Raw genomic sequence first — 51,729 nt, forward strand, 5'->3', positions numbered from 1 at the left:
ACATAGCCTAATATATACAAAATTATGACAGCTTTTAAGATTTTAATGTAGATTAATTAGCAAAATGTAAGCTGTGTAATGTGTAAGAACTCCTTCTAACCTTAGCTATTTTTCTCAGATATACATTTGGTTTTTATTTACCTTGATAATTTAATATGATATGCTTCATTAGAAGCATGAATTCAAAGTAAGAGGGGTGAGTGATATAACAGTTAAGACACCACTTGGGACACCTGCAACCAATTATGGAGAATCTGGGTTCGAATCCCAGCTCTGCTCCCAATTCCAGCTTCTTTCTATTAACTGGGAGGCAACAGGTGATGGCTCAAGTATTTGGATTTATGCCACCCAGATGGGAGACCCACACTGAGTTCCTAGCTCCTGCCTTCAGGCCTACCAATCCCAGTTGTTGCATCTGGGGTGTAAAACAATGTGTAGAAGGAAGATAAACCCCCTTATATTCATATATATATATATATATATATATGTATACATATGAGAGATTTTTCAAATAAAAAGAGAAAAACCCCGAGATCAGACTCATTTATTACAATTACAAACTATTTTATTTTTCAGCAAGAGTACATAACTCCTTTTTCTAAATTACCAGGCTTCTTTCCCTTAGGGCTGTGCTACAGCTTAAGTAATGCAAATATTGTTCATATTTCAAGACTACAGCTGGATTTTGCATTAGCCTTAAAACTAGTTTTTTAGGAACCTCAACTAAAAATTTCAGGACATTTCAATGTGACTATAGCTCATGATCTATATTGTAAGTAAAGAAATTACTATACTAGTGCCTAAACACTACCTCATCATAAAAATACCTACTGTAGTTAGCCAAATTCTGTCCTTACAGATTCAGAGCAGGAAATAATGGAGTTGTGGATTCTTGCTTAGATAATTCTTGCTCCTATTTATTTTATAAGCAAACATTTATTGACCATCTATTACATATTAAACACTCTTATAAGCCCTTGGGTGAAATTCATGATATGAATATGATACAGTATCCATCCTCAGAGGCACTCAGCAAGGTATGTGGAAGGGGTAAGGGTGATAACTGGGCATAGGAGAGTTTAGTACTAAATATGGCAATAACAAGCATAAAGATCCCAAACTGGCAGTCTGCTGTGGTAGTAGTTGGTTTTATTTCAGTATGAGTTATTGTAAATCCCTAACCCATGTACAGTATTACCAAGCCATTTCCAGGAAAGCAAAAAGTGAACAAACAAAAAACAACAAATTAAAATAGGCTACATATCCACACAGAGAGGTGGGTATTCATAATAGTGAAGGTGGAAATAAATGCCCAGCCTAGGAGTCTGGAGATTGACTTCTTCCTGTTTAACTTTGAACAAGCCACTTAGCTTCCTTGTATAATGTCACCTGCTAATATGAATATTGGGAAGGCAATAATGGTAATCTTTGCTTATTTAATGAATGCTACTGCTGGGTTTAAATGATCTAAAATGTTCTCCATGTATCATTCCATGAGGTGTTCTATGGTAACACCCTGAAAAGAGTTGTGCAACTTAGCCAGCTGGATGGAATGCCTTTCCTGACATAGTAGGCTGGGATTCAAATGCAGCCATCTAGCTTAAGAATACATGGTCTTGAGACTGGCATCGAGGCCTATAGCTACCTCCTGGGAATCAGCCTCCCAAACGGGTGCCGGTTCATGCCACAGCTGTTCCACTTACCATCAGCTCCCTGTTAATGGTGTGGGAAAAGCAGCAGAAGATAGCCCACGTGCTTGGGCCCGGGCTACCTATGTGGGAGACCTGGAAGAAGCCCCTGGCTCTCAGCTCCAGCCTGGTCCAACTCCAGCTGTTGCAGTTATGGGGAGTGAACCAATGGATGGAAGATCTCTCTCTCTCTCTCTCTTTCTCTCTCTCTATCTCTATCTCTATCTCTCTATTTCTCCCTCTGTCTGTAACTCTGACTTTCAAATAAATAAATCTTTAAAAGGGAGAGAGAAATTGTCCAACCACTGAGCAACATGGACTCTCTGAGGATAGAAAGGAGATGAAATACTGAAAGTTCTTACAATACAGGAAGTGTTGAGATTACAGCCTTCTAAATTTTTGTGTTGCATTGCAAAAAGCCATCCTCCACGGAAAGGTTTCTTTCAAGGTTGACCAATACTTTTTCAAGGCTCTGCTCAGTTTCTTGCGAAGTTTACTCCCCCAGTCAGCAGGAGTGGGAGAATTGTCTCACTAATAAAAGCATAATTAAGTGTCACCTGCCTGATACTGTGTAGAACCAGCAATGCAGGCATATCATCCGAAGTGCCTTAGACAAAAAGAAATTCCCTCTCCACAGGCTGTGAAAGGATGAGGCCTCACTGCCTGCGGCAGTAATGGCACTAAAAAGTGCACTAAACTTTTTTAGCACACTCCTTTCTTCTTTGATTTGATGTAATAAACAAACAGATAAAGAGATTCTAGTCATAGCTTCTTCATTTTAATAATCTTGGAGTTAACTTCATGGGCTTTTTAGGTAAAATAATAGATATCTATCCATCCAGCCATTCACCTTTCAGTAAAAAAACAGTTGATATGCTTACTCTACAGAAGCATATTGTAGATTCTAGGGTTGCAAGGTGAATGAGAAATATTTCTGCCCCCAGATAGCTGTAACTGGGGAGGGAAGGAGAGAAATCAAAAGATAATTTTATCTTTTGATGATCAAAAAACAATTTTATAGCAAGGGCCAAAATGAAAGAAGGAACCATGTGAGATGGAAACACCTGATCTGGAGGAGGCATAAAAAGCCTCATCGCAGCAGTGCCCTCTGGCCCTGGCCTTCAGGAGATGTCCAGTCTGTTTTGATCAGTAATTTTTTACAGGAAAGGAGCTCCACCACTTCAACCCCTACGAAATTAAGTAAAGAAAATGGCCTTGTCTTCATGTACTTCTAAAGAAGAGGTGAAACCTACTTATATTCGAAGATGTTCACTTACGTTGTCATTAGTTAATAAGACCATTAGTCAAGTCAGTATAAAGCTGATCCTTGGAGATCATGAAGACAGAAGCAGACCAGGCATCAGGAGACCAGATTTTAAATCCAAGTCTGAACCAATTTGCAGTGCAAACCTTGGACAGTACAAATTGATGTAATAAGAAGCAAAACTTAAAAATTGCCATTCAAACTGTATCTCTAGAAGGTATTTAGAATGACCTTTACAAAAAATGCTCCTTAAGGAAGAGAATGGGAAAGAAGGAAGGAAAAAGGAAGGAAGGAAAGAAGGAAGGAAGGAAGGAAAGAAGGAAGGAAGGAAGGAAGGAAGGAAGGAAGGAAGGAAGGAAGGAAAGAGGGAGGAAAGAGGGAGAAAGGAAGGAAGAAAAAGAAAGAGGCAGAAAACCATGGCCAAACTGGCTGTCAATGTCCTTATATTTTAGCAGGAATTTCTGTAAGGAAAGACAGAATGAGAAAGGTAAATCACTCCATCCAACACTTGTAACATCACTCCCAAAGATTGTGAGGTAGGAGGTCCTAGAAATGTGGCAGAGGACTTCTGGGGAAGGGTGCAGGTGAGGTAGGGGGTGGAGTGCACCGTCAGAGGCATGGAGCCCGGGCAGATCAGGACAAGGGATGTCTTGTTTGCAGCTCTAAGTTGCCTCCTGCAGTATTCTCTCTGTTGTGTTCTGTCATAGTGTTTTTGGGAAATCGAAAAAGAAAAGCAGTGCCTAGCGTGAGCCAAAGCTGTCATCCCTCGAGGACTGGCCTGTGTCGGCTGTGAGTGAACACACTAGCACCCAGTGCTGAGAGCGGCGCTGTGCTTCCATGGGACTACAGTAAGGAAGGTGACTGAGGCTTTGTGGGAAAGTTTTTGTGTGGGAGGACTCAGTACAGCACTCATTGTGGAAATCATCTGGTGGTGTATGTTAAGATCAAGTCACACGTGCCCTTAGATCCAGCACTATCACTTCTGAGGAACTATGCAGAAATAAAATCACCAGTGAGAGAGAATTTGTGGAGAGAAGTCCTAGTGGAAGCACTCTTGGGTGGTGGTTAGGAAACTAGAACAAATTGAATGTCCATTAAAGGAGAGTAATTAAACCCAGGTATAATATGTTATAGAATACTATGCAGCTATCTGGTATGCGGATATCAAAAGCGAGGTATCTCTATATATTAACTTAGAGAGACATGATAAAATTTAAGTGAAAGAAGGCAGGTTTCAAAGACGTATGTACAGGATAATTTTGTTTTTAATATAAGAAAAGAGGAAAAGAAGGGGAAAGAGGAGGAAAGAGAGAGAGAGAAGCCAATGAACGAGATAGAACTCAGACTCTGGAACCAGGCTGTTTGGATTTGAAACTGGATTCTACCACTTATTGTGTGACCTGAGAAAATTATTTAGACTGCAGATGATTCAATTTACTTGTGCATATATTGCTGATGATAATTTCTACCTCATAAGTTTGTAACAAAAAGCAAATGAGAAGCAGACATTCCCTAGCAGTGACGATGCCCGTCGGAGCACCTGAAATATGAGAATGCCAGGGTCGGAATCCCAGCTCTACTCCTCATTCCAGCTTCCCGAGAGTACAAACCCTGGAGGGAGCAAGAGGTGGCTCAAGTACTTGGGTCCCGGTCCCTGCCACTCCCATGGGAGGCCTAGATTGAGTTCCCACTCTAGCTTTGACCTGGCCCAGCCCCAGCTAATGCAGGCCTTGGGGGAGTGAAACTGCAGATTCAACTCTTCTTCTTAAATAAATAAAGTTAATTAATTTTGTGTTAAGCAAAGCAAAGTAAATGAGGGACAGGTATTTACCCTAGGGTTAACATACCAGTTAGGACACTAAAGTCTTACATGGAAGTAGCTGAATTAGATGCCTACCTCTGTCTCCTGACTCCAACTTCATGCTAATGCATACCCTGAGTAACAGCGGGTAATGGCTCACGAATTTGGGTCCCTACCACTCTCATGGGAGACTTGAATTGATTTCTTAGCTCCCAACTTTGGCTCTGCCCAGCAGCCCTTGCTGTTACAAGCACTTACAGAGTGAACTAGTGAATGGAAGATCTGTTCTCTCTTCTCTCTCTTCCTCTCTGTCTCTCCATCTCAAATATATCAGTCCGATGAAATCATTCAGGTGGAGTACTTAGAACAATGCCTTGAACTTGACGAACATTCTCATTACTAACATGTATTACGGTTATTTGGTCAGAAGATCATAAACAAAAATGTTAAATTGTATGCAAGAGAGAATAAGCCTTGTTTTCCCATGGAATGGGACTATAGGGAGAGGAAAAAATTAACTTTACATAAACCCCATGTTCTACTGTTTAATTTGTCATAAGAACCATGTGATAATATCATGACTTAAATCAAATACTATAAAATCAAATAAGTGCTTTGCATAATAAAAAAATTAAAGATACAGGAATATTTTTCTAATATCGAGGTAAAGAAAGCCTACAGAAATGCCAATATAATTACTTAAAACTTTTGTGTATCTCCCTTATATTATTAAAAATAAACACATGAATTAAAAGGCAATGAAAGTGTAGGATAACACTTGCAGCATATGTAAGAATTAATATCCTTATGTAAAAAGATAATTCAGAAATAATGTGAAAAAGACAAACATCCCAACAAAAAAGGGCACAAGAAGCTACAAGACAATTTACAAAGTACAGATAAGCATATGAAAAATTTAATTTTCTTAGTAACCACGGAAATATAAATACCAACAAGAAATACCAGGTTCCCTTATAAAATTGCTAACAACCTTTAAAGGTTCACTTGTAAAAAGATTGCTTTCAAAAGTTCTTTCTTAAGTCCTGATCCAAATGGCAGCCATCGCCACCTGTTGGTGGCAAACAGAGGGGGCCCGCTTTGCTCCTAAGCATGGCTTAAGTTCCTGTTTGTGAAAACAGGGAGGTCCACACCAGTGAGGTGTAGTGTATGGGAAAGTGGCTTTCTCCTATGCTGTGGGGGCAATAAAAGTGTGCGCCACCTGTGGAAAGCATATAGCAAAAGGTATAAAAATCATTTTATGTGTGTGTACCTGTGCAAACACACACGTTTTGATTTAATCAGTTGGTTTGAAAGAAATTACAAAAAAAAAAAAAAAAACTCAGATGGTATAAAGAAACCATCTGCTATCATCAGAATATCTGTTACATAAATGCACTTGATGAGTTTGCTAAAATAGTGACCAGTAAAAATATGAAAAATATTTCACTACATCAAGCAAAGCTTGTGGGGAGGGGCCAGAAATAACAAATGTGCAATGCAAGTCCATTTTCTTGTTTTCAACTCTGGGATTACATGTGGCAAATAGTGAAAGTGGTTTATCTCCGGGAGTTAGAATAAAGAATGTTTAGGGAGAAGGCATTGAGCTGTTCAGATGCCCGCTTCCCACATCAGAGTGCCTGCCTTGGATTTCCAGCTCCGGTTCCTGACTCCATTTTCCCACAATGCAAACCATAGGAGGTTGTGGTGATGGCTCAAGCAACTGAGTTCCTGCCAACCCTGGTGGAGATCAGGCTCCTGGCTCCTAGCTCAGCCCCAGCCTCTGCAAGCATTTGGGGAGTGAACCAGAGGATGAGAACATACATATGCCTGCTTCACAAAAGAAAGAATGTTCTAATCTTTTCTTTTCCTTTTTGAATGTGTTCTATGGTTTTAATATTTGCTGCAATAATTATAGCCTACTTTTGTCATCAGAAAATTCTTTTTAAAAAATGATGAGACTCAGTGGCAGGGAAGAAAGATGGTTTATAGATTTGCTATATTCTTTTAGCTCGTGGAATAGGTCACAGTGACAAAACTCAAGTCGCTTACGGCCAAAAAGGGCCATGGGATGCTGTAGCTGCCTTGGCATCGTTGTCAACCCTGTTTTTCTCATTTTTCTTTTGCCTCAGGCTGTGGCTCTGGCTATCTCCAATCCAATTTTGCAGAAGCCTCCAGCATCTAACGTCTGTCTACCTGGTCCCTCTGCCTCTGTAGGACAAGATCTGCCCATCTGCCCTCCTTACTCCTGCTTGCCTTTAACTCCCATTTCAAAGCCTCTCTTCCCCCTAACAGGTTACCTCCAGTTTGCTTTCCACCAGCACAATCTATGATCTTGCGTAAATTAAATAACCTCTCTGTGAACTGGTTTTCCTACAAAATGGGACTAACAAGAGGACCTACATCATAAGGCTGAATAGGCTAGCCACCCTAAATATTGGCTATTCTTTTATTCTATGATCCAGCAGTTGTTCTTATTTTACTATTTTTCCAAAGTTTGCCCATAGGACCCTGGATCTATAAGGTACTCCAAGTATCTGATTATTTTTGGTTTTAGTTTAAGCAAGTGAGAGAAAGGCCAGCTTACACAAAATTAGCAAGATTTATTTTAAATTTGGTAGGACCTGTACTAAATCTGACTGAAGGAGGGCAGGTGTGGAGGGTTTTACCAAGCTTCTATTTTTAAAATGCCCCCTGGAACCCTTAAAAAGGGGTAGGGAATGTCCAACCTGCCAGCCATATAAGGCCTGCAAAATCATTTGGTCTGACCCTGCCAAGGCAACAGCAGGTAGGACTCAAATTTAATAAATCTTGAGCAGGCTAATTTTTAGGTTGATAATCTTGTATGGTGCATATATGGTGTTTTTGGCTGGCAGAAAAAAACGTTCCCTATGCTCATGGGCTTTGGGTATCTATGAATGGTTGTATTTCACTTTTGGAAATATTACATTTTTATTTGTTTATTATTTATTGGATTTGTCTTTACCCCAATATTAACTTCTGCTCAATAAGAGACCAATTCTTTTGAAGGTATTTTGAGATGAAAGACTATATCAATGTAAAAGGGTGGCTTGTTCTAAACAGATTACATTTCTGAGGTATAAAAGATTTCTTGCCTGGCTCATAGAGGTTTGAAATAAATTCTGTTGATGGAAAAAACCGAGAAGATGAGTTCAAGAAAAAGGATCTCACCGTCTAGAATAACAAATTAATTGTTTTGGACAACTGACTAAAGCAGAGTTTCTGGGAAGGGAGGCTTGGTTCTGAGATGACGTGTGTTTCTTGCATATGTAATTCACAGGATGCCACTGCTCTTGACACATTTTTTAGAGGTTAATTCAAGGAAGGCTTGGGAATATCCGCAGAAAGGGTATCCCCAAAGCCCACACTAATGTGGACACAAGAGTGAACTCAGGCAGTGAGTCTGGCTGTCCGCTGTGTGGGTCCCATGCAGTAGAGTCTCCCTGGGACACACGCAGGTGGTCTGGGTCTGTAATTTGTGGGTTCCCCTTAGAGGACAGTCCACACTCCTGTTTTACCCCTAGGGAGGCCTTGTGGTCCCCTGACCCTTGGTCTCCCAAGCAATTGTGTTTAGACCCAGGATAACAGTTTTATCTAAATTACAGGATGCTTGGGCTTGCTGCCCTTTGCAGATGATGGATGTAGATTAGCTGATCTAAACAATTAGTTAAGGAACAATCTGATCCCTGGTGACAATTAGGATGTTTAAGGCATCCTGCTGACAGCTGTGGTGACAGTAAAACTACCCTTCACTGAAATAAAGAAAGTAGATCCTTCTGATTTACAGGAGGGCCTCTGCCCCCACCCCTTATGGGCTTTGAAGGACTTAGAAATGAGTGAAAGGAGCCAGTGCTCCATGGCGAAAAACCTAGAAATGGCAACCGATAATTCTAGCTGAGTCATTTCTCAGAGCCAGCTCTTCAGAGGATTAAACCAAGAGAGGAAAACAAAGGGAACTGAAAGAGTATACTTCCCCTGAAATGAGTTGCTTTTCAAATCGAAGATATTTGCCGAGACAGCGTGTGTGTGGGGGGGGGGGGGGATCCCCTGCCTGACACTTTTCCTAAGCACGGATGCGCTCTGCACTTTACAGAGCTGCACATGCCCTTAACCTCTGCTAAATAAGTTTCAGAACAACAGGGTTTCGAGCAAATGCTTTATTTGCGGAATCTAGAAATCCTAAAATGCCAACAAAGTTCTACTGTTTTGCTACCACTCTCAAAAAGGAAACATTTTAATCACAGATGCTTTGAGGAATTAATTTTTTTGAATTGAAAGGTTTTTGTATATTTACATAGGCTCCTTTCCCAATTCCTGTATCAATGGAATAAGCCTGTGAATGTGCTCCAGGCTGCCTCCTTCCCTGCAGAAAAGAACACATTTCTCCAGAAAGGATTTTGAGGAATGTGTCCAAATCCTAAATCCCTTCTTCCCCAGGAGAAAAAAGAAAAAATGGGAGGGAATCGGACGTGGATTTCTATTTCTCTCCTCTTTCTTAGATCTTGGAATTACAGGATATTAAGAATAAACCTAGACGACACTGCAATGAATTTTTGGAGCAGCTGGAAAAGAAACCATAAAACGAGTGATTACAATCAGGAAAGTGTGATAACAGCTGAACGCATTAGACCCCTCCTTAAATAGTCAGTCCCTACCCCTTCCCCTCTTGTGCCTGCACCATAGAGACCTTCTCTGTCCCTTTTGGGTTAAGAAAATATAACACTGGTCATTGTCCCCAAATGACAGACATCCACAGATGGAAAGTGTGAGAATCTGACTTCCAGGGTGCCACAGAGTCAGTCCACTCCCAAATTCTGGCTGCACAACACCCACCTGTACCAGGCTCTGGCCTACATACTACTAAAAAACAAATCCCCCCTGTTCAGGGCCCTCTAGAAGCTTAGATCATTTCTTTTGCATGTCCTCCTTTTTAATGTTAGTGAAAGGAAAGGCCCAGGGTGTGTAACTTTTCTTGCTTTCATTGTTCAAATGGGATGAGTTATCCATTAAACAGGTCTTGTTCTTTTTAATGTAGAATAGTTAAAAATTGCCCATTGAAGGAATGCCTTTTTTTGAGGTGTGAATGTAATAGTGTATTTTTATTCCTCCAAGTTTTTAACTGAAGGCATTTAAAAGTTATTTAGACAGCAATGGGAGAACAAAAGTCAAAGATGGAATTTGTTTCAATGAAAAGAACTCATATAATTTTGAATTCTCTACCTTTCTATATATTTTAGTTTTAACCAATTATAAAAATTCAGTTTACATTGTGAAAATACTTTTTATCTCACTGGCAAAATTTTTTAAAAAGAATTTTTTTCACTAGGAAATTACAACTACAACAGTGTAATTAAAAAGAAAGCAAAAAAATGCTATGATTTAATATCTATGAAAAATTAATGCCCAAATATAGGAAGAGGATTTCAAAGCAGTCATCATATGTTTAACTCTATGTTCAAGCATAACCCTTTAATTTCAGGGTTTATACATTATTTTGACATTATAGTCAAATGCATTCTGTATTTGACAACCTTCATGTTGGAAACTTATTTCCCAAAATTAAATACATAAACTTCTCAAAAAGCAGAGCATTTTCTTAGGATCAGGGACATCAACATTTTTCCCAGTGAAGGTCTTGCTTTTTTGTCAAACCCAAATATTTCTATAGAAAATAACATAAAACAGCAACATTTAAATACAAATTAGAGTTCATATTTCAAATCTGTGGAGTATATGAATTTGACATTAATTTTAAGTATTAATAGTTGTGCAGGTGAACTTATTTCTAGAAATGCAGCACCTCCAGATTAATCCTTATAGATCTATTATCAATTAATTCTTATTAGCAAATCCAAAACTTAGATCTTTTCACCAGCTATCTATATCCAATCAAATTTTATATCCTATAAACTTATTTTTATCTATTTAAGATCAATACATTTACTCTAGAAGAAAAATTTCTTTAAAAAGTTGAAGAGTTGTTTGACACTTATTTATATACATCTCCATGACAATTATAATCATTGTTAGACCATTATTTAGAAAAATACAAAAATACAAAATAGTCTACACAATTAATTGTGATACAGCCAATAACAATCAGATTTCCTTAGAGCAATTACTAATTTGAGAAAGTGTCCATGATATGATATTTAAGGAAAATGATTAATGCAAGAAATGGTAACTATGGCACTGTTCTCATTGCGCATGTAGAAGATATTTTATTTTTGGACATGCAAGATGCTGGTGGTTCATCAGACCAATGTCATTATGGAGGCTTTGCTGTACAAAGAATCATACAGAATCGTGTAGTTGTGAACCGTATCCTCTCTGCGTCTTTCCCTTTGAAAACAGAGTGCACTGCATTCTCCCTTCACACATCTGCCCAGCTGAACAATAAAAATGATTGAAATTATTTGGGGAATGGAGTTAATTTGTAGTTTATTCTAAGACTGTGTATTTCTTTAATCTTTTTCAAGGTCATAGTCCAAGGTGCTGTACTAAAACAAAGATATTAGCTTGAAATCTTCATTTGTTTAAAAGGTGATCATTTTTTTTCTCTCATCATGAAAAAACTACAGTCTATGACTTCAATAATAATTTTAAATCACAGAGTCTTGAACCTGTTTTATATGCCATAACTTTCTAAAAAATAGATTCCTAGAAGTTTAGATAGGAAAAGTATTTTTTTAATCTAGCGAAATATCTTCAGGAAAAAAATAAATTCAAACTTTGAAATTTATTGTGATTATCCCTTTTGTCGAAAACTTTCATTTGTCACCTGTATAAACATGCTTGAGATAGCTAAGCATACAAATGTCCAGCTGCTTTCTAATTACTTTGTTATTTTCATCAGTGAAAACGGTCGGTGGGTTTTTAATGTAAATATTTTATATGCACATTGAGAGTTACAAGAGAGCCTGAGAAGATCAGAATATCCATTCTCTGCTGCCTACAATAGCTCCGAAAGCGAGGGCTGGCGAATCTGAGCCTTAGCGCGCCACCCCATGGTAGAGTAAGCAAAGGGCACCGCCCGGATGTGTTTTTAGCCCAACATTCTCCACTAGTCCTTGTATGGGAGCTTCCTTAAGTCGGCCTCTTTAAAATGTCAGCAACTCTAAATAACTTACTTTTTCTGCACCAGTAGATGGGCCATTGCTGAATTTAGGAATCCCTTTTGAGTACTAAATACTTTGAGTTGAGGAGGAGTCCCCCCCCCCCAAAAAAAAAAAAAAAAAAAAAAACAGGTAGAGGTAGAGTAGAACCTGTGTGAGTTTGAGTACATAAATCTTCCTGCGACAAAGCTAGGCTGTGATACCAAAGTCACCGTCACAAAAATTGCTGTTATTCAGTGTCAAAACCTGCCGTCAGTACTCGTAACATCTCTATTTTGTTTCTTTGCAAAAGATCATAACAGTTGGCTGAAATTGCCAAACCCAATAAACAAGACTAAATGTAATTAAACTTTCTGGGGTGTTAAACCAGAGTTTGCATGTGAGAATTGTTAAATTTAGAAAATTAGAAAATGAGGAGCAGTAAAAAACAGCATTGGGAAATTAGGAACAAAAGTAAACCACTATGAAACGCCAATTCCTGCATGAATTAAAAGAATGTTTTATAATTTCACATCCCTTCCATTTTCATCCTAGTAATCTCTTTTATATAAATTAAAAAGAACATTACCTTTCCTGTGTTTATTCTGAAATTAATTTTTTAGGGTAGTATGGAATAATATAATTGAAAAGTCTACTTGTCACTTTGTCTCTACATGAGCAAAACACATATCTGTTAATAACACTAACTCAAAGAATATTTGTATTAACTGAATCATTTTTATTGTTGTAACCTTTTTCAATATTAATAAGTTCCCAAGACTTCCATACAATGAGAAAAAGAATCTGTTTACAAATGCAATAAGCCCTGATGGAGGCATTTTTTTCAGGCGATTCCCAAAAAAAGAATTTGGGAAGAGGAGTCAGATTCAGGAGGCTAGTCCAGCAATGCTGAATCCACGCACCCTCTTTTCTGGAAAAAAAATCTTCCAGCCAACCTCACAAATTTCTTTTGCAGGCATAATTGGGGTGAAAATCAGCAGCGTTGGGGGAGGGGATATAAATCCTGTGAAAAAAAATCAAATAATGGAAAACTTCCCAGGCAAAGCATTTGGAGCATCGGACAGGGAGGCTAGTGAAATGGCATTGTTTTCCGTGCCCAGCCCTCTCTGCCTGTGACTGCTTTTGTGTCACTCGAACGGCCACTTTACTTATCTCAAAATTTCTCTTTGTCAGGAATGAGGATGATAAGAAAGTAAGGATTTTTTAATGAGCAGAGCCATGGTTTGTTCTGTTCTGTTCTCGCTCCTAAAAAGAACTGTCCTTGCATGGATTAGGAAATATTGTCAGTGTAAAGATGTGCCATACTAGTAGATGTTTCAAAGTTGATAGGTAAGTACAAATTGAGCACACTGTCGAAATAAAAAATATGAACAGGAGAAAAATAATTTTATTAGATTTCATAATCCATTTAACCTTGCTATCTTTTTTTAAGTTGTAGAAAAAGAATATAACACTCATAAAGGCAAATATAACCATACATTGATTAAGAAACAAAACATTGTTCTACTGTAAAAGCCCTCCAATGCCCCTTCTTCATTATATTACCTCCCTTCCCACAAAGGGCACTTTTTGTCCTGACTTGTGTGATATCCATTCTCTTGTTGTTGTTCTTTAAATATAGCTTTACTATTTTCTATAATTATTAACAGAATGGTTTTGCATATTTTTTGTCTGCTAACCTTTTACTATTGGTTGGAAGCAAAAGTGCATTTGCCCCATGGTGGAAATTTCAGAGGTCATATACTTCCAGCTGCTCCTGGCTAGACCCAAGTTTCCCAGGATCCATAGCCACTTCCCAAGGAGGCTTAATTTTCTCCTTTCAGTTTACCCCATGAGATTCTTATGCTGCAGGTGACAGGATGCTTGTGGAGAGCTAATAAACATGGCATTCTCTGGATGTTCTGAAAGCCCCAGCCCTGGACCAAGGCTGTAGGACTGATAGGTGGGCAGCTATGTTGTGTGGCTTCAAGGCATTGCATCCATCATTCTGTTATCTCAAAATACATCCCTAAATCAAGTTAATGCCCAGTTAATGTGACAATTTGGATCTTTATTGCTTTAATCTAAGGTATGTTTTGAAAGCAAGTGGCCAGCGCCGTGGCTCAATAGGCTAATCCTCCACCTAGCGGCGCCAGCACACCGGGTTCTAGTCCGGGTCAGGGCACCGGATTCTGTCCTGGTTGCCCCTCTTCCAGGCCAGCTCTCTGCTGTGGCCCAGGAAGGCAGTGGAGGATGGCCCAAGTGCTTGGGCCCTGCACCCCATGGGAGACCAGGAGAAGCACCTTGCTCCTGCCTTCGGATCGGCGCGGTGTGCTGGCTGCAGCGCACCAGCCGTGGCGGCCATTGGAGGGTGAACCAACGGCAAAAGGAAGACCTTTCTCTCTGTCTCTCTCTCACTATCCATTCTGCCTGTCAAAAAAAAAAAAAAAAAAAAAAAGAAAGAAAGAAAGAAAGCAAATTAACATTGGGAGAGGCACCCTACTCTGCTTTTCTAATTTTACACATTCTTTTGCTATAAAACCAGATTTTAGGCTGATTTCTAGGAGCATGTTTTCAGAGGGGACAGAGGGAGATTATGAGAATAGAGGGATCAGTAATGGGACCTCTTAAAGACCTGCATTTGATTATTGAATAGCAAAGCCAGGTAGAGCTTTGAATACAATGCACACGTTGGCAGGGACTTGAGTTTCAACTTTGGAGGGTGGTAGTGTTTGACTGGGACAGGTGCTGGATTCTTGAGACTGGTAGCACAATACCCTGTTGCTGTTTTGCCAAATTTCTTCTGGAGTTTTGTTGTGGGAGGAAATCTATAATCACAGTGTGGAAAGAACATAACTGAAAGAAGAAATTGCCAACACTTTGGATAACCCAACCAGTAAACATCACCTACTCTAGTTAATGCCTTACCTTAGGCTCTTGCAGAAAACAATAAGATGTTTTTAATAGCAAGATATGCATTAACACTTCAGAAAAGAACTCTTCTAGCAATAAAGGCTCCCAAACACAGCCCAGGTGTTTCACTAAATTTAGATTTGGACATACAATGTTATAGCCATATCAAGCCCTGCTAGAGAGAATCTCCATAAATCAACAGCATCACTGAGATGGGAGTTTAATTTGTCTTGTAAGTTTCCTATCAAGTTCTACCTTAAAACTAACTAAATTCCAGTCATGTTGAGAATAAGAATTGGCACAAAGCACTGTCATAATGACATGCAGGTCAAGCACTAATGTTTAAATGGATAAGCTGACAAAACAATAAATTCCCCTATGTTCCTATATTCTAGAAAATTAGGTTTGTTGAACAAGCAAAACCTAAAGATTCTAGTTAGGTCCAGAAAAAAAAAATCCAGACTTTTTTTGGATCAGCCTCTAATCGCACCCTTCTATAGCAGTTCCAAACCTTGAATGCACATTGGAATACCTGGAGAGCTTTTAAAACTCCAGGTATTTGTGTTCTACTCTGAGAGATTCTGATTTAATTGGTCTGTAATGCAGCCTAGGTGGGTATTGGGAGCTTAAAAGCTGCCCCAGATGATTTTAATGTGTAGTCAGTATTGGAAACTACTAGGATAATCACTCCAGAACTAACTACATTTTATGGTCTAAATCAAGGATAATAGATGTAGAGGGTTTGTTCCAAGGCAATGTATTCAGTGAGCTGAATGGTGACCCCTCCAAACATACCTTCACATCTTAATTCCTGTGACCTGTGAATGCAACCTTATTTGGAAGAAGGGTCTTTGAAGATGTAATAAAGGATCCCAAAATCAGAGCATTCTGGACTATCCATCTGGGACCTAACTTCAGTGGCAAGTGTCCCTATAAGTGGAAGGCACAGGGAGATCTGGGGTGGAGACACAGTAGAGGCCACCTAAAGAAAGCAGCAGAGATTAGAGTGATGCAGCCATAGGCTGAAGAATGCCTGCTGCCACCAGAAGCTGGAAGAGTCAAGGATGCGCCCTCCCCTAGAGCCTCTGGAGGGAGCCAGCCTGGTGATAATTGAGTGTCAGACGATGGGAGAATCAATTTATGCTGTTCTAAAGTCACCTCGTTTGAGATGATGCATTATAGCATCCTTAAGAAACTAACACGCTGTTCAACTGCTTTCCTCAGATTAACTCATCTAATCCTCAAAATAATCCCTGTGAATGAGGCATTATTATTCCCATTTTAGAGATTATGAAACTAAGGCAGAGAGAGCTTGCACTACAGCTAGCATTTCAATTTGACCAAAGCCATGCTGGATGGAATAAAACTCAGAAGATAGACTCTCTAGAATGGTTGCGGCCACTTTAACTTGGTTCTAGTAAATCCAAACATACCCTGATTCCAGTCCCCCAGGTCAATATGCTTCATCTTTAAAAGAATTTTTAGATGCAGTTCATGTGAATAATTCTTCTCTGTTCATATTCAAACAGGCAGTTGGAAATAGATACCTGGAAGAAAGATGTTAAAAGTTATATACTACCGTTTGCTATGAAGGTTCCCTAAGCCTAGAGAGCTGGCGCATCTGTGCATGGTTAGTGATATTTAAAATCAGTAGGTTTGGGGCGGACGCCATGGTATAGCAGGTTAATTCTCTGCCTGTGGCGCCAGCATCCCATATGGGCATCGGTTCTAGTCCTGGCTGCTCCTCTTCCAACCCAGCTCTCCGCTATGGCCTGGGAAAGCAGTAGAAGCTGGCCCAAGTCCTTGGGCCCCTGCACCCACATGGGAGACAAGGAAGAAACTCCTGGCTCATGGCCTCAGATCGGTGCAGCTCTGCCTGTTGCGGCCATTTGGAGAGTGAACCAGCGGAAGGAAGACCTTTCTCTCTGTCTCTCCCTCTCACTGTCTATAACTCTACTTCTCAAATAAATAAATAAAATCTTTTAAAAAATAAAATCAGTAGGTTTGAGCTAGGTGTCTTAAAGCTTGAATTGTATTTCCAGCACAGTTTCTAAAATCTGGATCTACCATTCAGCTTTCTGTATCTCAGTGTCCTCAACTGTAGGAGCATGGAAATGCTGCTGATTGTTCAAGCTTATGTGAGTGAAAATGTTTTGAAAACAATAAAGCTCTCTACAGATTTGTGTTGTGTGTTTGCCATGGTTACTGCTGAAAGCCATATGGATTGTGTGATTTTTAAATCTATGGAGAGTAGAGAAATCAAATGCCTTTTTAAAATTAACAACTGAGTGCTGAAATGGTGAAGCACACATGGCAATCTCCAGTCATTAAGTGTTTATATGGCTCCAAACTCTGGAGAGACCCGTGTAGTTGCTTTAACATGACTAACAAAGCAAATAAGCTAGTTAGAAAAGGAATTGTCCGACTCTAATGGTTTGTGTAAGAAATTTATCTTAATTTTTTTCTTCCAATAACTCAAATCATTCTCATCTATTTTGGATTTAAAGCCAACACATATGTTGAATTTTTAGATATATTCAATGGAATATGTTCCTTACAGAGAACATGGTTTCATTAACATATACCTACAAATGATATTTTAAAATAATCTCCAAATTATAGGATAATTACATGAGAAAATAGATCTTGTTAAGTGTGCCCATTATAACTGTAAATAGCAATATAAACAGACCAGATATGATAGAAAACTAAATATTTGATTATGATATTCAGTTTTCATAGAATTTGGTTGACAAAATATAGTAATACATGATTTTAATTGTATTCATTAATAAAGTAATTTTAAAACTTAAAATAGGATTTGGTTTATATATTTCTTTAAAATAGTTTTATTTGTATACATTATATCTACATAATGGAGATCCAATCTCCTTTAGAATTACTTAACATTGTACTAAGTAGTAGGACAGGAAACAATATGAATAAGGTCTTTGAACATAATGTAGCTTAGTGGTTTTTTAAAAAAATTTATTTATTTATTTGAGAGACAGAGTTACAGAGGGAGACAGAGAGAGAGGTCCTCCATCTGCTGGTTCACTCCACAAAATGGCCACAATGGCCTTAGCTGGGCTGATCTGAAGCCAGGAGCCAGAAGCTTCTTCCGGATCTGCCATGTGGGTACAGGGGCCCAAGCACTTGAGCCATTTTCCAATGCTTTCCCAGGACATTAGCAGAGAGCTGGCTTGTAAGTGAGCAGCTGGGACTCAAACTGGTACCCATATGGTTTGCCAGCATCGCAAGCGCAAGCTTAACCTACTAACCTGCTACACCACAGCACCAGCCCCTGTAGTTTACTTTTTTAAGGACAATTTTGAAGCATCTTCATGGAGTCTAAATTAGAAATAATCTACCACATTTTGACTATCCAAAGTTTTGAAAAAAATCACTGTAGAATAAATATAAATCAAATGACTTTCATTTGCATACAATTAGATTTTTTCAGATATAGCCTATATTATAGTTTGGTTAAATTTGCCATAGTGTCATAGGAAAATACTGATTTTCTTGTCATGTGCAAACAAGTGCTTCCGTGACTTTGTAGGTTAATTTGGTTCAGTAAAATAGAAACTAGTCCATTTCTCAAGGACAAAGTATTTTCCCCTATGCAATGACTCTATTTTTACTTGTGCAATATCATACCTCAATTCTCTCTCTAAAGTAATCAAGTTTTGGGAAATATACAAATATTTGGCATTCTAAAATCCCTGGGGTACAGTATTTAAAGCCTTATTAAATAATAGGGACTTTTTCACAAAGCTATCATAACATGGTATAAAATAATAAAAAAGAATAAACTGAGCATAACAGTATAAAATATTATGACTGATCATAACATTATGAAATAATATACTCTGATTTTTAATCTAGTTTTAGCCAATAAAAACAAGGCAGAACATGATAATGGACATGGATCAGAACCCATTCTTTCCTTAGATAACACTAGCATTGCTAAATAGGAATCTCTCAAGTCCCTGAAATGATTTATGTTTTATTATTCCCCGATTCCCATCTAGGGAATTACAAAGCTACTTCCTGTTGTTTTGTGAAATACACTCTTTGGAAGTCTGAAAAGGTGACGTTGTTATTTAACAATCAGTGTTTAGGTTAGCTGTGAAATTGCCTGTTTGCATTTTCGGGGTCTGAGCTTGATGGTGGATGAAGCATGAGTTGTGAACCTCCAATGTGAAATAATTTCCTGGTCATATTTCAGTTTCCTTCGGAACGTTGTACAGGCATTAACTTATGAAACCACATTTTGCATAAAACCAAGGGGTGGGGGAAGCCTATCTTTTATGAGAAAATAAATTGGCCTTTGGATAACGCTGTCTTTCTTGTGCTGTGCCTAGGATTTGCTCCCAGCTTCTCTCTTAGCTGGTTTAAAATATCAAAGCTCCGCAGCCCTGGTGAGGAAGCACAGGGTTCCCCTGCAGAACGCAGGATGCAGAGCTACCACACACCTCCCTGCTTCCAGCTTCCACAGCCATGGCTTCTGCAGAACCCTCACACACGTGCCCCGAGGCATCTTTCAACAATAGTATCAGATTTGCTTGTAGTTCTGAAGTGAATGTTTTCATGGTCTGTCACCTTGATTTTATTAAAGGTGTTGGGACGAAGGCATTAACCAAGGTTGAAAAAACTCAGAGAGCTTCTAAAATGGTTGGAATTTATAGTCACTATTTTTTTCAGCTTTCTGTCAATTGTTTTCACATGGGGTCTATCCACAATTAATCAGAAGTTAAATAAGACACCACAGATGTTTCCAAGTACTTAGCATTTCATTCTTGTGCCTGTAATGCTTAGGTTTTCAAACAAGGAGGCTCAATTCAAAGCTTGTTTTGTCTAAAAATTTTAGGGAGCACTTTGCCTTACTTGCTCTGGTTAGGATCAAGAGTTTTCAGGGAATATAATCTGAATATGAAAAAATTCCTGGTTGCTGTTAGCTTTGGTGATTTCACAATCTCTTTAAAAGAGTCTCTATTTCCAGAAACCAGCAGACTAGAAACTAACTTTATTAAATTTGTGTTGACTTTCCAGGATTTTGCAATAGACAAATATCTTAGTCTTGATTTAATGCTTTGTTATCCTAAGTAGTAGTCATATAATTTGGGGGGAAAAAAACTGCTGTCAAATAAAAATGGGAGGTTGTATGTAATTTATGCACAGATGATACACACACACACACTCAACAGAGTGCAGGTTTAGAACAGCAACTTAATTCTCTTGTTTGCCCACTGCCGCTACTTCTCTCCCAGGAATCTGAACTATTTGGAAGATATACTTTTTCAACACAGATTCTGAGTTGCTGAGCTAAGTACAAAATTTAATGAAGTGGCAGAAGTTATCTAGTCCCCATGTAGAGAGCTCCTGGTCTGCTGATAGTTGGGTAAACAAAACAAGTGTATGTTGCAGGGCCCCCGAGCAATGTAGTGGAATTGTGTGTGGTCTGGTGAATGTTTGTCATCCTGTTTGGGAACTGATTCGGGATCTGTTTCTGTTGGCACCTTCCTTGAGTTGTGAATATATTAGTACATTCTCAAAGTCTTTGCAGAACCGAAAAGCTGGTAACTTAAGCACCGTGGCTATGACAGATAGTGCTCTTCCATCAGTTCAAGTATCCGGGACAAGATTTCTCAGAAAGGAAGAGACAATGTCTCAAAAACAGAAGAAATACTGCTGGCCCAGAGAGAGCCCTAGATTCTTATCTGTCTTCCAGTTTTTACCATAAATGTTCAAGAATTCTTATCTCTGGTCTGGAAAAGTTATGAGAAAAACATGCCTTGTGCTTGGGTTCTTGAACTGATGGCTGAGCCACAGCTTGAAAGACAAGACGAGAAAAACAAATTTTCCATAGGCTGCAAACATTAGATCTTTTGTAAAATTCATATTTACCCCTTCCCTTAAGAACTGTTTCTTGCTCTCTATTCTATCCTCTGTGATAAGCTATTGCATTATCCTCACCACACTCAGCTTGTTAATGTGTAGATACTTGTAAAGGTTCTTATTTAACTCACATTTGTTCACAAGGTAACTGTTTTCCTCAGTAGTAAGGAAAAATTAAGGAACAGCTATGCAGATATTCAACAGTTTACAAACTTTTTAAAAAGATGTATTTCTTTATTTTAAAGGCAGAGATACAGAGAGAGAGGGAGAGAGAGAGATTTTCCATTTGCTGTTTCATTCCCGCAAATGACCGCAATGGCTGGGGCTGGGCCAATCCAAAGCCAGGAGCCAGGTGCTTCTCCTGGTCTCCCATGCAGGTGCAGGACCCAAGGACCTGGGCCATCCTCCACTTCCTTCTCGGGCCACAGCAGAGAGCTGGACTGAAAGAGGAGCAACCGGGAAAGAATCCGGCGCCCTGACCCAAACTAACCCGGGGTGCCAGCACCGCAGGCGGAGGATTAGCCTGGTAAGCCGCGGTGCCGGCCCGGCCCCCAAACATTTCTAATGTGTAATATAAAATCAGATTTATTTGAGTCCACTAAAGTTTCCTTTTATGTTATAAAGGAAACTATTTGATAAATCCAAAATTTTGGGGGTCAAGTGAATGCCAACCAACTACTGCTTTTTGCTATTTTTTAACAAAGAAATTAGCATGTTAATTTAGTCTGTGCACAATGATTTATTGTATAAATTATGGCATGAAAATATAAATTGATTTTGGTGGAAAAATATGGAAATCTGTGCCTAGTTTTATTCTAATATGTATAAATTATTATTTATTCTTTGTGTTTTCAAGAGCTAACAGCAATGGATGGACAGTATGTGGGTAAATTTTTATTTTTGCACGATGCCTAAGTAAAAACGGCCTATTCAGAAGTCAGTCATGAAGGTTCTATGTATATTCATTTATGTGAAATTTTTCACTGATTAAAATTCACTCTCCACCTGACACTGTAAAACAACCAAACCCAAGCCCTTCACACTGGCCACATCTGCTAATATTTTTCCCTCCAAATTTCTGCTCCCTAATGAAGCTGTGATTTCTCTGTGCCCTTTTAGATTGCTCCCAATCCTGGGAAAATGCTGCTTCCCTTCCTAACCGGCAGCACCACACATGTTCCCATTCAAACTGAGCATCCCTTATCTCGTTAGGCTCTCACTTCCCCATTGCAGGGAAGGTTACCCCTCCCAGAGATTCAGGACTGAAAATGAAGCGTAAATCTTACAGGCTAATAAGCACGGCAGTTACTTCAATAAAATGTTACTTAAAAGTCAATAGGCTGCACATGTTAAAGACATTAGAGCTGTTAACAGACCGTTGTAAAGTAAGCAGAATCTTTAATAACCGGCATGCAATGCTGAACCATTCCATTTTCAGCTGAGGGCATGATGGTACTGGGCTCACGGTCTAAGGCACCCTTGCCTTCTCAGAATCAACAAACTGATGAGAGAGGACCCAGGCCTAAAGCCAAAGGGCTCTGGGAAAGCTTAAAACCCAGAGAGTTTTGCCTTGCCCATCTTCGGCTCAGAAACGAACACTTTGATGCTCAGCATCAGCCAACGTTTCTAATGCCTCAATCCCTGAGCCTGCAGCGGCACAGGCAGGAGGGCAGGAGACTTCAGAGGTGAGACCCATCTGTGGTAGAGAGCCCGCTGTGGTTTTCTGAAGAAACTGGACCAAACCCAGAGGGGATCCACAGAGGGTCCTTCAAAACGTCATGGAAAATACATATTAGGATAAAACTAGGCACAGATTTCTATATTTTTCCACCAAAATCAATTTATATTTTCATGCCATTTCCCATGAAATTTTTTAGTTTTCCAGAGAGCAAACTGTATATGATGACAATAAAAGAGCAACTGGACAAATTCATACTGAAGCATTTTATTCCACTCTTCTGCAAAGTGCTAGCTTTGTCGAAGGGAGTATCTTTCCTATCGGTTCCAGTAGGAACATTTCTGTTTTTTAAACAGCTATCTCCAAAGACACCTACTCCTACCAAGCAAACAAGCCCCAGTGTGAAACTCATAGACCATCTTGCTGAGTAGAATGGTACTGCCTGCCCTTCTGATGCCTCTGAGCTGTTCTTTACCTATAGACTACATAGTTGGAGAAAAAGACCATGAGGAGAGGGAAATTGTCTCTCTGGTTCAGACAACTTTCGTATTTGACAAATCAACTTTAAAGCAGTTTAGCTTGAATTATTAAAAGAATGAAAATGGAATAGAAATCTTATTCACAACTTACTTTAATAACCTTTTTCCTACGGCAACTCATTTTATATCCTGACCATCATTTTCATTCAGAGCTGGAATTTATAGACCTTCCAAATTGTGACTTAGATGAAGATAATTCTCATCTACAGTTTGAGAAAGCCACATTTTAGAGGTACAAATAATTAAGGAAAAGGAGAAGAGAGACACATCAAAGACTGGGTGAAAAGTAAGGATTGTTACAAAAAGAGTGTGATAACTTTACAGAAGTGTTTTACATATGGAATTGCAACAATGTCACTGCCCAAATCATTTACATTCTTGTTGCACATATTCCACTTCCATCTTTGTTAATGGGCAAATTAGTTGGACCATAATAAACGTATTAGATTTGTGCTTTTCTTCTTGACATTTTATCAAAATACCTTTTTCAGGCTATTCGTTTGGCCTAGAAGTTAAGATGGCTGTAATTTCCAAACCAGAGTGCCTGAGTTCTGGGTCCCTATTTCAGCTTCCTGTTAATGCACACCCTGAAGGAAGCAGGTGATGGCTCAAGTAGGTGGACCCCTACCACTTGTGTGGGACCCCAGACAGAGTTCCCAGTCCCAACTGTCCCAGGCATTTGGGAATTGAACCTGCAGATGGGAGTTCTCCATCTGTCTCTCTTCCAAAATAAATAAAAGTAATATTTTAAAAATCTGGCTGGTGTAACAAAATCTTTCTAAAAAATTGCTCTTTCATATTTCTCTACTACCTTTCTTATGGCTAAAGTATTCCCTAAGTTGAGGCATACTACATTTAGCCATACTCTAACTATATCTAGGTTGTTTGTCAGCTTGTTAACTGTTTTGGTGGTAATTTATCTGAAGTACCTATTCTAAGATGAGCTTTTCAACTCATGATGCTAAGAGAGCGTCTGCAAGGGAGGGTTGCAGATCCTGCACAGCCCCTGAGGAGTTCTGAGGAGGGAAGTCAGAACATCAGCTGATTGCTGCCTCTAATAAGAAGGAAAATAGTAACAAATAATGAGATGTACTGCCAAAAGGATGCATAGAGCATAAAACATGCAATTCCCAAAGTCCCCAACAGGTAGGATCAACAAAACAACAAAAACTGAGCCAAGACAAGAACCTTGGTACGCAACCTGGGAAACGGTGCCAGGTACAGCAGTAAGACAAGAGGCGTTCCCTGCGAATTTCACAGAAGGCCCACCCGAGGGCAGTGGTGTGGAGAGGCATGCAGGGGAGGGGCTGGAAGAGGAAGGCACTGCAGAACTAGCTTGTGGTGAGTATTTGAATACTTACTCAGCTGTCCAAAGCTTTTGTTCTCGGTTCGCAGGTAGAACAACTAGTTAGTTCTGCTTCCACCTTCGACACAGAGTGTGACTAGGGGCAATCTCTTTCTTCCTTGGTTTACCTCCAACAATCACATGAGGGTCATAGCTTAGAGCTGCCTCCCTCCACGACCACCAGCAGTCTGTTGTGTGGGCTAAGGACACACCCTGTATGTGTGAACTATTTAACACCTGGCTTGAAAAAGAAACTCCTAATTGTCCACCTGAAACTGCCTCCCTCACCAGTGAATTCTGGTTTAGGAGGCTGACACGAGGATTGCACCCCATCAGGCACATGCCCGCGCAGAGCTCAGACAGGTGAGGGAGTAACCACCCCTCCACCTCCAGCAAAATCACAAGGCCCTTTGGAGAGATTACTGCGTGCAGCAGAACAGCCCCTCTGCCTTCCAGGTAATATTTTCATAAAAGAAGTTTCTTTCTGCTCAGTTTGTCTGGTAAGAACATTTGGAAAGTAACGATTAGCTACTGAAGCTAACCAGGGACATTTTTCTCTCCAGGGAATTTTCATTATGGTCACCATTTGGAAATTTCAACTAAAGATAATTGCAGGTAAGAGTCCACCAACAGATGTATTCGTTTTCCATTGTAGTTTCTGAAATGGGCACTTGTATACAAAAGACCTCCTTCCTGTATGTTTCAGCCCTCCGGGGTACAATTACGTGAAATTATTCAGCAGCCAAGTTTGCTTTGTATCACTTGACTGGGTATGGACACAGAGAAAGCTGCTCCCTGTGGCACTGCAAGCTGCAAATCTTCTGGGCCTAAATGTTTAACAGCCACATTCATCACAGTCCAATAACAAGGCCGCCCACAGACAACAGAGTTCACTTGTTTTCACCCTACTGTTAAGAGTTAACCGGAGAAACCAACTCGGGTCATAGCATGCCGACTAATTGTACGTCAGGCTGTAACAGTCCCAAGTGTTGAGCATCAGACTGATCCAACGTGAATTGATTTTTCTTACCTTTTGCAACTTTCTAGTGTTATCTGGAGTTCAGGTGGTCTTGCATAATATTTACATTTTTTTGAGTAGCAACATCTTAAATAGGTTACAGCCAATTTAATAACTATAATGATATATTTGAAAAGCATTTTACAAGTTATAAAGCACTTTGGTATGCTGTCTGTTATTTCATTTGTTCCTGAGAATGATTTATCAGAGTAGATTCAGTGATACAATAACCGATTAACAGAAAATGTCTTATTTCCTTTTCTTTAAAAATAGTTTATCAGAGCTGAGAAAATAATTTACTCCTTTAACTTTTTGTTTAACAGGCAGAGTTAGACAGTGAGACAGAGAGAAAGGTCTTCCTTCCATTGGTTCACCCCTCAAATGGCTGCTACAGCCAGCACTGCGCCGATCTGAAGCCAGGAGCCAGGTGCTTCCTCCTGGCTGCAGGACCCAAGCACTTGGGCCATCCTCCACTGCCCTCCTGGGCCACAGCAGAGAGCTGGACTGGAAGAGGAGCAACCGGGACAGAACCGGCGCCCCAAACAGGACTAGAACCCGGTGTGCTGGTGCCTCAGGCAGAGGAGTAGCCTAGTGAGCCGTGGCGCCGGCCTATTCCTTTATCTTTCAAACCCCCGCTTATGGGTCTGTTTACTTCTTTGTATTCTAGTTTTTATTTTCCTTTTTAGTTTCACATTTCTTAACTATGATGAACTGGAGTTGAAGCAATGCCCTTTATGTGTGTCATCACATTCAGGTCCAATAAAAGAATTTGATTGAGGTTTATACAAGTCCTGCAATTATTTTCCTCCTGAAAAGTAACAAAAGTGGATTTCTGTTATGAATGGTAAATGAGAGCAACAATGTAAAAAAGCTCCCTCTTCCACAAAGATCTGGTTATAAAAGAGGTGGTGGAATTGCTAGAAACTCAAAAATAATGGAAGAACTTAAAGATTTTTTTTTTAAAAAAGTGATTTTAAGGAATCTAGAAAGCTCTCAGACCAGAACCAGAATGAGACTTCATTACAAGGATTTATATGCACAAAGAAACTAAAGGAGATCAACAAAATTCTTCAGCCATGGAAGCCCCAGTAAGGGACACTTAACAGAGGTGCATATTCAGGGGCAAGGGGCTGATGCTGGCACCAGGATGCAACTTAGCCAGCCCCAAGACTAAAGTTAACCCTTCCAGAGTAATCAGGGGTCCTTGCTCCTAGCATGTGAATTACAAAATAAAACCCATGCTTTCTGATTTCACAGACCCAAGGTTTCTTCTAAATATGGTGTGACCTTCCTCCCAGCCACTCTGGCAAAGAACACACTAACCGCTTCTGTCAAATACGTGGATGTCTTACCGCTGACCCATCTCTGTAAGCTCTGCGAGTTTGAGAATCTTCCTGCAAGTAGGCTGCAAGTAACACCTAGGGCTGCAAACTGGAGAACTGTCTAGACCATGATAAAGTTCCAGAGCAAACGCCAGCACGGTGCTCCACCATCAGGGTACCTGTTTTCTTATTTTTTTTCACTTTTGCATCTTGTTTTTTCTTAACTATGACATTACCTGCTTCTGTATAAGGCTACAGAATATATGGGACAGTTGACAAAAAATTTAAGATGCATTCTGTATCTTTTTGAGATAAACTTGTAGAAATAAGAATAAAAGATTATTTATAGACAAGGAAAACAAATGCCAGAGAGAGAATATGACTTAATGTAATTCATTTAGATATCTGAGTCAGAAATAATCTATTTTTTTAAGTTTATTTTATTTATTTGAAAGGCAGAGTTAGAGCAGACCCTCCATCTACTAGTTCGCTCCCCAAATGGTTGCAACTGCTGAGGCTAGGCCAGGACAAAACCAGGAGCTTCAGTTGGGTCTCCCATGTGGATGCAGGAACCCAAGCACTTGGACCATCTTCTGCTGCTTTCCCAGGCACGTTAGCCAGGGAGCTGGACTGGAAGTGGAGCAACCAGGACTTGATTCAGCACCATTATATAAGGGATACTGGCACTGCAAATGATGGCTTAACCCGTTACGCCACAATGCTGGCCCCAGGAGTAACCGTTGAATATCTTTTGAATGCAAGGCTTTCAAATGTTCCAAATAACTGGCATGGGCTTTAATTATTGAAGAACATAGTAGACTTCACTAGACTCCTGCATTTCCTTTGTATTTGCCTGATAGTTTAAACACAGTCATCCTCTACCCACTCCTAAGCCTTTCCCACTTCTCCATATTTTAATCTCTCTATCCTTTCCTTGAAACCCCAACTTCAGGTGAAACACATCACCCAAAAAGAAACCATGCTGTAGAAATTCTCAGAGCCTGAGACTAGCAGCTACAGTGTAGCAGGTTAAGCCACCATCTGCAATGCTGCCATCCCACATGGACACTGGTTCAATTCCCGGCTGCTCAACTTCCTATCCAGTTCCCTGTTAATGCACTTGGGCCCAAAAGCAGCGGACGATAGCCCAAATCCTTGGGCCCCTGAACCCACATGGGAGACCTGTAAGAAGCTCCTAACTTCGGCCTGCGTAGCCCTGGCTGTTGTAGCCATTTGGGGAGTAAACCAGCAGATGAAGATCTCTCTATCTCTCCCTGTGTGTAACTCTGACATTCAAGTAAATAAGATAAATCTCCAAAAAAATTTTCAGAGCCTTTAATATTGGTTATTAGTTATGTATCCACAAGGACAAAATAGGTTTGCATTACCCTCCAGCTTAAGTGACAAATCTTGGCGCAAGGCATCTCATTATAATATGTGCACACATTTCGTATAATGCTGCAAGGTAAAAATCCTATTGCATGTTTTTCTTTTCCTCTTGACATTAAATCCTCTAGCCTCAGGAAGCACATGAGGTGGGGGCAATGGAGAGAGTTGAAAGATAACCAGGGTGGTGAGTGGAGAAAGTTAACAGAGTCATTTAACACGCCTGCCTGTGAAACCAACCAACTAAAGTGCTATAGTATTTCTTCACACTGGTCCAGAGAGGATTCGTTAATTAGTGTTTGAAAACAGATCATTGGGGAAGGTACCATGTGAATGTGGTAATCATCAGCACCATTTACAATCACGTCAATAACATGTGGTGATGGCATGTTGACCCTGATTGTGAACAGTTGTTGCTGTTGATAAAGCTGTGAACTTTGAATCATTAAATGTGCTTGCTTTGTGGTTTTGAAACCCCATAGCAGATGTTATGTAGTAAAGTTATATCTTGAATATATTCCTGGAGCCCAAAGCTAAGAAAGAAAATCATCAAAGAGCACAGGGCACATGACAAACAGGTTTTGACAAAGCTTCTCCCACATGAGCAGCCATTGAGAAGCGACACGATAGGTTAGTTCCATTGTCCCATTTCCCTTTCCTGTTAAAGAGAATTTTGTCAGCTCAGTTTGCAGGACATTGAAGTTCATAGTAGACTGTCAGCCTTAATAAATTTTCCATTAACGTTTATTCATTCTAAACACAAAGCACCAGAAAAAAAATTTTGATGATCAAATACATTCCCAAGTGACTCTTCACTCCTTAAAATGGATGGAGCAATTTGAGAATAATTTATGAAAATGGATAATCTTCTGAAAAGTCCCTGTGAGATGTTGTCTACCCACCCCCACTTGCCAACTACACTGTCTTCACAGAATACATTTTTTCACACCAAAAAAGGGGGAGCATTGAGGGAAAGAACCAAAGCCCAGAAATGTATCTGTGAGCAATTGAAATGAGGTATTTGGTTGAAAGAAAGAGAAAGAGACCTGCTGTATTGCTTTGACCTCTAACTTCTGTTTGTCTTTTGGCTACTATGTAATTTTGATCCACTCCTCTACTTTTCAAAACATTGCCTTAACTGCCCCTATATTCAGTTCCTTATTTGTGTCCAGACCCCAAAAATCTGCATGGCTTCTGTGTCACTTGTCTACCTTATGAAATTGGATTCTATTGTAAGTCCCTACTGACAGGTACATACATAGGATGTGTGTGTTTTATCTGACATGCCTCAGAAGAGTATCCAACTTTGCCTTGGCTTTCTTGGTTATGGTTGGTCCACTCTGCTTTAGTGACCACAATCCAGACTTAGAGAAAAATAAATTCTAAACTTTCCTCCATGCATTTAGGGAAGTATTAACTAGACTTGTGGATGAGGAGACAGGAAATGATGTTCTTAACATATCTGTCAGAGAGAAGAAGAGTTGTAGAACACTGCAACAGTTAAAAAGCCATTGTGATGAATGAGTTGAAGTTTATTATAAATCTTCAAACTTTTTTGACTTTCATATCATTGTACAAGGTACACTCTGGTTCTAAGGACATGAGCAACTCTGTCTTTAGCAATCTTTGCAATATTGACCCCATTTGGGGTTCCAGAAGGAAAGGCACTTTGCTAATGGTACTTCTGAAACCAACCACTTAGTGGATATGGTGACGAGTCCCTGTGGACAGAATGGTTATTTCAGTTTCATATGCTCTGTTTTAGCCCCCTACTCCTTTCTTCTGCCTCCTAAACTGATATAATAAACATTAGAATTTCTGAGCAACACTACAGGTGTTTGAAATGACAAATCAGTTATCCAGCTATGGCTAATGGATTAATGGAGATGAGCATGAGAGAGGTTAAGGGAGTACATGGAGTATAGAATGGGAACTTGATGAAAATTGACCTCAGTTTCCAGTCCAAAAAAGCTACCCTATACTTCCCACAACATAAAAGTGTCTTCTCTTCTCCTCTTAGGATTATAATAACAATCAATTTTACAGAGGCTATTATGAAATATCTGTCTACTCTTCACCATTTTTCATTGTTGGTAGGCATACTTGGCACAGTCAAAACAATGTTATGGAAGGTATTTCCAATGCCTCTTTTGATATTTACTTGCAAGCCTCATATATAGAACTCATGCATCCTGATTTGTTTCTAGATAGAAGATGTTGTCCCCTCACACAATGGTGCTCTCATTTATCTGTCTGTTTAAGCATAGAACTTTGACCATGTTCAATCTTTTTAATATTTAGAATTAATCACTTGAAGATGGATTAATGTGCTACATCTCTAAGAGGGCGGTCTCTCCTGACCCCCATTAAAAGTGTTTCAGAGGGTCCAGCGCTGTGGCTCACTTGGTTAACCTTCCGCCTGCGGTGCCGGCATCCCATATGGGTGCCAGGTTCTAGTCCCGGTTGCTCCTCTTCCAGTACAGCTCTCTGCTGTGGCCCGAGAAGGTAGTGGAGGATGGCCCGAGTGCTTGGGCCCCTGCACCCACATGGGAGACCAAGAGGAAGTACCTCGCTCCTGGCTTTGGATTGGCATAGCTCCGGCTGTAGCAGCCATTTGAGGGGTGAACCAATGGAAGGAAGACCTTTCTCTTTGTCTCTCTTTCTCACTAACTCTATCTGTCAAATTTTTTTTAAAAAAGTGTTTCAAAAGTATTTGATTTGAATAACAATTACTTATATCTTTTAATAATGCAAATGTAGTACCCTTTTCACAATGAGAAAACTGAGTTTTAGAGAGATTAAACAACTTTTCCAAGTTATGTAGCCGGTGAGTGTCAGAGCCAAGACACCAGCCTCCAATGGATCGACTCCAGGCCAACTCTTCTTAAATATTCTGTTGTTCATGGATGCCTATGCAATCTGTGTGTATTTGGATTCCAGTTACATTTTGCTACTGGAGACCTTTGCTACTTAAGTGGACTTTTTAGATTATCCCCTTCTTGGTGAGAAAATATAAATTACAATACACACAATCAAAAGTGTAATACAAGTCCTATATGATTTTTGAGGAGAGTATTTCTCAAATTCCACACCAATGTCCCTGTAATAGTCTTGGTAACTTTAGAATGATCCGATTATTGGCAGGAGTCTTGCAGAGAGGATTTAAAAATAGTTCCTGTGCCTTGTCAAAAAAACACATTAGTACAACTGGGACTGGAAAAGCTTGCCATTAAAGTTTCAAATTAGTTGCAAGGCTAGAAAAAATTGCTGTTTTGGAATTCATAACATAACAGAGAAGTTGTGTTATGATATTAACATGCCCAAGTCTGAGCCTGAACTTAAGGAGAAGCAAAGTGAGACAGACTGAAGACACCCAAGGCCAGGTTGTAGCTAGCAGTTAGGGAGCACAAATAGCTGAGATCTTATTGAAGAGGCCCTTGGAAATGGGAGTTTGTGAGTTGTTTTTAATTCTGCAGTCAGTCAGGGAGAAAAATGGATTAGATATGAACAAAATTAATTAAAACTTCAAACAAATCAAAATCTAAGGTGGCCTTTCACATTGACATAGGAGTGGGTGGGGGGTGTGGGCTTGTCATTGACTGAGCTTCAACAGTGAGAGATTATCGGCAGTTCAGAGAGACCTTGAACCTAGGCGTGAGGCTTAAGGACAGAAAGTCAATCACAGGGCAACTGAAGTGCTCTAGTGATTGGGAAGACTGGTGGATTCTGTGGGAATCAAGCTTATAAGAAGGAAAATGCATGAAGCTGAAACCTATGAATCTGGGGTATGAGTTAACATTTCTGACACTAGAAGAACCTGGTTGTACTGGCTGAAAGTAATAGAGCAGTTAAGTTTGTAAAAACACTTAGCATCTCCTGTGCATTGTGCACTGTGAATTCTGCTGGATTAACTCATCTAATCTTTACAACAAAGCTAGTTTTCACTATTTCAATTTCACAAATGGGGGAACTGAGACTCAGAGAGGTTGCTTATCTTGAAAATAGCCTGGTAACTGTTTACCCCAGCGCTGGACCTGGCAGACTCTACGTGGGGCAGGCTGAGGAGGGGTCTATGCAGAACCAGCATGTGCTGATTCAGGAGCAGGTCTGTCCTTGTCCCCTTGGACCGGTTCGGGAGAAGCCCTCAATTCTGGGCCTATAATGTGTTTATGTGTTGGGAGGATTGGATGAGGGGAGTTCAGAGACTCACCCTTGTGTCAGTAGGAGGGTTTCTATCCTGTGTCAGTCCCATCTCACGGCTCTTTTAAAAAGACAAATGCATATATCTTACTTTACACATAATGATGTGATTAAAACAAATTGCATTAGTGTTTTTAGTCTGAAGATAGATGCAAAATATTTTAAACTTTCAAATATTAACACATGCTATGTAATATTTTCAAAATTATCTTAATGATAGTAGCAGCTTATATTTATATTGTGTATATTTTTAATCAAAATACTTCTGTGAAATAGGCGACAGATTTGATTACCTTGTTTTAGAAAGAAGAATTTAGCCACAAGGAGGTATGGTGACTTATATATGTTCAGGTCCCAGAGCTATAAACTATACCATTGAATTCAAGATAATACAAACATTGCATATTTGCTTGTATCACCTTCCTCCAAATGGCATTATAAAAGTTTGAATATATTGTTTCTAAATCTTCATCATCTGGAAGCCAATTTTTCCCCTTCTCCAAAAAAAATTCCCCCTTAAAATCCATTTTGGTCTCAGAAAACAAAAACAGTGAACTGTTGTGATATCGGATTTTCTTTGGAGAACATTTGATTTCTAGAGTAGACTGTTCCAAATCATACTCACTCAATTATTTAAATAACTAGTTGCAAATATAAAACATGGTCAAGTTACCTAAATAACAAGACTGGGGGAAAATCCAATCAATATAAGCTCCCCTATTTTCAAGTGTTAAATGGCAGTTTTATATAACCTTTGTTACAGTCATTATATCACCAGCGCTTCTTTATAACACCTTAAAAAACTTGCCTGTTTCCAAGAATGGCATCATAAATATATTTCTTTATTCTACTCTCGTTATAGCAAGAGGAGGTCAACGGTCTAAAAGGTGGTTTCCTATTATGAGAGGGATAAAAACTAAAATCAATAAATCTCCAGATCATAAATGTTGCTATAGTCTGGCAACATTGAGAAAATTATGAGCCCAGTCTCATGGTGTCTGGATATTGTAGCTTGTAAATTTCTACATACATATGTATGTAGTTATGTATATACTTGTTGCTGGGTCCTTCCTAGAATTTGCTCACAAATGTGGTAGAATTTTGTCCAGGGCTGGTTCTGAGGTTATTGGAGAAATGTTTGTAAAAATATGCCCAGTATACAAAAATGAAGATATTTAGGAAAATGTCCCTAAGAGTATAAAGTCACATTTTTCCCTTTTGGCTTCAGTAGTTTTATTACTCAAACAGGAAATAATTTGCTTCCATTGTTCCATAAATTATGAATGTTGAGATTAATTGGCAAAGCTCTTGCCTCTGTTACAAATGTTCACACTGAGTGGTGATAATTCTAATAGTTCCTCCAAAAAGGGAGATCATCAGAAGCATAATAAATTGGCTCAGTTGAAGACAATATATAATAATTATGCAATCCGGAAAGATCTTTAAGTCAATGTTGCTCGTGACTAAGGGCGGGGATGCTGAAGTTACATGGTTCAATTCCTGCCTCTGCCACTTCAGAGCTGTGTGCCCCTCAGGCAAGGTTCTTAACCACCCTGTGCCTCATTTTCTTCATCTATAAACTAGTGATAATAAAAGGTTCTACTTAGCTTCTATGAGATTAAATGTGCAAAGAATTTCCATACATAGTAAGCCTCATACAAGGCTGTCTTGTTTCTATTGAAACCTTACAAGTAACTTCAAATTCCAATAAAAGAATGAATGCTGGGGCCAGCTCTGTGGCATAGCATGTAAAGATGCTGCCTGCAGTGCAGCATCCCATATGGGCACCAGTTTGAGCCCCGGCTGTTCTACTTCCTAGCCAGCTTCCTGCTAATGTGCCTGGGAGAGCAGCATGAGATGGCCCCATTGCTTGGGCCTCTGCACCCTTGTGGGAGACCCTAAGGAACCTCCTGGTTTCTAGTTTCAGATTGTCTCAGCTCTGGCTATAGTAGCCCTTTGGGAGTGAACCAGTAGATAGTATATTCTCTCTCTCTCTCTTTGTTTTTCTCTGCCTTTCAAAAAAAATGAATGCTAAATATGTGATCTAAATTTCTTTAGAGAATAGCGAAGAGTATTAGAAGTAGCTTCAGGAAAATAAGGTGTTCACTATCAATAAACATGGGATCATGTGCCAGATGGATGTTTCAAGTAAACACATACATAACGTATCAGGTGGCAAGTTCCAGAAAGAAGTACTAAGATTAGAAGAGAAACATTGGTGACCAGGTATGAACTTAGACCAGGAAAACAACACAGAAGCAGATTACTACCTAAAACATACCAGTTTCCATTGGGCCTGATTTTTATATTCCCCTCCCTCACCCCCAGTTAAATTGTATGCTACTGTAACAAAACACAGTGAGAAATGACAGCTCAAAACATCAAAGGAGCAAAGGAGCCGCCAGTGTTGTGGTACTGATAAAGCTGCCCCCTGTGACACCAGCATCCCATATGGGTGCCGGTTCATGTCCCATCTGCTCTACTTCTTATCCAACTCCCTGCTAATGGTCTGAGAGAAACAGCAAGAAGATGGCCCAAGTTCTTATTCCCCTGCCACCCATGTGGAAGACCTGGATGAAGCTCCTGACTCCTGGCTTTGGCCTGGTTCAGCTATGGTCATTGTGGCTACTTGGGGAATGAACCAGCAGATGGAAGATCTCTCTAGAGATCTGTAACTCTTTCAAATAAATAAATTTTTAAGAAAATCAAAATAGAGACAAAGAGATAAAAGAAACCAAGAACTAAGAGTGAAAGGGTATAGCTAAATTTTTTTTAAAATGTAATTTTCCCACACTAAGCACTTTCTATAACAGAGCTATGAGAAAGTGAATTAGTTGAATCACAAAATTTATAGAACATATCTGGACTGCAGTAGGTAAACACATTACTTACTTGCCTCAATGCTAGCCCGTGACTAGATTTTGTAAGTTATACATTTGAGAGAGAGCTCAAAGTATTTGTCTTTCTGCATCTTCTTTTTTCAGCTATCATAATGATCCCTAGTTACAACCATTTTGCTGCAAATGTCAGAATTTTACTTCTTATGGCTGAGTAATATTCCATTGTGTATATAAACCAAATTTGCTTTATCCATTCTTCTATCTTTGACATCTAGATTGATTCCATATCTTGTCTAGGTGAATAAAACTCCAAGGAATATGGAAATGCAGGTATCTCTTCTATACACGGATTTCATTTCCTTGTAATATATGCCCAGAAGTGGAGTATCTGTGTAATATAGTGGATCTAGATTTAGTTTTTGAAGAACCTTTATACTCTCCTCCATAATGGCAGTGCTAATTTGCATTTACAACAAAAAAGATTCCATTTTTCTACATCCCCAGAGGTATTTATTGGTTTTTGGTTTTGTCTTGTATCTTTTTTTTTTTTTTCTTATGGCCACTCTTACTGGAGTGAGATGATACTTCATCGTGGTTTGGGTTTGCATTTCCCTGATGGCTAGTGATATTGAACATTTTTCATGCATTTGTTAGCCACTTCTACTTTTTTCTTCTGAGAAATATCTAGATTCATGGCTCATTTTTTAGCTTGATTGTTTAGTTTTTTTGCTGAAATTTTGAGTGCTTGTCTATTCTGGATGTTACTCTTTTGTCAGGTGAGTAGTTTGAAAATACTTTCTCCCACTCGGTTGTCTCTTCATTTGGTTGATTCTTTCTCTTTTTGAAAAAAAAATATATTTATTTATTTGATAGGCAGAGAGACAGAGAGAGGGAGAGTGGGGAGAAAGAGATTTACTCTCTGCTGTTTTACTCCCCAAATGGCCACAACAGCCAGGACTGGGCCAGGCCAAAGCCTGGAGACAGGAACTCTACCCTCGCCTCCAACATGAGTAGCAGAGGCCCAAGCAGTTGAGTTATCTTCTGCTGCCTCCCTGAGAACATTGGCAGGAATCTGGACTCAAACTGGCACTTCAATATGGGATGCTGGCAATGCCAGCAGCGGTTTAACCTGTCGCACTACCATGCCAACCCCCTGTTGATTGCTTCTTAGGAGCAAAGAAACTTCTTAGTTTGATATAATTTCATTCTGGGGTTTATTTCAGCAGCAAAGCTGTATGATTCTGTGCTTCTCTTTGTTGGGAGACTTTTGATTACTGATTTAATATCATTTCTTGTTATTTGTTCAGGTTTTCTATGTCTTTTGGCTCAATTTATATGTACCTAGAAATTCATCACTTCTATGTTTTCCAGTTTGTTGACAAATAGTTGTTCCTAAGAATCTCTAATGATCCTTTGTATTTCTGTGTTATCAGTTGTAATATCTCCTTTACAGTTCTGAATTTGCTTTCCCTCTTATTCTTAATTTAGCTAATTGTTTATCAATTTTAGCGTCTCAAAGAAAAAACAACTCTTCCATTTCATTGATCTTCTGTATTTTTGTTTATATTTTATTTATTTTTGCTATGATATTTAGTATTTCTTTCCTTCTACTAACTTTGGATTTGGTTTCTTGTTTTTCTAGATCTTTGCAATGCTTTGTTAGATTATATATTTGGTATCTTCTTTTATGTAGGTACTTCTTTACTATAAATCTCCCTCTTAGTACTACTTTTGCTGCATCCATACATTTCTATATGTTGTCTTTTCAGTTTAATTATAAGGAATTCTAAAATTTATCTTTTGATATCTTCAATGACCCACTGCTTATTCAATAGCATGTTCAGTACCCATGTATTTGTTTTTTTTATTTTAATTTAGTAAATATAAATTTCCAAAGTACAGTTTATGGATTACAGTGGCTTTTTCCACCACATAACTTCCCTCCCACCCACAACCCTCCCCTCTCCCTCTCCGTCTCCCATCCCATTCACATCAAGATTCATTTTCAATTATCTTTATATACAGAAGATCGATTTAATATATATTAAGATTTCAACAGTATGCACCCACACAGAAACACAAAGTGTAAAGTACTGTTGAGTACTCGTTATAGCATTAATTTACATTGTACAACACATTAAGGACAGAGATCTTACATGGGGAGTAAGTGCACAGTGACTCCTGTTGATGACTTAACAAATTGACACTCTTGTTTATGGTATCAGTAATCCCTCCAGGCTCTTGTCATGAGTTGCCAAGGCTATGGAAGTCTCTTGAGTTTGCCAACTCTGATCTTATTTAGACAAGGCCATGGTCAAAGTGGAAGTTCTCTCCTCCCTTCAGAGAAAGGTACCTCCTCCTTTGATGGCCTGTTCTTTCCACTGGGATCTCGCTCACAGAGATCTTTCATTTAGGGTTTTTTTTTTTTTTTTTTTGCCAGAGTGTCTTAGCTTTCCATGCCTGAAATACTCTCATGGGCTTTTTAGCCAGATCCACATGCCTTAAGGGCTGATTCTGAGGCCAGAGTGCTGTGTAGCACATCTGCCATTCTATGAGTCTGCTGTGTATCCCACTTCCCGTGTTGGATCATTCTCTCCTTTTTAATTCTTTCAGTTAGTATTAGCAGGCACTAGTCTTGTTTATGTGATCCCTTTGACTCTTAATCCTTTCATTATGATCAATTGTGAACTGAAACTGATAACTTTGACTAGTGAGATGGCATTGGTACATGCAACCTTTATGGGATTGAACTGGAATCCCCTGGCACATTTCTAACTCCACCATTTGGGGCAAGTCTGATTGAGCATGTCCCAAATTGTACATCTCCTCCCTCTCTAATTCCCACTCTTATATTTAACAGGGATCACTTTTCAGTTAAATTTAAACACCTAAGAATAAATGTGTGTTAATTACAGAGTTCAACCAATAGTATTAACTAGAACAAAAAAAAATACTAAAAGGGATAAAGTATTAAATTGTACATCAACAGTCAGGACAAGGACTGATCAAGTCATTGTTTCTCATAGTGTCCCTTTCACTTCAACAGGTTTCCTTTTTTGTGGTTGGTCAGTTGTCACCGATCAGGGAGAACATATGATATTTTATTAATAACTTTAGCTAATTTCTGCTTACCAGTGTCTAGCTATATCTGCTACACATGAACAAGTGTTCGTGTCCCTTTTCTCCTTGAAGTTAGGGTACTGTTTTCTGATGTTTCAAGAAAACTTGTCATTTTGCAGTTTCTCTGGCTTATTTCTCATGTTTTAGTTGTATGAATGAGACCTACACTCTTCTGAGTTTTCTAAACCCCAAGAAGAAATTCAGAAAGTCATATGTATGTGTGCATGTGTATGTAAGAAAGCAATACCAGTTTGTTGGAGAACAGGAATATGTACAATAATATAATGATTTTAAAAATCACTCACAATCTTTCCATACATAAATAAATATTTTAGAGTTTTTCTCATATATATTATGCAACTATTTTAAAGATTTATTTATTTATTTGGAAGGCAGAGTTACAGAGAGGCAGAGAGAGAGAGAGAGAGAGAGAGGCAGGAAGATGGTGACAATGGCCAGGGCTGTGCTGATCTAAAGCCAGGGGCCTGGAGCTTCTTTCTGGTCTCCCAGACGAGTGCAGGGTCCCAAGGACTTGAGCCATCTTCTACTGCTTTCCCAGGCCATATCAGAGAGCTGGATTGGAAGTGAAGCACCTGGCACTCAAACCAGCGCCCATATGGGATGCCAGTACTGCAGATGGATGTTTTACCTGCTATGCCACAGCACCAGCCCCTATAATGCAACTTTTATAAAGAAAGTTTCAACCAGACAGTACATAATGCTTTGAAATCTTTTTCCCCCTGCTTGTAGGTCTCCAATTCCATGGGCAATTGCTGACACGAGTTCAAGACAGATCTCTAGTATATGGATACTTTCATAGAATATTCACCCTAATACTACTAAAAATACTAATAAGGATGCCTGGGACAGCAGCTAAGATGCCACTTGGGACATCTGCATCCCATATCAGAGTTCCTGGGTTGAAGTTCTGCTCTCCATTTCAGCTTCCTACTAGTGTACACCCTAGAAGTCAGCAAGTGATAACTCAAGTAGTTGGGTCTCTGTCACTCAAATGGGAGACCTGAATATATACATGTTTTAAAGGCAGTTATAGAGAAAGAGGGAGGAAGGGTGAGGAAAGAGGGAAGGAGGGAGGGAGGGAGAGAGAGAGAGAATATCTTCCTTTCACAGATTGACTCCTGAAATGATAGCAATGGCTAGGGCTGGTCCAGGATGAGTTCATCATCTGAAACTTTTTCTGGGCCTCCCATGTGAGTTTCAGGGACCCAAGTAATTGAATCATCTTCCACTGCTTTCTCAGGCACATTAGCATGGAGCTGGATTGGAAGTGGAGTATCTGGGGCACAAACTGAGACCCATATAGGGTGCTTGCATCACAGGTGGAAGCTTAACCTTCTGCTCCAATGTATGTTTTTAGAGGCATCACAGGTGCAGGTTCCATATTCTGTCTAGGTTGGTATGTGAACCAGTCAATATGAACAACTACATGTGCTACCCATACTAGTGACAATGGATGTATTGTAATGAAAGTTAAGCAGAAAAGAGATTTAATGTCTAGTTGACTTCAAAAAATTAATTTCTTACTTTCTAATATGTGTGTAAATCCCATAAAACTTATCTTAAGGTTATAAAATACAGTATAATTTAAGAGAAAGGTCATAATGTTGAACACAACCACCATGTCTACTAGGGAAATGCCTCATGTCAATAGTTACACATTATTCAATCATTGAATCAACATTTATTGAGCATCTGTTTGCCAGCCATTGTACCAGCCTCTGGAGAAATGGTATAGACATGATCCTTGTCTTCATGATAGTACACACTAGAAGGGTAATTTACATTAAGTAAACACATGAACTAATATTACTTACAAATACACTGTTTTTATTTTTATTTCTTATCACTTCTGTCTCTCTCAGAGGAAAACTTTTCCACCAACATTGTAAGAAATGTAAATGCATATCCTCCAATGTCTCACCAGTGCTTCCCACTGGGAGGCTGGAAAAGTAGGTCTTCAAAGACCAGTCCCCCTCCAGAGCAGAGGATCAGTGTGGGCCGGTTCTGAGAGCAAAATGGTCAAGGATTAATGCAGGGTCCACTACATGTAATTGTTTAAGTATATCTAAAGATACATACCTGAAAATAATGCAGTATTAGTCACAAGAATCAGGGACCTAAAGGTTGTTTCATTTAACTGAAGAACTGAGAAGAGCACAAACATTTCTTTCCCTTCACTAAATCTAAATCCAGGTTTGTCTGGTGTCACAACTTGGCATCTAATGTCCTTGGTGGCCTCTTAAAAAGTTTACTAAACAAGGGTCTGTTAACAATAGCATTGTAAACAATGAAAGGAAGTATGTTTCCATGGTGACTTTTTAGGTAGTGACCACTTCACTAGATTCTCCTTTTAAAGTCTAGCATTGCTGTTTTTGTGTAGATCTGGGCTTTGGGATTTTTTAAAGCACTATTTAAAAATATCTATGGGGCTGGGATGGCGCTGTGGCATAGCTGGTGAAAGCACTGCCTGCAGTGCCAGCATCCCATATGGGCACTAGTTAGAGTCCTGGCAGCTCCACTTCAGATCCAGCTCTCTGCTATGGCCTGGGAAAGCAGTAGAAGATGGCCCAAGTCATTGGGCCCTTGCACCTGCATGGGAGACCTGGAACAAGCTCCTGGCTCCTGGCTTTGGATTGGCCCAGCTCTGGCTATTGCAGCCATTTGGAGAGTGATCTGGAAGATGGAAGATCTCCCTTTCTTTCTGCCTCTGCCTCTCTCTGTAAATCTGCCTTTCAAATAAAACAAATCTTTTTAAACCATTTATTGGGCTGGAAAAAGGACATTTAACAATAATTCTGCCATTAATTGAGGCTTGTTTATATTGCTTTGGGGGGGAACCTTTTGCTCAAGACATTTTCAGTGACTTGAATATGTTAATTGATGTGACTCAATGACTAAAAATGGTGATATATTTCCATTCAGCAAATATTCTGTGTATTAATTTAAAAAAAAATGTGGGCTGTGTTTAACAGCCAATAATCTAAATGAAGAACTGGTTGGAGTTCCCCTGGCTCCCAAGCTTTAAACGTAATTTTCAATAATGACTATTTTGCAGTCAAACTCAAAAGGGTAGGTGTGGGTCCTAGAAGAGTAGACTGCTTCAAGCATGCAGGCTGCTCACTAATGGTTCAGGCATTGCCACCCAGTTTCAGCCAAAGTGAACTTAATGCAATTTTCAACAATTCTTGTCTCACAAATGATCGAAGAGAACAAGCTATCACCATAAAAAGATATACCAAAAAACCTGTGAACTTCTGAGTCAGACACACTTGCCAAATAGTTGCTTAACCCTAGGTCTGCTTGAGGAGTAAGTTATCTTGACAGATCTAGAAACAGAATGTCATTTGCTTCACTGTGAAACCAGCACAGCCACAATAACTGATAGTGGTGAATTCCTGATTCCCTGTTCATATTTTGGTCCAGCACTCTCTCAAAAGTACATTTTTATGTTTATTATAGTATATGTATCATATATGTATTTACATATGTGTGCATATGTACACATATGTTTATGATATAGAGATCAGAATTATACCTTTAGAATCATGATAGATAACATTCATGCTAAATGCCTACATGTGTATATGATATCATTTAATTTTAACAACACTTCTAAAGTAAATACTACAATTTTCTCCATTTCATAAATAAAGGTGTTGAGTCAAAATGATGGTAAGTTACTTGCCCAGCATCTTATATCCAGTGAAAGGGAGAACAAGACAAATCCATTGTCTAACTGGAGGTGATGAGGCTTAATATACTATGGTTTAATGACTTTCATATTTCATTAATTTAATTAATCTACAAGTATTTATTATACCAGTTGTTGTGCATGTTGTATCAGAATATCTTCTATTAATCTAAACATTTTTGTATAGTGTTTATTGACTAAAGCATCGCCATTATTATACTAGGGGAGAGTTTGATTTGATTTGATAATATTTGACCAGAGGACAGTGGAATTTCTGAATATTACCCAGAAAATCAACTCTTTTACAATTTTCCCAAAGGAGTTATACACAGAAAGAAAGAAAAATCAGAAGTATGCCTTTCTTATTTGCTGTATCTATGCCTCAAATCCCACAGTGTTGAGTTCCAAAGAAGTTGGGTTGGGATTTGCAGATTAAGCTTGAATTCTAAGCAAAACATCTGTCTTTTTGTGCCAGAATCTTGGTCTTGGATTCCCAGAACCTTCTAGCCAGCCATGTGATATAGAATGAAATACAAATATAGTATTTATGGTAAAGGAGAAAGATGTATAACCTGTGCCATACCAAAATCTATTTAATGTTTATTCATGAGACAAAAAGGAATCAAAAGAAACAGACAGTACATGACCACTTAACACACAGTGACCCCATGCATGGAAAACATGGTATAGTCATTTTTCTTTGATCCAACAATTGGATTATTATTCCTCTTCTTGGCTAGATGAAAGAAGAAAAGAGAGAGATATGTGCCTTTTTTTCAAGGAGCACATTGAAATCTCTACCTAAGATACCTGTGAATAATATCAAAAAGGGATGATTTCACAAACCTTACATTTATACTGGGATAAGAAAAATTCAATGAATAGCAGCATGGCAAATAAAAACCAATAACACAAATCCAGTTTCCTGTCCAGTTTCTATCCCTTTGAAACAAATTAATTATTTGAGCTGAACAGGTTAACTTTGGGGCTTTAGCATCTCAGTTTTGAAATTCAGGGATTTTATAAACTAAACTCTAAGAATCTATGATTTTCCAACTATTACTAAGATAATACCTTGACAATCTTTGCAGTAGAAACCCTGATTAAATGCAATAAGTGGGCTTAGTATCTCTTTTTAGGAAGTTGTTACTGGATCCAAGCTAAGAAGACTGGCAGAAATATTCCAATATTTACAAACAGACAAAAGTGATGTTAACTGTGTGCAGACAACTTCCATAAATATTACCATTCTTCATACAAAAAAACTAACTCGGCAACTGTCAATGGATATTGTTGTTTCATTTTGCCAGAGAAATCCTACACTGAACGCTTTAGATCCAAATCTAAAGATTAGGCTTAACATACTCCCTAATCTCTGGGATTAACCTGGGGATACTTCAAGACTCCCATTTCTACCTGCTCTGTATCATGGAGAAACTCTGATACTTGTTATGAGCACTCCATTGTAAAGAGTGGAATATAAAGAATGCAGTGGTAAGGAGAGAAGAAATTAGATCCTCTTGCCTCTCTGAATTAAGGTAGCATTGGGATTGCTAATTTCTCTCTTTCCACCCATAGTGGGTGCTTTTGGTGCCAGACCAATGCTGCCTTGACTAGGCTAGTTCACCCATGCCTAGTTTCGGTGAGTATTGGCTGCGATGGGTTCACAATGGCCACTTTCTCCAAAAAACTGTCATTGACAGAAGAGTAGGAAATTCCCTACCTCCCTTTTAGGAATAGCCAGTGACCAATGACTTACAGACATGTGACTGTCTTGGCTTATGTCAAGAACAACTATGCAGGGCACTTAATGTCCCAGTGCTTCCTATGGAACCCGAAACTAGCTTCCAGAATAAATGCCTTCCTTCATTAGATATCTTCCCTGCCACACTTTGCTGTTCACACTCCTCTTCTTCTACAAATGTTCCATCAATATATTACTTGATAAGAATTCCCATATTGGGCTTTATGTCTAGGAGTACAATCTAAGATACACCCACAAGACTTATGATGGATGACAGGCTTAAAACTATCTTCTTACAGGGGAATACAGGCTTCCTTTCCTCAGAAATGTCTCTGGACCAGTTATGTCCAAGGAAGGCCTCAAGCTCATCCCTCTGTGAAAGGATTCTGGTTCCGTTCACTTCTCATGCCTCTTCTCATAAAAGTATCACAGTTGAAATCAGGGGCCAAGATAGCCAATGAATCTATCTTTAGATCTTAAGCAGAAAAAGGTTCTTGAATGGTCCAGAGACTTAGAGTTCAAATTTGGCTAACATGAAGTAATGTGAATTTGCCCAGAGTATCTTTGATTGTTAACTTTTCCTGAAATTATCACTCAGCAGGACCAAAGAGTCTGCTATTCAGATTTCTGGCCCAATTTGCTTCTTGCCATCTAGAGTTCATTTAATATTGAATATTGCCCAACACCAGGCAGTATAAGTGTAACATGTCTTTATATGCAGGGTATATAAACCAAATCAATGGTTTCTTCTGATTCAATGCCAAGCTACAATTGGCCTAGTGATACAAAATTGGGAGAGAAAAATCCCTTGACTAAGATCCATGGAGAAGTCTAGCCCAGGAACAGATAGAGTTAATCTGTGTCCATCTGGTTTTTATTTTTCTCCAACCCACTCTGTCAGCCACTACAAAATATTCCCATGTGTTCCTGGGCACTGCTGAAAGAGACATCTGGAAACGAGCATCCTTGTTTTTAAACCACGATAACAATAGAGGAATTAGAAAAATTATGTTAAATGCTTCATTATTCTGGTGGGAAAAATCTCCAGCCATAAAAACTATATTCAGATCCATATTGGAAAGTATTGTTCTTCCAGGTCTGGTTTTCAAGCTTTGAAGTGTGTGTTGTGTGGCAGAAGGAAGGGAGGGTGACATGGTACAAAGGGGCAGGACAAGTCAGGTGGTTGTTGGAATCAAAAAAGCCAAAGCCAAGCAGTACTCTTTGAAAAGAACAAATTAAGTCAGGGGGTAAGGACCTCCAGGCTGCCTTCAATAAGGAGAAAACACCAATGGAATTTTTAAAAATACCAAAAGGAGAACATTTGAACAAATAAGATTCTATTAGAGCACATGTACATGTATTTAATTGTGTGAGTTTTGAGATGTAATTATTCCCTAATCTCAGCTTAAACATAATCATGAAGTCATAGAATTTAAACCTCAACAGGAATTTTGTGCTTATCAAAGATAAATTTCTTCATTTACCTTGAGATTCATAATAGCTAAGGAATGGCAGTTGGTTTGAGAATTCAGCTATACCTCACCCAAGTTAGTATATTTTGCACTGCACTGTAAAATATGGCAACTCCCAAGGAAAAATGACAACTCCTCATTGTTTACTGTGGTCGCCAATGCTACCCTTAAAACTATAATTAATGCACATTAACATAAAGGTGGTGATAATATCCTTTCTTAGTAGAAATTACTATGTTCATCACAGAGATGTTAGCTCTGCCTTTAACTGTAGTTCCTTCCTTACAAATCATGCAGCAGTATCATTTTCTTCTAGTGTAGCAAAAACTCATTGCAACAGAAAAGTCATGGAATTAAGCAGAAATGGTCCTTACTGAATTAAAACAAGTATCACTATATTGTTAACACTGTGGAATAAATTACCTTCAGATCAAAGTCAGGATGCATGAGACTGCTACAGCCAATATAGGCAAGGCACAGTTAAAGGGAGCCATAAACAAAATTACTAGGCTGACAATTCTGCCTTCCTTCTGGCCAACACCAGAAAAATAGCTTAACACTGACCTCCTTGATCTCCACCAGCTTTAAACTGGGAAATCTAACTCAGCTGGCCTAACTCAGCGACACTTTAGAAGGATTCATGAATTAGAATAACTACTCCAAATAAGGACAGTGGAGTCAACCTATTGCAACTTCGTGCCAAGGAGATAATTGCCTTGCACAGAGATGGACAAAATTAAAATGAAATGAAATCCAAAAACTCCACTGGAGCATCACAAGCTTTCATTCTGTCCCAACAGAGTGGGCAACTCAAACCACCCTCCTGACATCAAATAAAAATGGATCAATTTGCACTTGCTCAGGGTTTCTAGGTAACCATCCCATTATCCCCAATTCATTAAAAGCCCTGAAGATGTATAAATTCTCCTTTACATCCATATTTTCTCTGTGGTACATTACAAGTCCTCTCTATGGATTTTATTTATTTTTTTTTAACTTTTATTTAATGAATATAGATTTCCAAAATACAGCTTATGGATTACATTGGCTCCCGCCCCATGACTTCCCTCCCACCTGCAACCCTCCCCTTTCCCGCTCTCTCTCCCCTTCCATTCATATCAACATTCATTTTCAATTTTCTATATACATAGAAGATCAGTTTAGTATACATTAAGTAAAGATTTCAACAGTCTGCACCCACACAGAAACATAAAGTGTAAAATACTGTTTGAGTACTCGTTATAGCATTAAATCTCAATGTACAGCACATTAAGGACAGAGATCTTACACGAGGAGTAAGTGCACAGTGACTCCTGTTGTTGACTTTACAAATTGACACTCCTGTTTATGGCATCAGTAATCTCCCTATGCTCCAGTCATGAGTTTCCAAGGCTATGGAAGCCTTTTGAGTTCACCGACTCGGATCTTTTTTAGACAAGGTCATAGTCAAAGTGGAAGTTCTCTCTTCCCTTCAGAGAAAGGTACCTCCTTCTTTGAAGACCTGTTCTTTCCACTGGGATCTCACTCACAGAGATCTTTTGCCAGAGTGTCTTGGCTTTCCATGCCTGAAATACTCTCATGGGCTTTTCAGCCAGACCCGAATGCCTTTAGGGCTGATTCTGAGGCCAGAGTGCTATTTAGGACATCTGCCATTCTATGAGTCTGCTGAGTATCTCACTTCCCATGTTGGATCACTCTCCCCTTTATTTATTCTATCGGTTAGTGTTAGCAGGTACTAGACTTGTTTATGTGATCCCTTTGACTCTTAGTCCTTTCATTATGATCAATTGTGAACTGAAATTGATCACTTGGAATAGTGAGATGGCATTGGTACATGCCACCTTGATGGGATTGAATTGGAATCCCTTGGTATGTTTCTAACTCTACCATTTGGGGCAAGTCAGCTTGAGCATGTCCCAAATTATACATCTCTTCCCTCTCTTATTCCCACTCTTATGTTTAACAGGGATCACATTTCAGCCCTTGAGAGTATTTCAGGCATGGAAAGCCAAGACACTCTGGCAAAAGATCTCTGAGTGAGATCCCAGTGGAAAGAACAGGTCTTCAAAGAAGGAGGTACCTTTCTCTGAAGGGAGGAGAGAACCTCCACTTTGACTATGACCTTGTCTAAACAAGATAAGAGTCGGAGAACTCAGAGGGCTTCCATAGCCTTGGAAACTCATGACTGGAGCAAAGGGAGATTACTGATGCCATAGACAGGAGTGTCAATTTGTAAAGTCAACAACAGGAGTCACTGTGCACTTACTCCTCATGTAGGATCTCTGTCCTTAATGTGCTGTGCATTGAGATTTAATGCTATAATGAGTACTCAAACAATATATTTCACTTTGTGTTTCTATGGGGGTGCAAACTGTTGAAATCTTTACTTAATGCATACTAAACTGATCTTCTGTAAAAAAAAAAAAAGAAATGATCAATTCCCAACTTGACTCTCACTGGGATTAAACATGACAATAGGTCTGATCTGATTTCATCATCATTTAAAAAAAATCATCTATTATTTTTCTCTTTATGTTTCTGTGTGGGAGCAAACGGTTGAAATCCTTACTTAATGTATACTAAGCTGATCTTCTGTATATTAAGATAATCGAAAATGAATCTTGATGTGAATGGAAGGGGAGAGGGAGTGGGAAAGGGGAGGGTTGTGGGTGGGAGGGATGGTATGGGGGGAAGCCATTGTAATCCATAAGTCGTACTTTGGAAATTTATATTCATTAAATAAAAGTTAAAAAAAAATTTCATTTTCACGAGAGAGATTTTCAATCCTGTCCAATAAGGATTTCTGTAGTTCAAGGATTTGCTTTTGAAAACTTCTAAATGTTCTTATCATAAATTTTTTGAAATCCGTATCTTGCATTTCTTCTGTCTCATCATCTTCATAATCTTGGCTTGGGGTGTTTTGTTTATTTGGAAGTGTCATAGTGTCATCATTGATCTTGTTCTTTTTGTGTTTGTTGCTTGGCATTGTGAATTCTTCTTCCCTCACTGTGAGTTTTTTGTTTTTTAATACTATGCCTGTGTTAAGTGGATGCCTGCTGTTGGAGGAGCCTTGGAGGCTTGAGATGTGTGTGGCCTGAGAGTTCTGCTTGGTTTTTCTGGGTTACGGGTGTGCAAAGGTGACACCCTCAGGTTATACGTGGTAAATCTCTCTCTATTTATTTATTTATTTATTTATTTATTTTATTTTATTTTTTTATTCAGGAGGTAATAATACCGCAAGGCTGAGCAGAATTGATGGTATTTAGCTTCCGATCTCTGGCTTCTACCCAAAGAGTCTGTGTGGGCTCAGTTTCTCCTGCGGACTCCCACTGGGTTGCCTAGGCTACTGAATTGTAGCACCTCCGTTCCTTAGCTCTCCCTTTTTGTTATGTATATCCAGAGTGGGGCCTGCTCTTTGTCTCTTGCTCACCTTTGCAAGGTTGGCAGAGAGAGAAACTCATCTGTACCAGTACGCCCCTACCTTTTTTTTTTTTCCTTCTCTCCTGTATTCAGTCTGGTGAACTTTCCCGCCTCAAGCCTGCTCCCCTCTAGATTCTGACTGCCGTTTCCCTGCCAATGTCTCGAGTTACTGAGCTCACCTCCCCTTCCAGTGCTGATGTTTAGACTCGGAGCCCTGGGTGTCCCTGCTCTCCCCGCTGGTCGTCTGTGTCACACTCTTTGTGGATTTTAATAAGGATGAAAGACCAGGCTGTCTCTGGGAAGAGCTAATGCTTCAAGTCAAGGCTTTGGAATATTTGAGACAGCCAGACACTTACATGAAGAAAAACAGAAAATTCTGTTTTCTTCTTTGGAGTCTTCTTTTTTATTTTTTGACAACTTCCACTGAAAAGGCTATGTTTCTCTCAAGCTTCAATCAGCATACCACACCACGTGCATTATTTCTAGCATTGGACTAAGGTCAGGAGCTATCTTTGAGAAACCAAAAATGACAATCTCAGCCTCTACACTCTCCTTTGTCATCCTTCACTGAGCCTCCTTAAGGAAGTCACATTTAAAGCCCAACTGGGACTGGTCCTCACCCACCCAGGCAGGTGGTGTTCTTATGGTGTGCCGGGATGTGTTTGGAGCTAGAGATTAACAGAAGAATCAGAAAAGCCATGACCACCCAGACCTTAGCCTGCTGTGAGGATAGCACAGTCCAGTTGCCCTTCTGGGTTTTATTTATTCATTAATTTCAATTTAGGGCACTGGAATAAGAGTTATTCACTCTTTTTGCTACCATATGTCTATGCTAGCAGTAGACAGTGAGGCAGGAAGTCAGATGTATTCCATGCAATTCTTAATGCTCTGGATACCTGGCCACTTCCTTACACTAATACATGGTAGGACATTAATAAAATATGATCATAAAAGATGAGCACTGAGGGCCGGCGCCCCGGCTCACTAGGCTAATCCTCCGCCTTTCAGCACTGGCACACCGGGTTCTTGTCCTGGTCGGGGCGCCGGATTTTGTCCTGGTTGCTCCTCTTCCAAGCCAGCTCTCTGCTGTGGCCAGGGAGTGCAGTGGAGATTGGCCCAAGTGCTTGGGCCCTGCACCCCATGGGAGACCAGGATAAGTACCTGGCTCCTGCCATCGGATCAGCGCTGTGCACCGGCCGCGGCAGCCATTGGAGGGTGAACCAACGGCAAAGGAAGACCTTTCTCTCTGTCTCTCTCTCACTGTCCACTCTGCCTGTCAAAAAAAAAAAAAAAAAAAGAAAGAAAAAAATGATGAGCATTGAAAGGGGCTTTAGTTGTGGATGTTTTGGCTTGACAGTTAAAATGCTGCTTGGGACATCGCATTTCCTAATGCTATCCTACTGCTAATGTGTACACTGAGATGTGGCAAGTGACAGCTCCAGAAGTTGAGTTCTTGCCACCCATATGGGAGACATGGATTGAGTTCCTATTTCCTACGTCAGCCTGTCCTGTCCCTGGCAGTTGTGGGCATCTGAGGAATGAACCAGTAAATGGGAACACACTCATACACAAACTCTCTTCCTTTCACATAAATACATGGACCTTCGATTTCATCTAGCATGATCCTCTTTTTGTAGAGATGAATAAATCAAACAAGAAGTCAAAGTGAGTTTTACCAGGTCACATTGCAGCAAACCTTGGAATGCTGGAGAGTGTGTGTGTTGTGATAACATGCTCAGGGCCCCAGCCCAAAGGAATAGGGTAAAATAGAGGGCTTCATGAGGCGGGCAGTCTGGCAGGCTGAGAAAGAAATCTTTGGGAGCATAGGATATTTGGGTGATTCTCATGTTGTGCCAAATGGATGTTGCCCATCCTATAAAACTCTGTCCTAGCAAATATCTCTGCCTGAGCAACTTCAGGGGCATAATTCATGCCTTCTGTTTCCACAGGATACAAGTGGAAAAAATGGGCAGTGGTCTGTGCTCTCCTTTTGAAGTGCTATTCTCTTTGGACCTTTAAAAGAGAATTCTGGAAAAAGGAGACTTTCTTTTCTTCCTAGACAGCTTAAATAAATATATTTTTGCAATATATAGAATGTCAGACTAATTATTGACATCTCTAGCTACTACTATCCTGTTTAACTTCCTAGTCTTCAAAACCATGATTTCTAAATGCTAGGGAGAGAAAGCACAAGTGAAGATGGGAAAGGGATATGATAAGGTGAAGAGTATATGATTTTAAAATAAATTTGGCTTAGATCTAAAAGAATTAAGATAGTTGTAATAGAAATTAAGTTGGTTCCTTTATTGCATTTTTAATCAACCCACAAATCTTTATAATGTGGTTAGTATGTTCAAGTCACCATGGGAGGTAAAAGATATAATCACAATCCTGCCTTCAGTGAGGGAAGGTGGAAAGAGGGAAGAGACACACAGGAGTTTCACATTTCAGAACAACATTGCTGTGTCCAAGAAGGCGATACAGATATCCACTGCTTCTCAAATAAGCCCACATATCATTATCTCTGTTGCTACTTCCCTAGTACCAGCCGTCATCAGCACTTAGCTCCAGTGATGCAGGAACCTCCTAACTGACCCTCTTTCCTCTTACCTTGTCTCCAAAATCTGTTCTCCTCACTAAAGTCAGAGTGCTTTCACAAAATCCAAATTACTCAATCAGCCCTGCTGGAAATCAATTAAAGTTCTCTCATTGCTATAGGATAAAGTTCCACATCTTTAATATGGCCTATTTACCCCTACATAGTCCAGTCCTACTTTTCTCCTCAACATCATCTCCCAGTGCTCTTTCCCTCATTCACTCCCCCTAGATGTACTGGACTTTTCTCTATCTCTGGAATGCTCCCAGTTCTCTCCATCTTCAGGACAGGAGGAGCCATACTGTTCCTTGTAACTGGAGCCCAGTGTTCCTCTTCCCCTCCCACTTAATTCTACTCATCAACCAGAATGTAGATATGTAGATTAAATGCCATTATCTCAAAAGGAACTTCCATTGTTCTCCATTCTAAAATGCTCCCCCTATTATCCTTTTTTATAGTATTTCTACTTTTTCTTAATGTAACTTAGCTAACTCTATGCTATGAAAAGCAAGAATGTTTATGTTTTTTGAATGCAATATAATGAATGCAAGATTTAATATATATTTGTTCAATAAATAGTTTTAATTTTTATTTATAAAAAGAACAAATGGAGCCAGTGTTGTGGCATAATTGTGAACTGCCATCTATAATGCTGGTC

The 51,729-nt window shown here is 39.3% G+C and overlaps 2 long non-coding RNA genes across 5 annotated transcripts; one reads left to right on the plus strand and one right to left on the minus strand.

Annotated features, from left to right (window-relative positions):
- Window positions 1-8,933: 8,933 nt before the first annotated feature.
- LOC149126568 (uncharacterized) lies at window positions 8,934-24,504 on the minus strand. Of its 2 annotated transcripts, none has more exons than XR_016233886.1 (3): window positions 24,258-24,500; window positions 16,212-16,325; window positions 8,934-9,333 (listed from the first exon to the last, which is right to left on the minus strand). It is a non-coding gene; the product is annotated as an uncharacterized LOC149126568 (long non-coding RNA). The 2 variants fall into 2 exon arrangements; XR_016233887.1 differs by lacking the exon at window positions 8,934-9,333 and adding an exon at window positions 10,949-11,160 and having other exon boundaries at window positions 24,258-24,504.
- LOC149126569 (uncharacterized) lies at window positions 21,037-26,944 on the plus strand. Of its 3 annotated transcripts, none has more exons than XR_016233888.1 (5): window positions 21,037-21,205; window positions 24,033-24,237; window positions 24,548-24,697; window positions 24,805-24,856; window positions 26,517-26,944. It is a non-coding gene; the product is annotated as an uncharacterized LOC149126569 (long non-coding RNA). The 3 variants fall into 3 exon arrangements; XR_016233889.1 differs by lacking the exon at window positions 26,517-26,944 and adding an exon at window positions 25,583-26,005; XR_016233890.1 differs by lacking the exon at window positions 24,033-24,237.
- Window positions 26,945-51,729: the final 24,785 nt, after the last annotated feature.

The sequence above is a fragment of the Oryctolagus cuniculus genome, chromosome 5 (genome assembly GCF_051225735.1).
Source record: "Oryctolagus cuniculus isolate XC-2025 breed Fujian yellow rabbit chromosome 5, ASM5122573v1, whole genome shotgun sequence".
NCBI lineage: Eukaryota > Metazoa > Chordata > Mammalia > Lagomorpha > Leporidae > Oryctolagus > Oryctolagus cuniculus.